The 72,089-nt window shown below is 40.5% G+C and overlaps 2 protein-coding genes across 5 annotated transcripts; one reads left to right on the top strand and one right to left on the bottom strand.

The window, feature by feature from the left end:
• Window positions 1-32,659: 32,659 nt before the first annotated feature.
• LOC311173651 (acyl-CoA-binding protein-like) lies at window positions 32,660-32,983 on the top strand (the record flags this gene model as incomplete). Its single annotated transcript, XM_084237760.1, has 1 exon — window positions 32,660-32,983. One exon carries the CDS (start codon window positions 32,660-32,662, stop codon window positions 32,981-32,983), a length of 324 nt encoding a protein of 107 aa, XP_084093886.1.
• A 14,788-nt stretch (window positions 32,984-47,771) lies between these two features.
• APTX (aprataxin) lies at window positions 47,772-66,634 on the bottom strand (the record flags this gene model as incomplete). Of its 4 annotated transcripts, none has more annotated exons than XM_084239010.1 (8): window positions 47,772-47,926; window positions 48,639-48,742; window positions 54,398-54,624; window positions 55,850-55,909; window positions 56,519-56,824; window positions 57,058-57,104; window positions 58,412-58,548; window positions 66,582-66,634. In XM_084239010.1, the coding sequence occupies 7 exons, from the start codon at window positions 58,539-58,541 to the stop codon at window positions 47,772-47,774; spliced, it is 1,029 nt and encodes a 342-aa protein (XP_084095136.1). The 4 variants fall into 4 exon arrangements, with proteins under 4 accessions (XP_084095136.1, XP_084095133.1, XP_084095135.1 ...); XM_084239007.1 differs by lacking the exon at window positions 66,582-66,634 and adding an exon at window positions 58,694-58,722; XM_084239009.1 differs by lacking the exon at window positions 66,582-66,634 and having other exon boundaries at window positions 56,738-56,824; window positions 58,412-58,541.
• Between the last annotated feature and the right edge of the window lie 5,455 nt (window positions 66,635-72,089).

The raw sequence follows: 72,089 nt of genomic DNA, 5'->3' as shown, positions 1-72,089 counted from the left end.
CAGCAGACCTCTCCTGTCTCACCCGCTGCTCCCCTCAGCAGTGTATTTCAGTAGATCTGCCTGTTCTGCTCCCCACTCTGTCTCTGGTGAATATGAATTGGGTCAGTATTTTTCATCAAATTACCTTTCCAAACCATAACTAAGTGTCATGATCATTCCAAACCCTCATCGTTGATTTTCTAAGTACAACAGATTTCCATGATCCAAGGGAAAGTGGTCTGTAGGAGGCGGGGAAAGGGAGGCCAGTGAGAGAACTGGGGTGCAGAGTGGGCTCTAACCTGGAGGTACCAACCCTGAACGTGGCTGGATGCTGACATCAATTGAATTTTGACAGAAAAGCATCAACCACCACTGTCAAAAGTGCTGGAGCCTTTGAAACTGCGGTTACATGGCTCAGAGAAAAAGTAGAGCTAGAGAGTAGACAGTCCTAATGAGGTGGGCTAGTGGTCAGAGTTTTATTTGCATCTGTTTCACTCATTATTATGTGGCATTAAGGAAATTTTCTGCTGAGCAGAGTGACCTTGACATGTGATTTACTGTGGTCTCTGGGAATATGCAGAGAATTATAAGAAGTAATGACTCCCAAAGAGTCCATCTAATCTGACAATTTTCATCAACCTCCACAGGGAAACTTTATCTTTTGTCCATTTCTCCCATTTTTTTAGTGTGTTACTATAAAAAGAGAGGGAACAAGATCTATAACCTTCAATAATGTCCTTGCAAAAGTTGGAAGTATAACATAAATGTTTTCACCCATCTTTACCACCAGTCAGCATTTCTCAGCAAGTGAATTAAATATACAGTCACCCAAGTCTAAGCTTTCTCTACACCTTAGTGGTACTTTTCAGCCACTTCATCTGAGTTTGACCACAGGACCAAATGGCATGGGGCCTAAGAGCCATCAGGCACAAATAGTATGGATCTGGGCAATTAGATCCTGAAGAATCTAATCTCAACCAACTTTGAGTCCACATTTGGGAACATGGACTGTGAAGCACTTGGAAATAAAATTCTGATTCTGGTCATTTATGTTGTTACATATGAGTGAAATCTATTATCCAATTTTCATCCCCAAACATTTTTTTCTTTCTCATACTGAAACTGAAAAAAGAAAAATGATTGAAATATGACTTCCATGTTTTACAGTAAAAATTAATTAATATGATAGCACTCAACACCAAATAAAATATTTAATTATTCATCATTAGACACAATAATACTTAATTATTCATCATTAGCAAATTAAGTATCACTGAAATTACCAATATGATGGTACTCTTGAGCAAACTCAACTGCAATGGGTTTAATAAGGATCTCCATTTAAAAGTCATAAATGAGAAGCAAAAGATTTGAGAGTTCAATTCAATTTTTAGAACATTATTTATTTTCTTTCAGATTTATCAAAATCCTTAACTCTGATATACAGTTTAAAAATAAAGAAAAATACTCTTTCCATCCCTTCAAAAGCAATTGCTATTCTTGTTCCCCACCCTGCCCCTAGCCTCTTGGAATTATTCTTTAGCAATCTGTGAGCTCCTTTCTGTTCTCTTATTAAAGCCTCTAAGAAACAATTTCTCTCTCACATACCCACACACATACTCTCTGCCTCCACAGTCAACAAGTTCCATTATCTAGCCCAGGGAGGAAAACAGTATCAACAATTCAAAACAATAGAAAGAACCAAACCTGGGACTTTTACTTTCAGAATATACTTTATAGGTTTGGGGGTAACTGGGCTTTTCTAAAAATAGTTCCTAGAATAATGTTAAGATGCACTTGGTTGGTTTTCCAGATGCACTCCAAGTCACGTGAGCAATAGGAGCCCACACATTAGAGCATGAGAAGGGAAGAATTGGAGGCTTTAAATTTGCTATAGTGAATGCACTTAAAGTTGATTTGACAGGGAACCAAAAACAAAATGCATCATTAGCTTCAGTGTCTTCCCCAAACTACTCCACCTAAGGAAGAAGTTGTCTTTTTTTTAATTAATATTTTATTTTGTATAATTCTTACATCATTTTTCATTTTTGCACAATGTATGCATTATCATTTTGGTTATATTCCCCCACCCCCATGGTTTATAGTTGCTTGTTGATTTTGAAGAAGTTGTCCTAACTTCTCGATCTGTTCCTAGACTGTTCTTTATTGTGCAGAACAAAGATAATGGGGGAAGAAGGACTTCACATAGCCAAAGAGGCTACACTGGCCTACATAATGAAGAGCTGAGCAGAGAGGGAAAGTGAACACGATCAAGTTTATGTGACTTCGATTGGGTAAAACTTTGGGAAGTAGCTTGTATTTGGAAAAAAGAGAAACTGAAGCAGCTGCAGCGTTAGGGCAATACTTGAAAATGGAAAAAAAAGGATTTTAAAGAAATTATGCCATAGCATTTTGGGGAAGGACAGCAAGAATGCTTTCATTGGCTTATAACTATTATTTAAAGGCCTGTAATTCACTCAATAGAATTCCATGCTGAACAGGACCATGAGGCTATTTCCCCATCTGCATAATATCAAGAATCAACAAAGATTCAAGTTGCCAGAGTTGTTGGTACTCACTGATATGACTGTGTGTGTGTTTTGTTCTTTTAACATAGTTTGCTCTCCTCTCCCCTATTAGACATTAAACTCTTTGAGATCTTATATTCTGCCTTTTGCAAAATAAGAATAAAAAATATAGAATTCTACACACAGTGTGGCATGACATGCTCATTAAAGCTTACTGCTTAATGCAGAGATAGGATTGAGGTCATTTCACTACAACTAGAATCTACTGCAAGCCCCAAACCCTTCAAGAGGCTCTGGGAGAAGTGAAGTCCCAGCTGTCCATGCTGAAATCTCCAAGTGCACCAGCCCAAAATTACTTTAACTATTATTAATCACCGGCACGTCACAACTCATTCTCTCATACCAGGACATCTAAATAGCATGGCTGGGTGCAATGAATAGAAATCATTTGCTTCAGGCTACCAACAAATCCATCTGAATGCCAGAAACGTACGTACATTTTTATTCCACTGCCAGAGAAAACAAGCCCCACACGCAGGGCTAACAATGATGGTCAAGGGCACATGGACCTGTCCCAACTCCAGGAGTAGTCTTACATGCCTCTCCAGCCCAGGGGAATCAGCGCCCAAGATGGTCTTCTCTAATGTGTGAAGGAAGAGCACTAGACTCAGAATCCAGAGAACTGGATTCAGTCAAAGTTATCACCACCTTCCACACAGAGTGGAAGATTGTAAAGTAAATGACTTTGAAGCTAGAGAGCCTGATTTCAAATCCCACTTATTTTTCTGTGACCTGAGGCAAAGCATTTGTCTCATTTTCCTCATCTATAAAAAGGGAGAATAATATTTACTTATTAAGGTTTTGTGAGAAATAAATTAGACATATGTAGGCATTCGGTAAAGTGCCCTTTGGCAAGTGATTTAACATCTCTGGACTTCAGTTTTCCTCAACTGTAAAATAATGTGGATGAATTATATAATTTCAAAGACTCTTGGAAACAGGGAACTCTAAGATGAAAGATTCTAGAATATAATAATAAACATAAAGAATATATAGCTAAGAAAAATTTGACAAAAGATATTGGTTAAATCTTATCAGAGTGGTCAAAGCAGAGAAAGCAAGGACCAAGCAGATTGGAAAGGCATCTGCAGGAAGTGGACAGCCAGCTAGGCACACGGAGAAGCTCCTACTGTCCCCACAAAGGTCATCCCAGCAGACCAAACCAATGGAGAGAAATAAAAAGAACACTAAACAGAAACTATTTTTAAGCCCAAAAGAAGAGTCAATAAAAAACACATTTTAATGGAACAAAAGCAAACTGGCCTAACACTGGGTTCTGATACTGGTTTTCTCAATTTTGGCTTGGCTACGAGGAAGCTCATAACCAAATTTATTGTTTATTCTTAATAATGCTATAGAGGTTTTATGCTGTCACTGTAACTCCACTCCCCCATTCCCCTGGTCATTGTATTTTAACCTATTTTCCATGATCACAGTTTTGCTTTTATTTTATGTTTTCCTACTTCATTGTACCTATTCTTATAATCCACTTTACAAAACACACAGAATACAAATAAATAGAAACCATTTTGTGAAGCACTCATTTTTCTATGTATAAAATAAGAGTTTGAGACACAATGACCAACATACCTTTCAGCTTTAACCCTATGTATTCTGTCCTTTCCAAAGTGCAAAGGTCTTATTAAGTTACCTACATAGAACCTTGACTTACAATACATACCTAACACAGGGTTTTCTAATGTGTTTTAAGTTTTCCTTATACTTTTATTGAAAGTCATTCATGCTCTGTAAGATTATTGTCAGTAGCATTAATGAATTTTAAATGACTAGTTTTGTGCATTCCCTTCTCTCCTGTTAGACATTCCATTAATATCCTAGAATTGGATTAAAACACTAACATTTGGTTGGCGAGGATGTGGAGAAAAAGGAACTCTCCTGCACTGTTGGTGGGAGTGCAAGCTGGTCCAACCACTATGGAGAGCTGTGTGGAGATTTCTGGACCTACTAAACATAGAGCTTCCATATGATCCGGCAATTCCACTCCTAGGTATTTACCCAAAGGACACAGAAACATCCATTCCAAAGAACACCTGCACCCCTGTTTATAGCAGCACTGTTTACAATAGCTAAGCTTTGGAAACAACCCAAATGCCCAAAAATAGATGACTGGATCAAGAAGATGTGGTACATATACACCATGGAATATTACTTAGCACTCAAAAAAGATAAACACATGCAATTTGCTGCAACATTGATGGCGCTGGAAGGGATCATGCTCAGCGAAATAAGCCAGAAAGAAAAAGAAAAATACCGGATGGTCTCACTCATAGCAGGAATCTAGAAAACTTAAATAAGGGACCAGGAAAATGAATAACTATAAGAAAGTGAAAATCAAAATCGACAAAAAACTATGAACCGGAGACACTCTATGGGGGGGTGAGAAGCAGGGAGGGAAGGGATTGGGGTCAAAATAAGGGGGTTGCAATTGTATGGGGAATATAAAAATAAAATTTATTTTAAAAATAATAATAATAATATGAAAGGAAAAAAAAAACACTAACATTTGTATAGAGCTTATCACCTTGACTAGGAGTTTGAAATTATCTCACTTTGATCTTCAGCAGCCATGTGATTGTAAAGCAGGGACATAATCACATTTTATAGATGAGGAACCAGAAATAGATAGAAATTAAAGTCACACAAGTAAAGAAAGACTGGCACAGGGACTTGACCTCTGATCTTCTGACTCTAGCTCCCGGGCCCTCTCTGACATCCCAGCCTCTACAAAAGATCCCTCCAACTCCCACTGAACATTTCTAGATTACACCTCCCCTGGTGATGTGTTGTTGTAAAAAGTTACCCTTTCTGTCCTGTGGCGCACCACAGAGTTGGACTTTTTCCTCTTTGACATGGCAGACCTTCTGAAGCTTGAAACAGCAATCCTGTACCCTTTAAATCTTTTATTCCTAAGCCAAATATTAAATTCCCTCAGAGCTGTTTTATCCGTTAGATACAAGAGACAGTGTCTGGGATCCATAGTGGACTATGGGGGTGGGGGGTTCAATTGACTCCAAGCAATAGAAGCAAATGAAATTAACGAGCATTTAATTAGCTGCCTGGAAAATGTAAAGTCAATTTCATTAATTGTTAAACTTATTCATTAAAAAGTTCCTTACATGTGAAAACAACTTGTGGATTAGATTCTTTTGTTTTATAGGAGCTCCTGAATAAGCACAATGTTTGATAAGAAGACACAGCCAATTGTAAATCGAGTCAGTCATTCATCCACGAATTTCAAAAATAAAATTATAAAATTCCTTTCAACATTTTTATGGAAAATTTAGCATTTAACTGAGCTATGGGAACATTTTAATATGTTTGGTTAAGTAAAGCCTCCAAAAGAATCTATGAAAAGCTTAAAAATGTTCCTGAGTCAAAAAAAAAAAAATGTTCCTGAGTCAAAAAAATAGTCCTGAGCCTCTCCTTGCCTAAGTTTCTCCACTTACACTAACAAGGTATCTTTTAGTAAGATTGCTCCCTGTGGCCTAAGAGTTTATGTCGTTTCTTCTAGTTGCTGAATTCACCTAATTAACTGAAACTTGTTCTTTTGGAAAACCAGAAAAGCTGCTGGAGAGCATTCGGAGCCCTACCATATTATCAACATGGCCAGTAACGTACCTGAGATTGTACATAACCAGCGACTCAAAAGGACCCCCATCAAAAGCTTCCTCTCTCCACACTAGCCAAACCCAATCTCTTCCATGGGAAAGTGCTCTTGAAAAACTCAAACTCTGGCAAAATCACTGCTGCAGTCTGCATGTTGCCAAGGGCATGACTTTAACTGCCTCAAGGAGCCTTGGGGTGCAGTGGCAAGCTCCTAAAAATACTGCAGATTAAAAACCATCTTGCAGCCAAAGAGACTGCTGTTAATTCTGCTAAACTTTTTGCATTTAAGTGACACGCTTGGTATAGAAAATGGGCAATTCTTTAAAGGCTCAAAGGCTCTGATTGCTGCCTTCATGGAGCCTATGGTGAGACCATCTGGCATGAAGTCTTTACCCTCCATGCCCTCAGAAGCCACCAAGGGAAAGCTGTGGGGATCAGAGTGTGAATCCCGAGGGCTGGTAATGATGACAAACCCACTTCCTGGAGGGCTGAGCCTGTGACTTTTGGCTTCAATCCTAGACCTTCCGGGAGTCCTGGGGAGACAGATTATGAGGCAACATATTGATGGTCCTGCTCAAGCCACAGCCACTTCTAGATCTTGCTACCTTGCTTGGAAAAGTAAAGCCTGAATCTTGGTTGAGTGCGAGCAGGCCTTCCTGGTAAGGGACATGGGCCCTACAGCAAGAAGGTGGATATAGAAAAAGCACCTACCCGGAGGTGTTCTATGTCCTCAGAGGTTCGGTGTCCTGGATCAGGATAAATTTGCCTCATAAAAGTCCCTTCTCTCCATCTAGCACTGCAAGGGTCTGTCAGGGCTGCCTCTGACTCACTCTTCCAATCTGCTTGTTCCATCTTTGTGCCTCAAATCTGTGTGTCTCTCCACTCAGACCCTTCAGATTGAAATTAGCTTGGTTCCTGACCCTAGCTTCCCTTAATGCTGTCTGCAGATGTCCCTTGGCTATACCAGTCCCGGACCCAGAACCCAGCCAGGGCAGAGCACCACCTCTGGTTATCCAAGCAAAGATTCTGGATGCTCTAATGTGGAGTCCTCTAGAGCCTCTACGTAGCAACTGTGCCAAGTCCCTTGAGGAAGGGCACAACTTTGAACATGGGACAACAAACCATGCCTAGTAATTCAATAATACCTTTCGGTGCCTTGCAAAGGAGAAACTGCTAGGTAGTTGGGGGTACAGCAAAGAGTTCAGAGCCACCTTCTGACCTGCTGAACAGACATTCTGCTGCGTACCCACTACTGGTAGCAGAGTAGCTTTGGATTCCAGAGCAGTTTGCATCTTTTTGATTCTGATATATGCAATAAGGGCAGTTACACCCTTGTGGACCAATGCCACCTGGAACAGCAAGAAAGCAAGGAATTGGTACAAGCAATGTTCATTCCACCCCTTCTACCTGATTCCTTTTCTAGTTCATGCATTGTTGCCCTAGGATATCCACAATCTAAGGATACTTCCAGCACCTATCCATCAGTCATTTCAAGTTGCAGCTCTAGTGCAAAGGAAGAAAATATAGTAGAAAATAAATACCCTGTGGCTATTCAAGGCAGCACACAATGAACTAATATTTCCACCGGAATAAGTACAAGTAATTTAGCTCACTGGAGCTTACATGACAGCAAGAAAAACATAGCTCATGAAACCATATTTATTTTCTATTAATTTTATAACATCATCCCTCATCCAGATTAAAATACTCAAAATTAAGGCTTATAGTCACCTGCAGGGCATGTGGCTGATTAGAAAAAGGCATACCTGAATCAGGTTGATTCCCTGAAGGGTAACACAAGAAGACAGATTGTCTACTCTCTCATTACAGGTCCTAAGATAAGGCTTCTCTCATCTATGATCATCAGTCCAGGTTTCTCTGAATTTTTCAAAACTTCTAATATCTAGCCTGAATCCCTCCAAATTACTATTTAATCCTTACTCTCTCAGGCTATCCACAGTGATATTAAATGTTGTAGAACAAACTTACACTATTTAGGTAATACAACCTAATAACCAAGATGCTGGCTTAACATTTTTTTTAATTCTAAAAGTATTTTTAAATTAGCTATTTCAAGATCTTCTCTGAATTTACTGCAATAAGGTGTATCTCACTTTATGAAATAAATGCATCCCAGAGGCTCTGAAGATTCATTTTTAAAAGTGAATCTTCCGGGCCTCCCCGGTGGCGCAGCAGTTGAGCACTGGGTTGCGAAGCTGCCCGCAGCCTCTGCAGCGCCGGTTCAATCCCCGGCTGCAGCCTGGCCACCGGAGGAGGGTCCCACATGGCGCGCAGACCTCTCCTGCCGCCCGCTGCTCCCCTCAGCAGTGTACTTCGGTCCTTCTGCCTGCTCTGCTCCCCGCTCTGGCTCTGGTGAATTCTCTCACCCTCCCACGCTTCTGACTGTACCCAGTGCTTGTATGTATGTATATATCAATCAATCAATCAATAAATCTTAAAAAAAAAAAGTGAATCTTCCCCTTCTGAGGTGCTTATAAAGCCAGTCATGAAATAAAAGAACATCACTTTTAATGATGCAGAAATCCCTTTCGAATCACACATTTAAAGAATTTTTTTCCACGTAAAATAACAATACACATGTAAAGACCAATGTTTCTTTTGTTTGACAGAATCACTGCTTGAGTTAAAGAGAAAACAGTAATTACAGCTCAAGAACAGAACATTCTAGACTAAAAATTCATTCAACTTTTATCCCATCACCTCACCATCATTTTACAAAGAATAACAGGAAACTCTCTTTGGATGCTCAGACCTTGTTTCCTAGCAATTGATGGAGGTTGTGGGCTCTTAGGAATACAACTGAGGTAAGGCTAAAGAGGGTGAAAACCAGGGTTCCAAATACCACTGGAAGTGGATCAAAAGGCAATTATGAAAAAGTGGGCCTCCTTCTTATGTGTTCATAGTGTTACCTGTTACCTAATTTAAAGTTAGGCTTTAGACATCATACAATAATTCCTTAACCAAGCAGAATCCATATAAATCCATAAAGATTGAAAAGAAAGTACAGAGCAGGTAAGAAAAAAATATAGTAAAAAAAGCAAAAATATAAAATGCTGTGAATTAGGTTATAGAGTGGCCAGTAGCTTAGCACCTGACCCAAAGACACCAGTGACAGTATGTGTACATACCTACGTGCACACGCACACATGCGCACACACATATCACCATAACAATGCAATAATAGTGTCATCCCTGTTATTCTAATCATGAGAAAAGCTAAGGGGAAAAAAATAGAATACAGATCTGAATATACAGCAAGTTTGCAATTGTGTAAAAAGCACAGAAATTCACCCAACTTTAACTGTAGTTATTTCTAGAATTGTGGATGATGATGGATAGTTAGTCTTTGCATTTTTTAAAATATTTATTTATTTATGCATATAAGAGCTGGGGTACAGGCCAGAGCTGTGGGGAGAGGAGTCACCAGAGACAGAGTAAGGAACAGAACAGGCAGATTGACAAAAATACACTGCTGAGGGGAGCAGCAGGCGCAACAGGAGATATCTGCTGCACCACGTGGGTTACCTCCCTGGCAGGCTGGGGATCGAATTTGTGCTGCAGTGACTGCAGATAATTTCATAAGTTGTGTCTTAACCCTTGCGCCACCAGAGAGGCCCTGTCTTTGCTTTTTTTTTTTTTTTAATTTCTACAGTGAGAATGCATCTTTTATGTTTTTGTATCATAAGGAAATACTTTGTTTTATTAATTTTTTAAAGATTTGTTTATTTATGTATACAAAAACTGGGGTGTAGACCAGAACAGGGGAGTGAGAGGATTCACCAGAGAAAGTGGGCAGCAAATCTACTGAAATGCACTGCTGAGGGGAGCAGTGGGCAAGACAGGAGGGGTCTGCTGCCCCATGTGGGTTGCTCCCTGGCCAGCTGTGGATCAAACTGGTGCTGCAGTGGCTGGCAATAGCTTGATAGCTATGTCTTTAACCCCTGTGCCACCAGGGAGGCACAGGCAATATTTTGTTTTAATAAAAAGAAAGAAAAGATTTGAAATCAAAGAAAGTAGGCAAAGGGAAATTCCGCTGAGAAAAGAAGGAAGACTAGATCAAGAATCTATGACTGGAGACAGTAGAGAAAACACTCAAATCCACCTGAGAGGCTGCACCTAAAGTGAGGATAAGGCTGGATCTAAAGGTAACACAAAACAGGGGCTCTGAAAGTAATGGACTAGTTAGTGAGACTCTGGGGTTATAATTCACCCACCTGTGTGATAGCTATCTTCAAATTGCCTCACACTATAATAGACTTTGCCTTAAATGACCCATTGAAGGTACAAACTCAAGATCTGCTTCAGAAAAGGTAATAAGAGGAGTAGAAGAGAAAGGCAGCCACCCTACAGGATGCTGTCTAAGGGGGACTTCTGCTAATGCCATGAGAAAGAGGCCAGGACAAACACATTCTAGGGACAGACTGGCAGAGCCAGCTGCTAAAACCCAAGGCCCAGAGCAACAGCACTCAACTCACAGAGACACAGAGGAGCTACAGTATCCCAAAAGCAGATCCAGTTGGGGAGTGGAAAAGACTGCAAAATGCCCAGAGAAGCCATATGATCCTTCTTTTCCCGGGGACTAACACAACCCAGGATTTGACAACGTGAGGTTGCATCTCTAAGGGGTGTAACCAGGGTGCATGATAAGAGGGAAACAGTGCATGTATGTTGGCTTTCAGGCTTTCTTCTCCCATGCTTAAGAGAATTCTGTCTTGAACCCCCCCTTGCTCTACCTCCCAATCAAGGATGGTCCTACTTTGCTAAATGAGCTCTTTTAGACCTTGTAAAGCAGAGGAAAGAAGCTGGTAAAGATGACAGGAGGCATAGGGGTAAGAACAGGTGGGGTCTGGGTTTTGTTGGAAAGAGGCTGGTGTGAGGGAGATGGGGGAGCTGCTTCAGTGTAAGGGAAATAGAATGAAGAGAAAAAGAGATGCTAAAGATATGTTGCTGAAGCTTCCTTATCTTCCCTTGCAGAGTTCAAGAAAGGCAAGTACAGTAGTGAGACTTTTAGAAGTTACTTTTGAACCTGGACTGCATGATTTAACTACAGCAGTGCTTTGAACATCCCATGAGAGTGCAGGCTTTATAAAGATCACAGGTTGGTGAAGCACATCTCATTCCTTTGGGGACTTAGGGGCTCAGAGGTAAAGCTAACTAGAGTCCAATAAAACCACAGCAAACATTAATTTCCTAATGTTCTTGTGTGTGTTGGCTAAAATATGGGTCTTCCGCCCTTACTGTTTCCCCCTGGGTTTTTCAGTCTTTTTTTTTTTTTAGATATAGCAGAATTGTCCCTGAAACTCCTGACTCTGGAAGCTGTTCAAATTTCTCTAACAAATTGAAAGTGACGGGGGAAAAAATTATAATATCTTCCCTAAGTTTCAGTTGTACAGAAATGTCTAATCTGGGTATAATTTAAAGAATGAATGGCCAAGTCTGAAATATTCTTTATATCTAGACCATGATGGCTGAGATGCTCCCTAAAGAAAGCAAGGCTTGGGCATCCCTGGTGGCGCAGGAGATTGGGGGGCAACCTATGAAGCTGTCTGCAGCCACTGTAGCACGAATTTGATTCCCAACCAGGGAACTACCCACATGGCGCAGCAGACCTCTCTGGGCTCACCCGTGCTCCCCTCAGCAGTGTATTTCAATCAGTCTGCCTGTTCTGTTCCCCACTCTGTCTCTGGTGGGTCCTTTCACCCCCCACACCTCTGGCCTATACCCCAGTTTTTGTGTGCATGAATAAATAGATCTTAAAAAAAAAGAAAGGCTTTATTTAGTGAAGTCAACTGTATTTAGCATAATGGTAGGAATAGTGAACATCAAGATGGTGCTACTAATCTTATACATATAGTCATAGACATATACATGAAATGCACACAAGGACCTTCTGGGTACCATGAGAACCTCAAGAGTAAACCCTGTGCCTTCATAAATAGTCAAGAGCTATATGGTGACAAATGTCTTCCCAAATGGAGCACAGGAATATTCTAGGTTTATTTTTAAGTTTTTTTTTTTTTTTGCATAAAAGAACTGGTGTATAGGCCAGATGTGTTGGGGGTGAGAGGATTCACCAGAGTCAGAGTGGAGAGCAGAACAGGTGTATTTACTGAAATACACTTCTATGGGGAGCAGTGGGTATGACAGGAGAGGTCTGGTGTGACAGTAGAGGTCTGCTGCACCATATGTGGGTTAGCTCCCAGGGGGTTGAACTCAAGGCTGTAGCTGTGATAGTGCTGAGACTTAACCTGTAAGCCACCAGGGAGACCCCACAGGAATATGCATTGCTGGGACACAATCTAGGGCAAAGATAACAAGAATGTAGCGTACATACTAACACCTCATCTTCAGCGATCATGACAGACATCATTAATCAATCAATAACAATCTTACTGCTGAACCTGGCCTAGTCTCAGAAACAGTCTCAATGCGGTTCTCCAGGAAGTCACTCCCAAAGGATCAAACTGGCATGTGAGATGAAATCTACTTGCCATTCCTAATCTGTGAGATGGTGAGGACCAAAATGTCAATTTAGGGATGAGTGTGCAAAGATATCACCTGAGGGACACACAGGGTTACTGGAGTTGATGGTGCAGACACAAACTGACAGCAGAGGAGCCTTTTGCAAAGGGCATTTGCAGTAAAGGCCTTTCTTCCTATAATCTCTTGCAATCCCTAAACTTATCCTATTGTCACCTTCTGATTTTCTGCACTGAGGACCGCTGTTCAAAGGTATATTCAGGAAAGTATAACCTTCTGAGCCATAAAGAACCTGAAGGATTAAAGTTCCAGGCTGGATGCTGTTTGCAGAGGCAAATGATTGGGATTAGTCAAAGAAGATGCAAAATGTTGGGTAAAGAACACCACTTCCCAAGCACAACTCTTAGGAAGTCAGTCTTGTAACCAGAAATTTCTCCTACATAAACCGAGCATCAGATCCTCAAGTGGGGAACAAAATCCCATAGTAATTTGTTGACAGAAAACATTCAATTAGGGCTTTAATTTTAATAAATGAAAATAAAATTTAAGAGCAAAAGTTTATTTTAACTTACTTTTTAAATCAGGCTCTACTTGGTACAACTATGCACTAAGTCTTTGAACAATTCAAATATTTATGTTAGGGGACATAACTTTTCCAACAAAAAGACTATAATAGCATTATATAATATCCTTCACTTTATAGTCAGTTCTTGTAGTAAGATTATAAAGAGGGGCCTCTCCTGTGGTGCAGCGGGTTAAGCGCAGTGCTGTAAAGCTGTCTGCAGCCTCTGCTGCACCGGTTAGATTCCTGGCCACCCAGGGAGATACCCACATGGCGCGGCAGACCTCTCCTGGCTCGCCCGTTGCTCCCCTCAGCAGTGTTTTCGGTCATCTACCTGTTCTGCTCCCCCCTCTGTCTCTGGTAAATTCTCTCTCCCTCCCACGCCTCTGGCCTGTACCCCAGTTCTTGTATAAATAAATAAATCTTTTTAAAAAAAGATTATAAAGAGGATCACTTCTGAAATAAAAATCTAAGGACTTATTAATTTACCGATATCAATATCCTTTGATATTCAAAGAATTTGCTCTGGAAAACTATTACATCATAATCCTTATAGGTTTTCTCTTCAATTGTTAGTTTATCCGACATTGCCAAACTTCATTTATTTGTGGTTTGAACAATATTCCAACATCATTTTCTTCAACTTCATGAAATCCTCAAATGTTTGGAAGAGGGACAGTTACACCCCACAATCTATTTACATTGATTTTCTTTTTATACTGGCCAGAGTTACAATATTAATCAGTGAAACTGACAAGAAAAGTGTGTTCCGAGATGAAGAAAGGCAAGGCCAGCATTCAGCCGAACGGATACTTGAGAGGAGAAAATATTACAAGTTGATGATCCATGTTTCCATGTGATGGTAAATGTTACTTCCCTATGAAATCATGTCATTGGTGTGACTGCGATCATGAAGGCTCATATGCTGAGGATGCCTGTACTATGGCACCTGCCTCCCAGGCCCATAGCTGATTGGATCAGAGGCATATATCTCACCCAAGCAAATCAACTATCTTCTCTTTGAGAATCCGGGATTGAAAGTTATATAGAGAACGCAATAATCTCTGAACTTTTTTCCTATCCGTAGAAATGTTTAACTACATACTTTCAATAGATATATTTATTTACATTCATATTATAATATGAATGGGCAGCTTCGCAGCCCAGCGCTCAACTGCTGCGCTACCAGGGGAGGCCCAGTAAATTTGGAATGCATATTGAAAAATTTACATTCATTTATAATATATTATACATTCATATTTATATTTATTTGTGAATTACATGAACATAATTTTTAAATCTTTCAAATACTTTAAACGTTTTTGAAAATTTTTATTTTACAACTAATGTAAAAAACCTTTTGATTCACTACAGCAAAACTAAAATGTTTTGACTTTTATTATTCAATGTTTTTAATTATTTTTCTTTCCTTTTTTCTTTCCTGATTCTGTTTATTATTCATTCAACTCAATGATACAAAAATTCACACCAGGTGCTATGTTTAAATGTAAGGGTTGTTTTTAATGGGTGCAGAGCTGGCAGAAAACCGAAGTCATAATGACAATCAGGCCAAATGGGAAAAAAACATACATCATTAGCGGGCTTCCACCATTTTGAATTTTTAATCCTAACCACCAATTATACGCAGGCTTTACTTGAAATCAGGGTCATAAATTTCTACCTTTTCTGATGTTGATCAGTTCTTACAAATTATTCAAACCCCACTGATTTTCTCTTTTGGAAATTTTTACGCCAGTTGGGAAGTAATGTCTTTTGAAATGCAGAACTAGCAAGGTTTTGTGGGTGAGACATATCATTTTCAACAATGAAATCATAAGATAGAAACATTTCCAAACATCTCCTTTCAAAATGTTCTTTCCATAGCAAGCGTTCTTTTTTGAAAAGCAGAAATTTTTTTTTCTCTCAGAGATAAAATGCCACATTAGCCTTGAAGAAGCAGAATAATCTTTTTTTTTAATAATTGCAAGTATCACAGAAAAGGTCAGTAAATTTGGTTGTAATTCTTTTTTTTTTTTTTAAGATTTATTTATTTATTTATACAAGCACTGGGTACAGTCAGAAGCGCAGGAGGGTGAGAGAATTCACCAGAGCCAGAGGGGAGAGCAGAGCAGGCAGACTGATGAAAGACACTGCTGAGGGGAGCAGCATGCGGCAGGAGAGGTCTGCACGCCATGTGGGACCCTCGCCCAGAGGCCGGGGATCGAACCAGCGCTGCAGAGGCTGCGGGCAGCTTCACAGCCCAGTGCTCAACCACTGCACTACCAGGGGAGGCCCAGTAAATTTGGAATGCATATTGATAAAGATACGTAACTCCTCTTTAAGAAGAATCACTCTTTTGCTACAAGATATACAGAAAACTTCTTGAGATATGAAAGTGTTCATGGTCACTCTCTTCCTTTTTAGAGCATCTGAGATGATCCTACTGTAAAAGCCTTGTTTTTATTTTTTAAAAATTAACCATATTGGGGCCTCCCTGTGGTGCAGGGGGTCAAGACTTAACCTATGAGGCTGTCCACAGCCACTGCACCACAAGTTCGATCCCCGGGCAGGGAGCTACCCACATGGCGCAGCAGACCTCTCCTGACTCACCTGCTGCTCCCCTCAGCAGTGTATTTCAGTCAATCCACCTGTTCTGTTCCCGGCTCTGTCTCTGGTGAATCCTCTCACCCCCCACACCTCTGGCCTGTACCCCAGTTCTTGTATGCATAAAAAAATAAATCTTTTTTAAAAAAGTATGAGTTAATTGATTCACAGACACTTCTTGAATACCCACTGTGTAGATAGTCCCCTTCTCCACTAGAAGCTTCAGGAAACAAAGACAAAACTACCCAATGAGTGTGTCCCCACTTCCAAAGAGCCCATAAGTAGCTCAAAAATAACAGCAGAAGGGAGGAGGGGTGTCTCCTGAATCATAGCCATCACAGGTGCAACAAAATAAAAAGGAAAGCAACCCAAACTTCCAAGTCATTGGAGGTCTTGACAGTCTGACCATAACAATGTCTCCAGAAGAAATTTCCATTGAGTTTCATGCTTTTCCTCCCAGAGAATAAGCAGCAATGCCTTTTCTCAAAGTTTCATGGTCTCATCCTTTTAAATACTAATCTGTGTTCAGTCACCTCCTTAGCATAGTAGGCAGCACATCACTCTCATAAATACTAATCCTTTGTTTTGGCTGCAGACGTTTTTCACGAATAGATAGCTATCACATTTAAAACAAATATATAAAATATGGATTTAAAAAAAAAGATACTTCTGTCTGTAAACTACCCATTTTCAAGAGTACCATCCAAAGATGTTTGAACTTGTCACTGTTAAAAGGATCTACCACAGAAATCTTCTCAGAGCAAGCTTTCGTTCCACACCTCGATGTAGGGTCATGTCTCCCTCCCCATCCTCACGACATCAATTTTCAGAAATAAATTTATGTGTAAATCAAAGTATGGCTGTAGCTTGTCACTTCTATCAATAAATTGACAACGGTCTGTTAAAAGCCTCCTATGTGCCCAGTCATGTTCTAAGTGTTTGGAGGCACAAAAGAACCATAAGAAATCTCACTGGTTCCATTTAAAACTGTTTTGACACACTGAAAATGCCTCAAAGGTTCCAAAGAAAAAAGAGAGACAGAACCTCTTCAAGAACCTTTTTTCCTTTGTGGACTTTTACAGCTCATGTTAAATACTATAGAAACATTTTTGAAACTTAAATTCTAATGGGAGAAAGGAGAAAACAGGTTGGGCTAAGGTTCAAAAGAGGTTGTAACAGCCACCGTGAGGTATTCTTCAGGGAGAATCGTGCTTTCCCTGCTTATGAGTTATTCATTAGAAAGGCTGGGTCTCGTTGACTGACACCGTGGGTGTTATGGCAAAACTTTCATCCTAGTTGGAAAGGAAAAGGTATAAAGCCAGATAACAGCTGCCACATATTTCTGTAGGCAGTTCTAAATCACAAGAACATAGAGAAACAGAGAGAGAACAGGAAACATCAAACAAGATCTTCCTGCTTTGTCCTCAAAAGGAAATTATGTCAGAGGCACAGACATGCTCTTGGTCTAATTAGTGGAGGTAGGAGGCGAGGAGACCTTATTGTGGGACGACAATTACAGGGATCAGAGCAGCTACCACAATTTTTATATTCAGAGGTCATGATGGCACAGTTCACGAGTGACCCAAATAAAATATTCAGACTTAACTTGACACCCAAGATTAAGTAGATGAGTGTTAAAGAGAAGTGATTCATTGAAACAGACTACAGGTATACAGTGCTCTGCACTGATGCAGTATGTGCAAATTTCATTTACTATGGTCTAATTTTAAAAAAATACCAGTAATTCAACAAAAACAGTTCAAATTTCAGACACCACTAATGTGTGAATATCACATCGAGTACAAATTTTGCTGCTAATCTTCAGCCTACACATCATTACACAACAGGTGGAAATCAAGGTTAGTGAGCAACCACATCCCTTCTTTCAAAATCTGTCAGAGATTGGGCCCTGCACATTTGTTATTCAGTTCTTGCACAGACAATAGGGTACAGTTGTGTTGCCTCCTTTTCTCCTGGTGATAAACTCATGTACATGTTACAAGAAAGATTAAAGTGCAAAAAAGAAGCAAAAAGTGATAATTAATGGGAATGAAATTTATTGTGGTTATAAGATTTGGGGGGAGGGGGAAAGAACAGGAAAACAAAGAGAGGATTAGATCCAGTTTTTTATAAAGCAATGGTACAAACTACATTGACAAAATTCAATAAAATAAGAAGTAAAGTGGCTTCAACATACAGTAGCTGTGGGAATTAGAATCAGACATTTAAAATGATGACATAAGTCCTGCTCAAAACTCCCAACAATTCCCCAATCATACTTGGGGGGCAAATTCAAATATCTACAAAGCCTCCCCTAACTTCATGTCCAACTAGGCCCCTGCCACTCATGCCCACCATCACCACTATGTCCTCCCACCACATAAAAATCTTCTCCACAATTGCTATTTCTCAAATATATCATTTCTTCCTACCTCTAGGACTTAGATCTTGTTGTTCCTTCTCCTGAAATGTTCTTTGCATGATTCACTCACATCATTCAGGTGTCTGTTCAGCTGTCACCTCCCCAGAGAGCTTCCCCTGCCTCCCCAGCACTCTGATCCCACTACTCTACTTTATTTACCCTTAGATTACTCGCTACTACCTGGTAATTACTTGTTTGTTGATTCCCTCTCTTCACTAAACTATAAATCTGTTGAAGACAGAGAATTTGTTTTTCTTGTCCACCTTCATATTCATGGTTTCTGAAATACAGTATGTATACACTAAATGAATGGAAAGATTCTTCTTAGTATGTAGCACAAAAAAAAAAATCTTCATTTGCAAACTGAAATGTATCTGGTTATGAGACATGAAAAGTATACAATTCATCACATTTCCCTTTTTTCTTAAGCTCCAGAAAGCCCAACTCTAAATGTTCTACTCAAGCCCAACAACTTAATTTTCTTTAAGATGTATTTATTCATTCATACAAGAACCAGGGTACAGGCCAGATGTGCGGGAGGGTCAGAGGATTCACCAGAGACAGAATGGGGAACAGAACAGGCAGACTGACTGAAATGCACTGCTGAGGGGAGCAGCGGGAGAGAAAGGAGAGGTCTGCTGCACCATGTGGGTAGCTCCCTGGCTGGCTGGGAATTGAAACCATGCTGCAGAGGCTGCAGACAGTTTCACAATGCTGCGCTCAACCACCTGTGCCACCAGGGAGGCCCTAATTTTTTTTTTAAGACTTAAACTTGGCTGCTTTATCTTGTGTCAGTCACAATATTTCAATCCTATTTTTAATAACATTTCTCTATGTATGGAAAATAATTTCAAATTCATAAATTCACCACCCAGGTAACTTCTGTCCATCTTTCTAAGATAAAATTCATATGTGCACAGCTCTCTAGCCCACCTGTGCTATGCAGGTGCCTCTTTTTCTCCCTTTCCTAAGAAACCTGTCCTTTTAAAATGTAAAACAAAATTTTTTAATTCACATGTGCCTGTTGTTTGAAAAGTCAAACAGCACTGAAATACATAAAAGAGAAAGAAAATACATCACCCAATAGGAGCAACTAGTCACATTTCTTGTATGTCCCTCCAGCAAATAAATGTACACTCAATGCCAAAATTTTTATATATTCATATCCTGTTTACTTAGAGTATACTAAGCACTATGTGCTAAAGTGTGCTTTTTTTTTTAGCTTATCAGAATCTATTAGGGATCTTTTGATATGAACACTCAGAGAGTTATTTCATTCTTTCAATGGTTGGTTTCGATCCTGTTTTATGGCTGTGCCATTATATATTTAAGCAGTACCCTGTTGATGAAAGTTAGGTTGTTTCCAGTTTTACTGCCACTACAACAGAGCTATAATGAACATCCTTGTTCATTTATCTTGGCTACTTCTGCAAATCTATCCCTGAGGGGAATTCAGAGCTCTTTAACTATTAGGTCAAAGGACATGTGTAATTTAATTCTTTGCTTTAAAAAAAAAAAGGCAAAACTAATTTTTGCTTTATATACATTTCACTATTGTCCTGCAGGGGAAAAGACTTACAAATTCTACTCTAACTGTGGATATAAGAAAGCGACTGTTTCCCTAAGCCCCCATCTACCCTGGGTGATATCAATCTAGTTTCTAACAACTTATTTTTTTTCCTAAAGTTATTTATTTTCTTATATTGTTGTTTATTTTTGTAGAGTAATTAGTTACTCCTCTCAGGTATAATTCTCCCCATAGTTCTACCACCACCATAACACCCAGGAACCATCACCAGAGTCTTCTGTGTGCTTCCCTCCTCTTTTGAAGCTCCCCCCACCTTGCTTCAGGTCTATGTTCAGCTTTCAAGTTTTGTCTTTTTTCTTTTATTCTACATATAAGTGAAACCATCTGATACTTATCTTTTTGCTTCTGATTTATTTCACTTAGCATAATCCCGTCCATTTCCATCCGTGTTGCCACAAACATCATCAGTTTATCTTTTTTGATCACTGAGTAGTATTCTATTGGGTATATACACCACATCTTCTTGATCTGTTTTGGGGCATTTAGGTTTTCCTATATCTTAGCTATTGTAAATAGTGCTGCAATAAACATAGGCGTGCAGGTTTCTTTGCAAATTAGTGTATTAGTGTTCTTTAGGTAGATTCCTAGGAGTGGGATTGTTGGATCACACAGTAAATCCATTTTTAGTGTTTTGAGGAAACTCCACACAGTGTTCCATAGTGGCTGGACCAGTTTACATTCTCACCAGCAATGTAGGAATGTTCCTTTTTCTCCACCTCCGGACCAACAATTGTTTCTGGGTTTTTTTGTTTTTTTGTTTTTTGTTTTTTTTTTTATGGGCCATTCTCACTGGTGCAAGGTGGTATCTCACATGGTTTGATTTGCATATAATTAATTACTGACATTTAGCATTATTTTCATATGCTATTGGCCACTTGTGTTTCTTTAGAGAAGTGTCTTTTTAGCTCTCCTGTCCATTTTTTTACTGGGTTGTTTGCTTTTTTTTGTTGACTCAAACAACTTATTTACATTGAGCTTCCTTTTTAATTATCTCTTTATTTCATGGTTCTTGATATTTTGTCATTATAGTAACATGCTATATAGTTATCTTGCTGACTGAGGACTGCCTGGAGGTAGAAACCCCAAATGCATCCCTCTCATCCTTCCTGTGGGACCCAAAATGAGGGTAGACAGACAAAAAAGGGAAAAGAGGGATCAGTAAATTCTGATGGAATCTCACAGGACTGCCTCTCACTGTTAATTCTTAACATTCAGCAAAACACACAGCATCAATTTTAAAGATCAGTAGTTAAGGCCAGTGGCAGAGTGGATGTTAGTGTGGTGGATGCACCAGTTGTCCTCACTGGCATCTCTCTGACTGGCTGGGCGCTGCACATCCTCTCAAAACCCTTTCCCAGAGGCAGCAGTGCTAAACAAGTGCCAAGTTTCAAGTTTCTATAGGTGTTTCCTCATCCCCCCACACACCCCTTGAGCCCATGATTGGCATTCCTCACCCAGGAGAGGGAGTTTCCAGACCTTCATTAAACAGGATGGACAAGCAAAAAAAATGGATGAACACAGCAGACACCCTAGGTCCACAGCCTCTGTTTCAGCACCCAGTGCCTGCTAATGGACACTTTGCTCAGTCATTACTGTCTACATAGGGGCCCAGAAATAGCAAGGACAAAATGTGAAGTTTCATCTGAAAATTGTGCCAAATAACTGCATGTTAGTCAGAGTGACTTATATAATATGCCAGCATTTGGGGGGATTTTTTTTTTTTTTAATGCTTTCAGAGTAGAATTCTCCATTGCTGAGACTCCAGAGCAGGAAACAGATGGTAGGGTTAGTTTCAACATGTGCAGGAGAGCACTTTGCCCTATTGATGGATTAAAACTAGATGGTCGGCAGCTTTAAAACCCCTAGTGAACATTCATTAAATGGTGCGTTTTTAACCCCACAAGAAAATAGGCTACATTGATTCAAAAGCTGAGAAGTCACTCACAAATCTATTTAGTATAGGCAGGCCAAATGGAATAGTCACACTAAATCTTGGAAGTCCACTGATGGCTTCACTCCTCTTACCCTATACCCATACAAAAGCTCCTCCATTATCACAGCACATGTTCACTGAATATTTAGAATGCTCCAAGGGCCCCCCAATATTATTATCTCATAAAGCTTCCAACAGCCTTTCAAGGTAAGTACTACTATCACCCCACCTCACAGATGAGGACAATCCTCAAACGCAAGCCCTGATACTTAGGAGAGCCAGCATTTGGACCCAGGTAGAATGATCAAGAGCTTCCATTCTTAGCCTCTAAGCTACACTGTCTCCCATGTGAGAGCACAGGGCTGATGGAGAGAGATAACAAAGTGAGGGGCCTCCCTGGTGGCACAAGGGGTTAAGACTATCAGCAGCCACTGCAGCACGAGTTTGATCCCCAGCCAGGGAGGTGACCCACATGGCACAGCAGACCTCTCCTGACTCGCCCGCTGTTCTCCTCAGTAGTGTATTTCAGTCAGTCTGCCTGTTCTGTTCCCCACTCTGTCTCTGGTGAATCCTCTCATCCCCCACACACACCTCTGGCCTATACCCCAGTTCTGGTATGCATAAATAAATAAATCTTTTTTTTAAAAGATGCCAAAATGAGGCACATTCTCCACAAAAATGTCTCCCTGGTGGCCTAGGGGTTGTATCAGCACTATCACATCTGAGTTCGATCCCGTGCAGGGAGCTAAGCCACATGGTGCAGCAGACCTCTCCTGTCTCAGCCACTGCCTGCTTTAGCAGTGTACTTCAGTAGACGTGCCTGTTCTGCTCCCCACTCTGTCTCTAGTGAATCCTCTCACCATCCTGCGCCTCTGGCTTATGCCCCAGTTCTACAAAATAAATAAATGTTAAAAAAAAAAAAAGAAAGAAAGAAATGGTTGAGACTGACCAGGAGAAATGGATTTATACATCAGAGGCAGAGGAGATAAGTCCTCTTAAATCTCTTAGTATAATACATGTAAATACCTGTTTGTTGGCTAAATTAAAATACAGTGTCAGTGAAATTACAGTAACGCAGCAATCACTTATAATTTAATCTAGTTTATAATATTTGAACCACTTTCCAAATGATTTCTGGGGAAACGAAACATTTGAAAAGACTTTACCAATTGATCTCAATGCAGAGATACTTTTAAAACAAAAACTCTAAGACCTGAGAGTCTCTCTGCTTCCTGCCACACACAAGATCACATACATACACTACAAATAATGCACCACACACAATACACACCACATAAATACATACAACCCACATACCATACACTCCACACACATACCAGAGCACACACATAATCATCACACAAAAATACACCATAAATCACATTCACACATGCCATACACATACATACAACATATGTACCCAGCACTCACCACATACATATATACACATCCCACACACATACCATACACACTAAATATAATAACACAAATACACAGATACACAGCCTCTGAAGAGTTAAGTGGCATGTTGTATCTATGCTTGTGATCTCTCCCCTGCATCCATTTATGGCATAACTATACCTTTCATTTCTAATTTGAAGAGTACAGCTCTGCAGGAGCAATTGTTTCAAGCCTGAGAATGTCTGGATTAAATGACAATTTCAGTTAATTTTTTATAGTAAAAAAATGCAGTTTACAGTAGCAAAAAAGAAAAGCATGGGGCTTCAAACATCACGCTCTTAAAGCTTACTGAATTACAGCAATTTCAAAATTTTGACTCTGCCATTAGGAGAAAAAAGGGAATCTATTTTGTAATCAGTGACTCATGCCATAGATGTCCTGTGCAAATGTAAAAGAAAATAACCAGACTGGTAGGTGAGAAGAATTTTAACGATGGGAGAGACTCAAGCTTTTACCAGCCTTCACTGACTTGGGGTTCCTCTGACTGCCCACACCGGGCTAAAAAAAAAGTATTCTCACAGAGTTGGGAAGAACTTCACAGGACACCAGTGAGAGTGGGGATGGGGGAGAGGATTCTTAAATTTGCCCTGATCCCCAACAACCCCTATGTCCACTGAAAAACACTCTGAAATCTAACAGCCCAGCCTCTATTTCTTTTATTCTCCTAACTTAAAACTTATGGCTAAATGCCAGTTGCCTCAACAGCCTTCAAGCTTAGAGCTGGGAAGTTAATTAATGGGCTCCTCGATTTGCAAATTTCTGAACGGACAGGGGATGTGGAGAAGAGGCCAGGAAGAGCATAGGGTTGAGGAAACTCAGGAGTGTGTGCCTATCCATGTAATATCTACCAAATAAATGATGTTGAACCACCTTAATGAGTTTGGGGTTATCCATGACCGTGTACCTCTTTCACTTATTGCATCATGTTTATGTTTCAAGAGGCAAAACTGTCAAGAATGGTTTTATCTTTTTTAACCTACTATTGTAGACAAAATCAGGCATATGTTTTTATACAAATGTTGATAACAGTTCGCCTTTAAGGAAGGTCTTGGAAGCTTACTGTGAATCATTTACAACACTGAACAAAGTTTGAGAGAACCACTATTTAAATAATGCAATTTATCTAAACAATATTTCATGTATGTTAAAGACAGCAGATTAAACAAAGGGTTTATTGGTGCTACTAGGAAGGAATTAACAAGATTTTTTAGTACTAGGAGAATTCTTATCTCCTCTTGGGTGTCAGAAGCTGGAGAGCCGTTAGTTAAATCAAGTGCACTTGTCTAAGGATTTGTTTTTTTTTTAAAAAAAAAAAAAAGGATTTATGTAATTTTCTTCCATTTCTTCAGTTATACTCAGTTGACATAATTTGAAAGTAACACACTTCCAAGGTACAGAAAATTTTCATGCCCTGTAACCCATTATAGAGTATTACACTTAAGGATCAGTTTCCTTCACTTGACAAAATTCACCTATCCCTGATTAGATGAATAGAAAAATAAGAAATAAAGCCCCTAAATTTTAGGATTGAGACAGGGATGTGCAATATTACGACTTTTATTAATATTTTGACAAATGGGGGTGGGGAGAAGATAATACTGAGAAAATAAATATATCATAAGGGAGAAAGAAGTATCACATGACAGGTTAACTAAAAATTTCAGGAAATCAATTGCTAAACTATTAGAACTAATCATAACATTCACTAAGGAATTAGTCATGAAATAAATAATTCAAATTGCCAACTTTCCCATACATTAGCAAAAAGCCAAAAATAAGGTGAAAAAATATAAATCCCACTCCAATAACAACAGGATCTCTTTACATATGAAGAACAGCCAATAAGAATAAACTTGGAAATGTGGAGGATATAGATTGAGAGAAAATTACAAAACTATGCTATAAGACAAGAAAGGAAGATTTGAAAAAAATAGTTTCCAGTTTAGTTCAAGAGTTGTAGAGCTGAAGTTCACCCAAACCCACTGAGATCCCATTCAAGGCCAAAATCTGATATTCTGTGATGCCCAAACTTAAAAAACATGCTTCCTGCAGATTCTATTCCTCAGTCATTGATGCTGAGAAAGACACTATGCTGAAAGGTACCACCAGGTCCATTTGTCACCATGTTTTAGCGGCAATACAACTTGACACACAAAAAATACAAACAGGGTGTCCCTGGTGGCGCAGGAGTTAAGACACAACCTATGAAGCTATCCACAGCCTCTGCAGCACGAGTTCGATCCCTGACCAGGGAGCTACCCACATGGCACAGCAGACCTCTCCTGTCTCGCCCGCTGCTCCCCTCAGCAGTGTATTTCAGTCAGTCTGCCTGTTCTGTTCCCTGCTCTGTCTCTGATGAATCCTCTCACCCCCCACACCTCTGGCCTGTACCCCAGTACTTGTATGCATAAATAAATAAATCTTTAAAAAAAATACAAACAGGTAGAGTTAGTACTAGGATAATTCTTATCTTGCAACTGCTAAATTTCCTGGGATAGGTCTATGTGACTATAAAAGAAAGTGAAGCTGAGTGGAAGCAATCCCAGTCTGTCAATAGCAAGACAAAACAAAAATTACTTCATTGATTACTTAAAAGTCCAGTCAGCCTGGGTTAAAGAGAAAGGACAGAAACATTTGAGGGGTCCTTGATGAGACCCCTTACGTCTTCAACACACAGCTTTTCAGGTTGCCCTGAACATCTTCTCCCAGCAGACGCAAGAGGAGGAGGATGTTTATGGGCCAGATCTAAAGGAAGTGCCCTCCCCTTCTGCTCACATTGCTGGGACATAACTCAGCCTCAAGACCACCCTGACTGTAAGGGAGTCTGAAGTGGATTCACATTGCTTCCTCAGACAGGAATGGCACCTGCCACTACCTTCTGCTGTCATCACACCTGCTTCCAAAGGTTCATCTCCCCTCTGATGTCTTGCTTCTACTAAGGGTTTATACACTAAGGTATGAAAATCATGTTCAAAGTAAAAGCAAAAAAATTGGCTCATACTGAGACCCACTTTTCTTTTTTTAAGATTTATTTATTTATTTATACAAGCACTGGGTACAGTCAGGGGCGCAGGAGGGTGAGAGAATTCACCAGAGCCAGAGCAGGGAACAGATCAGGCAGACTGATGAAACACACTGCTGAGGGGAGCAGCGGACACGGCAGGAGAGGTCTGCGCGCCATGTGGGACCCTCGCAGGCAGCAGGGATCGAACCAGCGCTGCAGAGGTTGCGGGCAGCTTCGCAACCCAGCACTCAACTGCTGCACCACCGGGGAGGCCCCTGAGACCCACTTCTGAGGAAAGATTATTAATTGTTATCACCCAGATTTGCTAGTATTGACTTTGGTCATCCAATATCCTTTTTACATTTTTTCCCTTCCAAGTTTTTACTGTTTTCAGCAGTTTCAAATAAATAATTATGTTGGTTTAGGCTATGATCCTACAAAAGAGAACAAAATCATTATCTCATAGAGAATAACTTTACAAATTGCCCAATCTATGAATAAAATTAACAAACTAGAATAATCAATATCAAGGAAGGAGGTCTGCAATATATTAGGTAGAAAAAAGCAAGCAGCAAAATTATGTTTATACATAATCCCATTTTTTTTGTAAATATATCTATGTGCATGTATGGATATATGATTATTTATCGACAGAAACATCTGAAGTAATTGAGAGTACTTATTGCTAAGATGTAGGATTACTGAGAATTTTTGCTTACAAAGTCTAATACATACGTTTGACTGTTTTATAAAAGGCAAGGTTTGGGGTTTCTTGTAAGCATAAAAAAAATGATTTGAAAATAAAATTCATGCTGTCTTCTTGGAGTATAAGTGCCTGGAAAACATGGAAGACAGATGAGCACTCTTCTATATACTTCCTGCTGCTACAAAAAAGGGGACGCTTCATACATGCTTATTTTTATAGAAAAGAAAACCTAGAGTTTGGAGTTCTGAGTCAATCTTACACACAGAACAAGTTCCAGGAATGTGGTGACTTTCTCCTTGGAAGACTTCTGCCTGGAAATCTGCTAAATACCATATTAAACAGAGTCAAGAGTCCATCAAGCCCTGGCAAGCTTATACTAACCAGAGTTTCACTCTAACCCACAATGGAATTACAATGAAAATGTACTTAGCTGGGGAAGAACTTCAGATAACTATACTATGTTATAAAGGCTTTTCAGAATCTACTTCATTTTTCTAACGTTGATCATTTGTGTGTGAAACCAACATACATTTAGTATACTCTTGGTGTAGACCACAAGACACCTCCTGCCAAGCATTTTCTCTCTAACCTGCATGAATCTCTGTAAAACATGCACATTATTAAGGTGCAGACTCCAGAATGAAAGTTCAGTCCCTGAAAAAGTAGTGTACCAGTTAACTATTACCACAAAAATGCTGCTTAACAGGTTACCTCCAAAACTGAGGAACATACAAGAAGAAGAATTTATTTTCAAGTACCTAAGTCCACAGCTCTGCTGAGGCAGCTCAACCTCATGCTATGGGCATGAGTTGGTTGGGGGAACGCTGTTTCATATACCATTCATTCTTCTGCACCAGTGGAGAACCCAAGTAATATCATATTCATGGCAATGCAAAAACCCAAAAGGACAGGTTAAAACCCAAGCTTTGAAGTCCATGCCATCATCAAGTCCACTAACATCCCACTGCTCAAATATCTAAGTGCCACAAGCTAACACACTGAGCCACTGGCGCTCCCCACTGGCCAAATACAAATTTATATTATACTTATTAATAAAACCATGAAACTGTGGAAGGAAGAGAGGGGGCCATTGGAGGGGAGAGGCGAGGAGGGAAGAAGAGGAGAGGGGAGTGAAAGAGGAGGTGAGCGAAGAGGACAATAAGAAAATTCCAGAGAAAGACAAGACAAAAACGAAATTGTTCAAATACAATGTGTGTCCTACTTCTTGAGACTGGCATTTCTTATATGGTCATCCCAAATCTATTCTCTATGGCTTACAATTTCTCATATGAAAAAGACTGTAAGTCCCTGTGAGAATCTCTGCAAGAATTCCCTCTACAAGGAAAATGTGTGTATACACATCTTTTTTAAAATCAGCAGATCAGAAACTTCCTAGCATTTGAAACTTGAACATAAGGACCAAAACTGAAATTAGTAAGAGTTCTATGTGGTTCCCTTGCAGGGGCTGTCTCATGATGACTTCCCGTTTCCTCAGAGTTGCACCACATTTTCACCCTCAGAAATCCGCTCCTCCACATCTCCTTCAACTCTGAATCACCCTTTGGTCCTACTAATAAATAAATGTTTTTACCTAAGTAGTCAATTGATTTCTGTTGCCCTTGGCCAAAGAACTGTATAAGGCACAGGTCCTTTTTCCATGTTCTATTCTCTAAGGAGATGAGAGGGCTCTAAAGATGCATTAAGGTAAAAAAAACAAGGCAGGCCAACACTCGAGAATCTAGAATCTAAAATTATTTCATGAAAATGACTGTTACTATGGCAACCTTTCAGCATGTATTCAAGTAATTTTATATTAACACTTTAATATAACCTGAACTACATGGCTTATTTAGCCTGGATTCCTTTTTAAATATAGATTGTTTTGTCTCATTAAAGTTATCAAAGCTTCTAGCTGAAAATGGCTAACAACTAGATTTACTTTTCCCTCTAAAATTCCTATTAAGTGACTCTATAAAGTGCTCCAGGCATATCTCCCACCACCACCATCCTACACACACACACACAGTCAAAACTCAGTAGAGTTCCTGAGTGCTGCTTCTCTAAAAATAAAAAATTTTAATTGGGTATGTGATTGCCCAAAGCAAAGTCTTCACAGCCTCTCTTAAAACTTAAGTCCCCTGTATTCTGGTCATAGAGATATAAGGGGAAGAGTCATGGAGGATCTTCTAATAAGAACCATTTTTTTTTCTGGTAAAAATTGTCTTTTTTCTTTGATCATTTTTATTGAGGCAACAATGGTTTACAACACTGTTATGATTTGGGGGTACAGGTTCACACCTCTTCAGACATATGATACAACACACACCCACCTTCAAAGCATCCATAATCCTGCATCATAGTCCATTGGGTCCCTTTTCCCCCTTTATATCCCCCTCCCCTTCACCATTGGTAGCTTTGATTCTACAGTCAGATACCTAGGGTTCGTTTTAGTTTTTCTTTCTTTATTTTGTTTCTTTATATTCCACACATGAATGAAATCATTCAGCATTTGTCTTTCTCCTTCTGACTTATTTCACTTAGTATAATCCCCTCCAGTTCCATCCATGTTGTCCCAAATGACAAGAGTTTATCTTTTTTAATATCTGAGCAGTATTCCACTGAGTATAGACATCACATCTTCCTAATCCAGTCATTCATCTTCTGGGCACTTAGATAGTTTTCCACAGCTTGGCTATTGTAAATAGGGTTGCGATAATCCTGGGTCATATGGCTGATATATTTTCACTATTTGGAGAAACTTCCATACTGTTTTTCATAGGGGTTGGACCAGTCTACATTCTCTACATCATTGCTGACACTTGTTGTTTCTTATCTTTTTCATGTGGGCCATTCTTACAGGTGAGCTGGTATATCATTGTGGGTTTGATTTACACTTCCCTGGTGATAAATGATGAGCATTTTTTCATGTGCTTGTTGGCCATTTGCATGTCTTATTTGGAGATGTGTCTATTTAGCTCTTCTGCCCATTTTTTACTGGGTTATTATTTTACGTTTTGTAGATGCTGGAGATCAGTCCCTTGTTGGATGTATGGTGTGCAAATATTTTCTCCCACTCAGTAAGGTGTCTTTTTTTTTATGACAGTTTCTTTCACTATGCAGGAGCTTTTTTGTTTGATGTAGCCCCAGTTGTTTACATTCATTTGTTTCCTTTCTGTTGCAAATGAATCCACAAAGACTTCTCTGAAGCCTATCTTATGCAGTGTTTAGCCTATGTTTTCTTCTATGTGTTTATGATTTCAGGTCTTACATCCAAGTTTTCTGTCTATTTTGAGTGGATTTTTGTGTATGATGTGAGATATTGTGAGTTTTGTTCTTTTGCATGTGCCTGTCCAGTATTCCCAACACCATTTATTAAAGAGGCTTTCCTTACTCCAGTGTATATTCTTGGCTTCTCTGTCACAGATTAATTATACACATAGGTGTGGGTTTATTTCTGAGCTCTCAACTCCATTCCATTGGTCTGTATGTCTGTTTTTGCTCCAGTACCATACTGTCAAAGTACCATACTGTTTTGATTAACATAACTTTGTAATATAGTTTGAAGTCTTCCTGTGTGAAGCCACCATTCTTCATCTTTTTGTCAGGACTGCTTTGGCTACTTGGAGTCTTTCATGGTTCCATATGAATTTCAATAACATTTATTCTACTTCTTTCAAAAATGCCTTTGAAACTTTGAAAGGGATTCACTGAATTGGTATACTGCTTTGGGTAAGATGGTAATTTTGACAAATTTAACTCTTCCAATATGTAAGCAAGCAGTATCTTTCCATTTCTTTGTGTCTTTTTCTATTTCTTTTAACAATGTCTTACAGTTTTCTTTGCATAGGTTCCTTTCTTGTGTTAACTTTATTCCTATTTAATTCTTTTTTGACACAGTTGTAAATAGGATTGTCTCGGATAGAGGGTTACTGAATCAGAGTGTGAATGGTATGCTTTTAATGGATAGTACCAAATTGCTTTCTAAAAAGCCTACACAGCAGTTAAGGATAATTCTATATGCTACCTCATGGTGGATACTATTACTCTTTAAATTTTTGAGATTCTGATAGATGTAAAGTTCAATCTTATTTTTATTCATTGTATTTCCATAAATACTTTATTTTTTTCAAAGATTTATTAATTTATGCATACAAGAGCTGGGGTACAGGCCAGAGATGTGGGAGGTGAGAGGATTCACCAGAGACAGAGTGGGGAACAGAACAGGCAGATTGACTGAAGTACACTGCTGAGGGGAGCAGCGGGCACAACAGGAGAGGTCTGCTGCACCATGTGGGTTTCTTCCCAGCCGGCGGATCGAACTCATGCTGCAGAGACTGTGGACAGCTTCATAGGTTGCATCTCAACCCCTTGTGCCACCAGGGAGACCCCTATTTCCATAACTACTAATGGGTTTTAGTAGTTGCATGCTTGGGGGTCATTTTATTTCCTTATTTATGTATTGCTCATCTCTCATCCATTTTTTAAACTGGATTATCGCTTTTTGTCGATGTGTAGGAGCTCTTCATACATTATAGATTAGCCTTGTAACTGTCATTTGTGTTGCAATTTTTTTTTTCCAAATCCATCATTTGACTATTGCCTTTGTTTATGTCATCTTCGGACATACAAATGGTTTAAATTTTAAATAGTCAAATAAGTTTTTTTAATAGCTTCTAAGATTCCTATCTTTTTTTTTTAATAAATTTTATTGTTATATTCCCCATACAATTGCAGCCCCCCCATTCTGACCCCAATCCCTTCCCTCCCGCCCCCGCCCCCCTAAAAGTGTCTCTGGTTCATAGTTTTTTTATTTTGATTTTCACTTTCTTATAGTTATTCTTTTTCCTGGTCCCTTATTTAAGTTTTCTAGATTCCTGCTATGAGTGAGACCATCCGGTATTTTTCTTTTTCTTTTTGGCTTATTTCGCTGAGCATGATCCCTTCCAGCGCCATCCATGTTGCTGCAAATTGCATGTGTTTATCTTTTTTGAATGCTGAGTAATATTCCATGGTATATATGTACCACATCTTCTTGATCCAGTCATCTATTTTTGGGCATTTGGGTTGTTTCCAAAGCTTAGCTATTGTAAACAGTGCTGCTATAAACATAGGGGTGCAGGTGTTAAGATTCCTATCTTAAGGTCTCCTTACTCTTTTTATTTATTTATGCATACAAGAACTGGGATGTAGGCCAGAGTGCGGGGGGTAAGAGGATTCACCAGACACAGAGTGAGGAGCAGAACAGGCAGATCTACTGAAATACACTATGAGGGAAGCGACTGGCAAAACAGGAGATGTCTGCTGCACCATGAAAGTTAGCTCCCTGGCCAGGGATCAAACTCATGCCCCAGTGGCTGGTGACAACTTGATAGCACTGAAACTTTAACTCCTGCGCCACCAGGATGGACCCTCCTCTACTCCTGGCATAAAGTTTAGGTTGCTAGATTTGTTCTTACTGATAGAAGATGAAGTGAACTTTTCTTTCAGATGGATAGTCAATTGTGAAAGCACTATTATTTCTTCTAAGTTTACAACTTACTGATTTTTAGTAAATTTACAGAGCTGTGTAGTCATCACCTCCAAAAGATTCCTCATGCCCGTGCTGCCAGTCGCCTTTACTTTAAACCTGTTTTCTGCTTTTCACCTCCTCCATAGGTTTCCTGGAATTTTGCAATCCAGCTGGCATGTCTCAGGCTGAGTTTGACAAAGCAGCTGAGGAAGTTAAGAACCTCAAGACCAAGCCAACAGATGGAGAGATGCTGTTCATCTTTAGCCACTACAAACAAGCAACTGTGGGTAAGGTAAATACAGAACGGCCTGGAATGATGGACTTCAAAGGCAAAGCCAGGTGGGATGGCTGGAATGGGCTGAAAGGGACTTCCCAGGACAATGCTCTGAAAGCTTACATCACCAAAGTAGAAGAACGAAAGAAAAAATATGGAATATTAGGGATTGGATTGGGCTGCCAGTCACAATGCCTTGCTTTTCTATTACTGTGGGCAACGTGAAATAATGAAAATACCTGTTAACACAGTTCCTCAAGACTGGCCAGGATACAGTTCTAACAGATTAGGGACTGAAGTGGTCATAGACTTTTAAGTAGCTTTTATCTGTAAGTCGATTAAAAGTGCATTTGTTACTTAAAAAAAAAAAAAAGATTCCTCACGCCTACCTCATGTCTATTTACCTTTTGTAGTCACTCCCTACTTTCAGGAGCAGCCATAGGTAATCACTAATCATTCCGTCTTTAGAGATTTACCACTTTGGGACAGTTCATGGAAGGGTCTTACATCCATATACATGAATGCATGTGTCCTCTTGAGCATGTAAACACACACACACTCATATACACACAAGTTTATTTGTTATATTGTTCAGTTCCCATACATTCTACTTACTTTTGCCCCCCGGAGATGTTCAATTTTGACATGTGCATAATAAAATCTCTCACTATGATTTATTTATCTCACCAGTCAATAAAGCTAAAATCAAAGAATCATACAATGAACTACAAAAGCTAATGTAATTCCTTTGTTCAGCACCAAATGCATCAGAAAAACATTAAACAAATTCTGTCAATAGGACTGTCTAAAACTAAATACACTGGATTAAATTACAAGGTTTTTCCTTTTTTGTTGATATAAAATTAAATCCTTCAAGCACAAAAACTACTTATCAGATCACTTATCTCTTCCCAGTCTTCAAATGGTAATTATTTCCTTTGGTTCATTTTTAATGTGGGTTATTGTACAGCTGAAAATGAGCAATTAGGTAATTCTGTTAAAAAGACAAAAATTAGTTTTTCCTCTCAAAAACTAGAAGCCATAATACAGTGATGAGGCACCAAAACAAAATTCAGAAATTCTTTTCATGATAACAAAGTCCTGTTAGGCTAACCTACAAATGTGATTGTGAGCAAAGAATCTGCTTACATTCTTCACCGTCAAAGGACCTTTGTTATTCTTTTTGGAAACTCCTCTTCAGATGTTAAATATGTATAAAACATAATTAATTTATGGGTCTGAAGTAGTCCCATCCAGAAAGAACTGAGCCACAGATGGAGACAGGATGCCCTGTTGACCGTCTTTGCTATTAGTCTCATTGCTTTGGAGCGTGATAAGTTTTGCAGAGATAGAACTCATGAAAAAACAGCACGAAAGGACAGAGTGTGCATACTATCATAACCACAGGCTTTTTGTTTTTTCTTCTTTGCATGGAAGAATTGGGGTATAGGCCAGAGGTGTGGGGCGGAGGGTGAGATGATTCACCAGAGACAGAGTGGGGAGCAGAACAGGTGGATCTATTTAAAACACTGCTGAGGAGAGCAGCAGGTGAGACAGGAGAGGTCTGCTGCACCATGTGTGGGTAGTTCCCTGGCCAGGGATGGAACTCAGGCTGCCACATTGATGGCGCTGAGACTTAACCCTTAGGCCACCAGGGAGGCCCCCACCACAGGTTTTATAATTAAATAATATTTACTTTCCATACATACCCACCAATCAAGTTAGGATGTTGATCTGAGGATGGCCAAATAACTGGCAGTTTAATCTTGAAGGTGACTTGCTCCAAACCCTTATGAAGTAAATTCACCTAAACTCTTTACCTACTAGATTATTTTCCACTTTAAAAACATAGTAGTTCATTAATAAATATAGAAACTACCACTGCAAGCTCTTATCTCCAGAGAAGGTGCAAAAGTATTTCCTTTTTCTTTTCATTTCTTTTTCTTTTAATTTCTTTTGAATTATAAGTGACTGGTTTTGTCAAGGTAGTTTAATTTGGCCCGAAGGCATATCTGGAACATACCAAAAAGAATCTTTTCTTAAGTCTGCTCATTATTGTGTAGTTCCTTAGGTTACAAAAGAAACCAAAAATTCAATGAATAAATATATTAAACCAATTCCACAAGAAAGTTTCCTTTGAAAATTATTCCTTGCCATAATCATTCTAGTTTTATAGTTGACCATCTACCAAATGCTTTCCCCTCATTATTTCATTTAGTGTAAGGGGCGTTATTACAGTGTCCTTTTTTACAGGTGAGAACACTGAGGTCAGGGAAGTTAAACAACTTGTTAAGTGTCACACAGCTGCCAAGTGGTAGACAGGGGATTCGAACCCACTGACTCCAAAGCTTCTAGAAGGGCTGTCATCTATCGTGTGAGTGACTTAACATGAGAGACTAAAAAAAAAAATCAAAGATGGGTCATTAAGGATAATAAAGACTCCGGTGTTTCAACAGAAGATGAGGAAGGGGGGTTGAGGTGGGGTAGCAGGTTTACACTGGTGACTCCAGAGCCCGTTTCCTCACTGCCCAGTCTCTGGGCTGCCAAGCATTGACCCAGATGACCCCACTCCCACCGCAGGTAGAGAGCAGCTCACCTGGCAATCCATCCAGTACGTCGCTCTCATCCAGATCCAGCCACCCGGGTCCCCGGGACGAGCAGCATCGTCCGAGGCTAGGCCTCAGCCTCCCGAGCCGTCTTCCTAGCCGTGAGGCGGTCCCCACAGGAGACCGTTCGCCCCTATTTGGTGTCAGGCGCAAACCCTTGACGAGGTCCTGACCAGTCCGCCTAGGTCCACATCTCGTGCAGGCACCTGGTGGAAGGCCGGGGACTGACCTCCTCAGCCACTGGGGGCCCACAGCCACGGTCCCAGTGTCTCTTCTGTCCCACACCCACCCAGCCCGTCCCTCAGGGGCGGTCCCGGCCTACTAACGGCCCAGGAAGCCAAAAAGCACCCAACACAGGTGGGGGAGGCGCTCTGTGGAAGCTTCCTCTCCCACCCAGGCACAGGCCAGCCCAGGCGGGCGGGCGGGCAAGAGCCCCTTCCCTCACCCAGTCACTTCCTCCCCCGCCCAGGGGCGTGTCCACACCAGCCCGGCGCCTTCGCCTACGCGGGCCAGGCCTTTCCGCCTCAAACGAAGAAAACCAAATTCAATCCGCTGTCCAGACCAGGTGTTGGGCACTTTAAATACTTTATTCAAACACCTAATTTAAAGACCTTATTCAAAATATTTAAATACTGGGCCTTCCCTGGTGGCGCAGCGGTTGAGCGCTGGGCTGCGAGGCTGCCCACAGCCTCTGCAGCGCCGGTTCGATCCCCGGCCACCGGCAAGGGTCCCACAAAAAATAAATTATGTGAATGTATTATTTAAATACTTTATCTAAATATTTACTTTATTTAAATGCTCTATTTACTTTCTTCTTTGTTTTTCTTTTAAAGATTTATTTATACAAGAACCGGGGTACAGGCCAGATGCGCGGGAGGGACCCTCGCTAGCCTCGCTAGCCGGCATCGAACCGGTGCTGCAGAGGCTGCGGACAGCTTCACAGCGCAGCGCTCAACTGCCTGCGCCATCAGGGGAGGCCCTTTCTTGGGGTTTTAACCTCTGATTTCACAACGAAGGAAAGTGAGGCACACGGAAAAGACAGCCAGAGCAAGGGGGATACAAATAGTTAAACCTGCTGGCCTTCTTGGCTCTCCCACGCTTTTCCTCTCACCTGGCCCAGTCCAGAGGCAGCAGAGGTTTTACTGGAGCTCCTTGTTGTTGTTTTTTAAAAGATTTATTTATGCATATAAGAACTGGGGTGTAGGCCAGAGGTTGGGGGGGTATGAGAGGATTCACCAGAGAGTGGGGAGAGACCAGGCAGATCTACTGAAATACACTGCTGAGGAATTCACGTGGCAGTGGCTGGCTGTAGCTTGATAGCGCTGAGTCTTTAACCCCTGTGCCACCAGGGAAGTCCCAGAGTTCCTCATTTTTTAAGGATATTTTCAGCTTTCTCAGCTAACATGGTTAAAAAAGAAGTATGCAATTGGCTGGGGTCTCCCTATCAAGCTACTGCCAGCCACTCTGCAGCATGAGTTTGATCCCCAGACAGGGAGCTAATCCACATGGCCAGCAGACCTCTCCTTACTTGCCTGGTGCTCTCCTCAGCAGTGTGTTTCAGTAGGTCTGCATGTTCTGCTCCCCACTCTGTCTCTGGTGAATCCTCTCTCTCTCTCTCTCTCTCACGTGCATGCACACACACACACACCCCTCTGGCCTACACCCCAGTTCTTGTATGCAAAAATAAACAAATCTTTAACAGAAGTATGCAGTTGGGAAACATGGATGCTTTTAGGAAGGGGACAGAAGGAAGAAGTCCAGGTTTGCAAATAACATGCCCTAGCCTCCAGAGTTATTCTACTCAGCTCAGCAGACTTGGTTACTCTCAACTTGCCTTTGAGCACACAGACTGAAATTCAAGGCTTAGTAACCAATTTAAGGGAGATGTTATGTGTCCATACTGGAGAAGGCATCTGGGCATGTGGGCAAGTTCTATGTTCTGATAGCCCTATCCTTCACTCTCTCCCTTGATCTGTGATGTAACCACTCTGAATGGTAAATTCCTCAAGCAAAGTGAAACTAAAGCCACCCAGCCTATAGCATCACTGCTAGGGTTGGTACCTGGCATAAAGGGAGCTGCGGTACTATTTATGTAATGCCTACATTCCCTGAAGACCAGATTTCCTAGGGTGTGGGAGGTCTCATTTTAAATGGTCCAGCTTCTCTTTCTTTTACCAAGCCTAGCTAGCATGGAAATTGTTCTTGCCACCAAAGACCCCTCTGTCCTCACTGATAACCATCATGGGCAGCCTAATTCTCAAGAATGAGTTCCTATCTCTTTCTCAAAAAGTAGACACCACTGTGGTGTTCCTCCCATCTCCAGTATCTGAAAAGCAAACTCTTATCTTTACAGAACACTGTGCTCAGCAGGTCAGCCAGGAAATGCAAACTGCAGTTTCAAAACGATGAAAATTTTCCTGAAGGATTTTGCTGTGTTTTGGAGAGTGCCTCTGGGCAGATCACACACTGTGAAAGGTTCTTTCCAAATTGTGACAATTCAATCATGCCTTCTACCAATGATTGATTTTTCATACTTCGCATGGGTGGTAACAGCCTTTGCTCATTCCCCCTCCCCCCAAATCATGAAGTGAATTTGGGATTATGATACAGAGGTGAATGCAAGGTTTTCTGAACATTGTTCCCACTCCATGATGTCTGTGAACTTGGCAGGCAGGCATGGGCAGGAGGTGAGGGGCCTCTGCTGATGGTTACACTGGCATTAGAAATGTTGTGCTACATACATACCAAGGAAAGCAGTGACTCCCATAAACCAAACCCTACCCTTCCCACCCACCCCCCACCTCACCCCCGCCCCCAGTTGGAAGGGCTGAAGATCTCACACTCTAGTTAATAGCCATTGTATTCTTTTCCTTTGAAATTATTCTCTTTAATAATAGATTCTCATTATCAGGGAAGTGGAATATAGTGGGAGAAAAGGAAGCTAACTTTGTTTTTTAAAAATTCCCCATCAGGTTTACCTTTCACAAAAATTAACTCACATGGATAATAGGCCTCAATGTAAAATACAAAACTATAAAACTCCTAGGAAAAAAATAAAAGGCATCTAAATTGGAAAAGAAGTGAAATTGTCTCTACTTGCAGGTGATATGCTATGATATGTAGAAAGACATACACACACAAAAATTATTATAATAAATTCAGCAAAGTTATAAGATACAAATTACAGCAAAAATGATAATAATAATTAAAAAAAGAAATTTAACCAAGGAGGTGAAAGATCTGTTCACTGAAAACTATAAAACATTGATGAAAGAAATTGAAAATACAAATAAATTGAAAGATATTACATGTTCATAGATTAGAAAAAATTGATGCTGTAAAATGTCCACACTACTCAAAGTAATCTATAATTCAATGCAATCACTATTAAAATGTCAATGACAATTTTTACAGAAATAGGGGGAAAAAAATCCTAAAACTTGTGTGGAACTGTTATAGAGCAACCCCGATATTAAACGGGTTCCTGGCTGTGGGTCCTCACCCGCGCGTTTTAAAGAGACTTATGAATACTCTACTATAGACACACACAAAAGGTTAATAAAAGGTTTATTTACAAGAGAAAAGGAAATAAGGAAAATGTACAACTCAGGGAGAAAATAGGGAAATAAAGTCTTTAATACGTCCTACCCGATCCGACAACCTGGAAACCCAAAATCACTCTCAGAGCTGGCCGGACGCTGCGAGCTGGCAGAGGGCCAAAAATGGGGGGTCCCCAAAGCCCACGTGTCTGCCTTTTATAACCACCTGGCTGCTTAACCCCACCCTCAGGTCCCAGCCACCTTCCCTTTGGTGGTGATGGGATTTGGAGTTCCCAGTGTCTTTGGCTTTGGCCTGGGGTGGGGGTGGAGTCCACAAAGCCTATATGGAATTAGCTTTTGGGACATCCTTTTCCCCCTAACAGAACCACAAAAGACCTTAAATAGCCAAAACCATCTTGAAAGTAACAAAGATAGAAGCATCACACTTCCCGATTTCAAACTATAATATAAAACTATACAAAACAGTATGGTTATAACATAAAAACAGACACATAGATCAATAGAACAAAATGGCAGGCCCAGAAATAAACCCATACACATATGGTCAATTAATTTATGACAAAAGAGTCAAAAATATACAATAGGGAAAAGAGAGTTTTTTCAACAAATGATGTTGGAAAACTAGACAATCACATGCAAAAGTATAAAACTGATCACTATCTTATATCATACACAAAAATAAACTTAAAGTGGAATAAAGACTTCAACTTATGATTTGAAATCAGGGACTCCCTGGTGGCACAGGGGTTCAAGACAGCATCATCAGGCTATTGGCAGCCACTGCAGCATGAGTTCAAACCCCGGCCAGCCAGGGAGAAACCCACAGGGCACAGGAGACCTCTCTGCCTCGCCCGCTGCTCCCCTCAGCAGTGTATTTCAGTGGATCTGCCTGTTCTGCTCCCCACTCTCTCTGGTGAATCCTCTCATACCCCCTGCACCTCTGGCTTACACCCAGTTCTTGTATGCATAAATAAATAAATCTTTAAAAAAAGATTTGAAATCATAAAACTCCTAGAAGAAAACATAATAAGTAAGATCCCTACGATCTTGGCAATGATACCTTAGGTTTGACACCAAAGGCAAAGACAACAAACATAAACAATTGGATTATATCAACAGAGCCAAGAACTCATACGAATCAATACCAAAAAGACAACAATCCAATTAAAAGTTGGGCAAAGGAATTAAATACTCCATTTTCCAAAGAAGACCAAAAAATGGCCAACAGCTATAGGAAAAGGTATTCAGTGTCACCTATCATCAAAGGCATATATATCAGTTTGTGTGGTACCACCTCATACCACATTAGGATGGCTACATCAAAAGGACACGAGATAACAAGAGTTGGGGAGGATACGGAGGGAAGGGAACCTTGTGCTATCTTGTTGGGAATGTAAGTCATTCACAGAACTCAAGGGTGATTCAACATTAAAACTTAATATAACATACCACCTCAACATAACACAAGAGAAATCATGGGACTCAGTGACTGCTGGGAGACATTTGTAAATACAAATAGGAAGTTGCTATGGACAAACAATTTTGAACAAAATGTAGTTGCTATCTCTGTGAAAGAAATGGAGATTGAGGTTGGGGGCAAACCAAAAAAAAAATCAACTTTTCTAGATCTAGTGACAGGGAGATCAGATCCAAAACACAAATTACCTTCACTTGTCATCCTCAGGCTCAACTTAACCTGTTAAAGGCTTATAATTTGGCCTTGCAGCATATCTGTCACTGGTGGGATAGAAAACTGACATGGCTTGTTAAATTAGCCATTTTGAGGTCATCGGTTATTATACATAGCCAAATGTTAATTGCATTCTCTTGTGACCTATAACTTTTTTTAAATAAAATTTTTTTAACATTCCAAAATATATATTCACTGTAGTTAATCAGAGTATGCACAACAGTATAACAAGATTTAAATGACCCACATTCTTCCATCCAAACTAAATACCACTAATATACTGAAAGTATATTTGTCTTAGCATAAATTAGGGAATGTACGAACTGTTTAATAAGAACATGTTTGTCATGGTGTTATGACAATAATTTGTAGTCTCAAACCATTCGGGCATCAGAATTACTCTTCTAAAGAGTCTTAATCAAACATCCATCTGTCCCCAAATCACCAAGGGCATCAGATGTCCTCCCCTTGGTAGCAGAGTGAATCTCTGTGAGTGATTTGGAAAAGAGCTTTAAAGATGATTTGAAATAATGGGGGTTGAAGGATGCAGAGTGAGAAAGACACACAAACAGAGGGAGGGGGCAAGGGAGAGAGACAGAGAGAGGAAGGGTGAGAAGGATAGAAACATGCCAATTGAAAATTTCTATCCTAGAAAATCCACAGATGGTTGGTTTTTGTGAAAATGCATGGAAAGAGATCCACAGCTCTCATCAAATTCTTAGGATCTGTTACTCCTCCAAAATGTCAGGATCCCCGGTTTGTAGCTCTAATATTCTGGTACTATTTGAGATTGGAGCTTTGAGACTGCCTGCTTTGGAAGAGCTGGAGAATGGAGGTGAAGCTAGGTTCTTTTATGAGAAGGTTTTGAGGGGAGCTGGCCCATGGAAAATGCACACACAACCTTTACCTTCTCTGTGCATTGTTCATCTTGCTTTGCCAGTGCTTTCTCTAGTATCAAACTATCAGAGCCTTAACAACAAATGTCAATGTGAAAAATATAAAATAATGTCACTTTTCCAGGATATGTCTGGGAGAAGTGTGTGTTCCCTGTACTACTCCCAGGTATATATGAGAACAAGGGTTAGTAACCTTGGGGACAAATTAAGGAGACGGAAATAAGCACGCATCTTTTCAACACCTTCCATGCACGTAACATGCCCCAAGACCTCATCTGATAAATGCCATATCAGACCTCAACCCTAGGCTCAGCCAATTTTAGAGACCGTTTATTTTCAAAATCAAATGGCCTCCACATCAATCTTACATGTTTTGTATTCTTAACTACACCCTAGTTTTCTCCCAAACTTCTATCTTAAAGTAGCAGATAAGTTAAACCCACATCAGTCTTATTTTAAAGCTCCCATTATATATTTTACTTTGAATCACTGATTCGGAAACATAAAAGAATTATATAAAACGTCTCCAAAAAGCTTTGGATTATGAAACATATTAAGAATGCATTGTTCAAAGGCTGCCATCTGGTGGCCACAGGTAACAGGCTCCAAAAATTAGATCCTTCATAGAAAAGACCTGGAAAAACACAATAGCCCTAACTAATCACTTGGTTTGTTAGCAAAGACTGGTCATCTGGAACACTGTGTGGGAAAATATTATCTGGAACTTTATTTGGGAAAAATTAAATGAAGCAGATATTATGAAGCAAAACACAGAAGTCAGTTGGGGCTTCAACAGTGATGCCAATCCTTATTCTTAAATAAGATGTCAGTGCCTTGAGAGCATCTGGGAAGAATCAAGGAGAGCACTTCAGTAAAGGATAAGATCTGGTATAAATTGTTAAATGAGCTCTTTAAATCTCCAAGTCCCAGCTACCTTCTAAAAATTGAGGAAGTCGAAATAGATGTTCTCAAAATAAATTTGCAAAATGGAACAGGCAAAAGGTGTTGAGTAGTAAGTGGCCTGCAATCCTAGAAATTTAAACTCCTTTTCCTCTACCCCACGCCAGATTATTTCCTCCCCTGACGTTTGAGTACAGAACAGCTACCCACAGGGTATCTCTCAGACATTTTGAGTATCTTACGGACTTGATGAATCACATGATAATTGCTTACCTAATGCTCACCTACCAGCCCCTTCCTGAGTGAAAAGCATCACGCCCTAATCATTAGCAGACTCTAAAACCCAAAACCCATTCCTTGGTGGTAGTCCTTTGCTTTAAAAAAAAAAAAAAAAAAAGGCTAACAGATTAAGAAATAAATATGTTAAATTACCTCATTTAAGAGACTAATGGGGCCTCCCCGGTGGCGCAGCGGTTGAGCGCTGGGTTGCGAGGCTGCGCGCGGCCTCTGCGGCGCCGGTTCGATCCCCGGCTGCTCCCCGGCCACCAGAGGAGGGTCCCACATGGCGTGCAGACCTCTCCTGCCGCCCGCTGCTCCCCTCAGCAGTGTACTTCGGTCCTTCTGCCTGCTCTGCTCCCCGCTCTGGCTCTGGTGAATTCTCTCACCCTCCCACGCTTCTGACTGTACCCAGTGCATGTATAAACAAAACAAACAAACAAACCAGCAAACAAATAAATAAAGCATGCCTCTATAAAAAAAAAATAAATAAATAAATAAAAAATAAAAAAAAAAAAGAGACTAATGGACTTTGAAAGCCCTTTTCTCCAGCTCTGACTTAAAATCTGGTACAGTCTGTTCAAGATCTATTCTTTGTGCTTCTCATAGAAGGCATTCACTTGCTCAGTTTCAAGTCCCAGTTCAACTCTTTTACAAAGTATCTTTTTCATAAGCAACAGAAGAAATCCAAACTGTATTTGCCTTCCTCAAAATTTGTATATGGTCTGTGTATTAGTTACTGCTAGTAGTAAAGTGTTAAATTGTCTGAATTTGATCACCATATTGTGGTTCTCTAAGACAATGTCCTTGTACTTCTGTGATGCATGCTCAAATATTTAGGCAAATGATCATAGTATCTGCAATCTAAAAAACAACTGGCAAACTATAATTAATGAATATAGATTAGGCATATGTATGTGTTTAATGTATTACTATTGCAGTTTTTCTGTGGGTTTGTAGTTTTTACAAAATAAAGATTCAAACAGAAGCATAAAAACTAATTTGCCTTCTTGGCTAGAGTCGAGTAACCATCCACACTGGACCCCTCACCTTTATTTTCATAAAACTGCTGCCTTGCCTGACTGATGGGCAAAATAAAAAATATAGTGCCTAACAGAGGAAATACTATGACTTGTTATCACATATATGACTCACATGCTTTGGGTCTTTTTCGTATCAGTCTACCCTGTACCTTGACAAGACTCCACCCAGTTACAATGCAATAAATAAACTGAGTTTATATAGGCCAAGGAAGTTATTTTTCTAGTGATAATGTTAATAGTCCACCCTAAGGGAGGAAGTAGGGAAACTATATACCGCATTATCTCATATGCTCTTTCTGGCCCCTCCAAGTCATTATTTACAGTTGTTTTTCAAAAAAGTAATTATAGGGGTTCCCCGGTGGCACAAGGGGTTTAAGCACAGCACTGTGAAGCTATCCGCAATCTCTGCAGCACAAGTTCGATCCCTGGCCAGCCAGGGAGCTACCCAGATGGCATAGCAGACCTCTCCTGTCTGGCACACTGCTCCCCTCAGCAGTGTATTTCAGTCAGTCTGCCTGTTCTGTTCCCCACTCTGTCTCTGGTGAATCCTCTCAGTCCCCAGCATTTCTGGCCTGCACCCCAGTTCTTGTATGCATAAATAAATCTTTAAAAAAGAATAATAATTATTCAAGCTCACTGAGTAGCCTGGCCAAGCAAAGCAATTGGTCACCTTGCTCTTTCAAACTTTCCTTCACTACTTTTCTCATATTACACCGTCTGTGATAATTTCAGTGTAATATGCAGATTTTTATCATATATTCTTATCTTTATTGGAATATTGATATGCTAAAACTTCAACAGAATTGTTAATTAGGTGGGGAATTACATTGAATGCTTTTGCTGTATCTATTAAAAGCTCACTGGTCACTTTCTCTGACGTTCAATGTTCTGTAAATCTCAAATGCACTGGCTGAGTCTTCAGGGACATCTCTGCCTTTGTTTAACAGTACAAGCTGCTACAAGCTGTCTTCAGGCAGTCTGTACTGTTAACATAATGTACCCAAGAAATATTGCCACTCCCACTGCTCTGGGCGACATTCCTGCAGCTCATCTCTTTGTGCAAATGACTGCTACTGTCTTCTCCCGGACATTTATTTTTCTCATGGAGATTTGATGCCTTTTAGATAATGATAAATCTGTCAGCCAGGGTTCTCCCACCCCTCAGACCCACTGAGGATTTCCAAGGCTCCTACCAGAGTGTGAGGGCTACAATGGAGCCAGAAGCTTCAAGGACTGAATTCCATCAGGCCAGAGACAGACATACACACACCAAAGGATGGAGGGAGGAGCAATGAGATCAGAGAGCACCCAAAAACATCCCAGAGATAAAATCTGTCCCCTAGTCCTCCACAATGACCCAGATACCTTCTGAAACTTCTCCAGAGCAGAGATTCTTAAATTGGGGCCCCTGGACCCTAAGGGAATCTATGACAGGGCTTCATAAACTCCCTACTAATGTACATAAAATGACTATACATACATTATTCTGGGGAGCAGTCTTCGTTGTTTCCTATGTTTTTTTAATCTACTCATTGGAAGAATCTTCACAGCTCTATGCAAGTGTCCATGTTGGAGTTACTGGGACAGAGAGAAGGGCAGTTAGGTCAGTTCTGACACAGACAAGACCTGAATCTCTGACATCCAGTGTATGTGACTGATTGCGAAATGCCAGGTCCAGGAAACGTCTCTGAACTTGCAGACTTTTAATAAACATGCCAACCATGGTCTGGTCCCTGAAAAAACCATTTGTATCTGGATGTCTCAGAGACAGACCCAGAAGAGAAAAAATACACAAGCTTCAGAGTCTAAGGTTACCTGCATCCATCTCTGGTCCCAGGCCAGGCCTCTGGGCAGGAAGAGGGGATGGGAGCCCTTCTTAAAAACAAGTAGTCAATAGTTCCAGCACTTAAGAGCCTATGGCCAGAAGGGCTCATCCAATCCCTGCAGAAATGGAGGACTGGTCGCTATTGCCATTCACTCTGCATGCATCATCTAAGGCACAAGGTCTCCCTGACTTCTGAAATAACAGTGTCTGCAGAGGGAAGGACTACAACTGGCTCAGAAAATGGTGTGCGTGTGTGTGTGTGTGTGTTTGTAAAGATATAGATATATAGATATAAATGTCCTGGAAATACAAGGTGCTTTGAATACAAGGGGTCATTTAGATAGTAGTTCTCAAACAAGAGTTTGAGTAAAGATGGTCCTGAATGGTTGTTTTATAATACAGATTCGTAGGCCCAGGATATTTTGATTCAGTGGCCCTAGGTAAAAGAAGCCCTGGTGTGCATAAGGGGCCACAGACAGAAATGAAAAATGTTAGGTAGTAACAGGTGGACAAAAGGGGCTCCAAAGGAACTGACTATCCTCAGAGAAATCAAAAAATGCAAAGGAAAGCTTTAGGTCTGCACCGGCTCAAGGTGCCTGGGGGTCGATAGCTCCAGCTGCATGAATTATATATATATATACATACATATATATATATATATATATATATATATATATATACACACACACACAATGAGTTTGATGCACCAGAACCAAGTGAATTTTGGATCCCAGGATCCTTTATGGATTATTAGACCCTCATTTTGTAAAGGGGAATAACAATTTTACTGACCCCACAGAGTAACCTACAGTGAGAAGTAAACAAAATAATTTGAAAAAAGTACTTAGCATAATGCCAGACACCTAGGAGTTATACAAATGTTAGCTACTATAAACATTAATTACTACTAATTATGATTATATCCACGCGCACCAAGAAACCACTGTGACAGCTTGCTTATTTGTAGAAGACACAGAGGTCAAATGTGGTCTCTAAGCATTAGGAGTTAAGGAGAAAGAGAGAGAGAAAAAGAGCGAGAAAGAGAAAGAGAGAAATAAGTTACTCTTAAGGGATTAGGGATTTTTTGGTGCTATTTTTTTGCTTTTTGACAAGTTCAAGAGCAACTAGAGTCATATCCCCAAACAGATAAACTATTTGATCAAAAAAACTAAACCTTTAGATTTCCCTTTACCTCTAGTTCTTACATTGTCCAAACCCAACTTTATCCACCTAGTCCATCCAAATACTGTATTTTTATTTTATTTATAAATGTCATTTTTTTTCTGAGGGGGAATGAAGAGATGAAGTTCTGTGCAACTTTTTCATTAAACAACTACCTCTTTGTGCATCAGAACTGACTTTGTGACTGTTAGCTGAACAGGAATCCTGATAGTTTTCAGCTACGTGAGAGAAATGTCCCAAACAAATGAACTTTATTTTCAGACAACAAATCCAAGCAGTCCAACAAGTTCTGACAGCTGAACCATGATGAACATACGGCTGAGTATTTTCCTCACCAGCCAGGAACCCCTGATACAGGAAGAAAACCCTACCCTTTCTAGCCCCTCATCTAACCTGTTTGCTCAGAGAGAACTAATGAGACAGACTTCCTGAGAAGAGAGCACTTGAGTGGCTTGGAATAGAAAAAAAATGACACAGACAGAAGAAGCTAACTCTCCCCATGAAGGCGGGAAGGAAAAGAATATTACAGAACAGATTAAAATCAGAGAGCAATCGGTGCCTTCAGGATAAACAACAGCATTAATAAATGTGCCTATTTATAGAGCCCACTCCAGATGCTCTGATGAAAGAGTCTCACATGCCTCCAGGGAGGGAAATAAACGCAAGAACAGCAATGCATTACTAGCTCTCTGCTCCCAGATCCTGTGCTCGGTCAGTCTGGACACAACTTTGTTCCAATTAGGCAGACTTGATATGGATCCTGGACCATGTGCATCAGATATGTCCCAACCACCTTCACCAGAGAACACATCCACGACAAATCCAAATTCCTAATTCCTGAACTACTTAAAGTCACCCAACATGTGGCTACTCAGAAGTAGAACAAGCTTTGCTTAAACAATAAAAAAAAAATTTAAGTAAAAGATACATATTTTATTTTGAGAAATAAGAGTTCTCAAGCAATCCAGAATAGAAGCCAGGAGTTTACTTGAAGCAACCAGCCACACTTGCTGCAGAAGTTCAGGTGCTGCAGAATCACTTTGGCCAGTGCTTCCTTAGATGCTCTTTCAGCTGAGGAATGGAGGGGAGCAGCTGCTGGCACTCATGACAGCGGAGGGGCAACTTCAAGAGCTCGGATGTCCCATCTTGGACAGTCACTCTGCCAGTCTCTTGGACCATCTCGATAACAGCTGCAGGCAAGGACAAAAAGTTCAGAGCCAAGCTAGTCTAGAAAGCCAATATAGATACCAAAACCCAGAAAACCTGACTCCAAATAAAAATATGACAGGTATTCTAACACTAGTACACTCACTAGTGGAAAAATGGGCTTGCTCAGATTCTAAAACTTAGCAACCTATTTTTTGAGATGCTTACGTTCCTTCAGGATAGCTATAAGCCATCCATGTTACTATGTCAGAGGCTTATCACAGTGTTCTACCCCTGGTTGGCCCTTGGGCAAAGGTAGCCATTGTCATGAACATCACAGCAAACTGATGGTCCACAGCCCCAGAGTGAAGTGCCACAATTAACACAGTCTTCTCCTACTAGTTAACCACTTTTGATGAGGCCACCCAAAGTTTCTGCCCAGCTGATGGTAGAAGAGACAAAGAACTCTTCAGAGCTTTCATATCCATAAACACCAGGACGTGTCAGGATGACTTTTAAGTTCCTTGCTGTTACCAAAAAAAACCCCATCATTTTGACTCTGACAAAAGTTTCCAAGGTCCCACAAAAAGTCTGCACATGAGCAAAGTAGTAATTTTACTACTATTCAAATAATCTAGTTCCTTTTAATGTGGCTCTCTTTAAAGGGAATACAAAGTTGTACAGGGAACAACTGCCCCAGGTTGAAGAACATCTGAGAAAATAAAACAGAAGTGAAAACCAAAGAACACTATTTACCTTGTGATTCTAGGAAGTATTCTGTATTGAAAGAATTCCAATGTTTTTTGTTTTTAAGACAAGGAGAATCAAAATCTTGGCTGATTACATGAAGGTGTACATGGCTAGGTGAAAGGGGGAAAAAAATGACCATTAAACCCATTATAAACTATGGTTTAATCGAAATGACAAACAGTAAAATTTGGGGTGTGTAAAATACTGATAGTATTTCCATTTAATTCAGTTCCTTTATTCCCTCCTTAAGAATATCTACTAGTATATTTATTAAGTATTTATTAAGTATCTACTAGTGCCAAACAATGTTCTGGCTCTGGAATTTAGCAGTGAGCAAAAACAAGAAAGGCCTCTTGCCCTTACAGAAATACTATTCTAACAAGGGGAGACAAATAATATATAAACAAATCAACAAGGAAAATGAAAATCATTAATACTGCAAAGAAAAAACTACAGCAGGAAATGGGATAGAGTGCACAAGGGGTTGCCTCTTTAACCTAGCTAGGGTGTTCCAGTGAGAGTGGCGCATATTAAAAAAACTAGTAACAACAAATGTTGGCGAGGACATAGAGAAAAAGGAACTCTCCTGCACTGCTGGTGGGAGTGCAAACTGGTCCAACTACTATGGAAAGCTGTGTGGAGATTCCTCAAAACCTGCTAAAGAAGGAGCTTTCATATGATCCAGCAATTCCACTCTTAGGTATTTACCCAAAGGACAAAGAAACATTAATTCAAAAGGATACCTACACCCCTATGTTTACTGCAGCACTATTTACAATAGGTAAGCTGTGGAAACAACCCAAATGCCCAAAACCAGATGACTGGATCAAGAAGATGTGGTATATATACCCCAATGGACTATTACTCAGCAATCAAAAAGGATAAATTCATGCCATTCGCAGCAACATGGATGGAGCTGGAAGGGATCATGCTCAGAGAAGCAAGCCAGAAAGAAAAAGAAAAATACCAGATGGTTTCACTTATAGGAGGAATGTAGAGGAACCAAATAAGGGATCAGGGGGAAAAAAAGTAACTATATAAAATAAAATCAAAATCAACAGGCAACTATAGATCAGAGACATTCTGCAGGTGAGGAGGAGGGAGAAGGATTGGGACAGGGTGGGAAGAGCACAAGGGACTATGGTAATGGTGCACGGGTAAATTGGTGGTGGGAATTTTACAGGGAAATCATACATTGTACAAATATTAAGAATGACATAATAAATACATATTAAAAAAACCTAGCTAGGGTGTTCAGGGAAGTTCTCTCACAGGCAGATTAGAGCTAAGAAAGTGGTCAGACAAGCAAAGACACAGGGAAAGTGTATTTCAGGCAATAGGGAGAAGCCTAAACCCCTGAGACCAGACAGAACTTAATGCAACCAAGAAACAGAAAGAAGAGCCTCCCGGTGGACAAGGGGTTAAGTCTCAGCACTAGGAAGCCTATTGGCAGCCACTGCAGCATGAGTTCGATCCCCAGCCAGGGAGGTGACCCACATGGCGCAGCAGACCTCTCCTGTCTCGCCTGCTGCTCCCCTCAGCAGTGTAATTCAGTCAATCTGCTGTTCCGTTCCCCACTCTGTCTCACCCCCAGCACCTCTGGCCTGTACCCCAGCTCTTGTATACATAAATAAATAAATCTTTAAAAAAAAAAAAAGAAAAGAAACAAATATGGTACTTCATAAAGCTAAAAAAAAAAAAGTCATATGGATTGGATAGTTACAGTCAAGAGCAGAGACTAGTACGAGCCAGATAATAAAGGGTCTTATAGGTAGGCAAAGGTTTTGTTTATTATTGTGGTTACATTGGGGAGCCATTGAAAGATTTTAAGCAAGGAAGTGTGATTATCTGCTTTATTTTTCTAAAAGATGTTCTGGATATTGTTTGGGGAAAGGACTACAGAGAAGGTAAGGATGGACGGACAGACCTGTTAGGAGGCTGCAGTAGCCCAGATAGTTGAGATGTTGAAAGGAAGCATTGCAATTCTGAATATATTTTAGAACAGAACCAATAGGACTTACTAATAGACTGGACATGGATTTGGGAAGGCGTCACTTACTGAGATGAAGAAGTCAGGACAATAGTATGTTGAAGAAAATCAAGAGTTCTTTTGTGGTCTTGTTAAACCAAGTACTATGCCTTTTTGTATAACTTTGACTTTTCGAATCAGTAATATTTCACATTCCCTCAATAAATAATCAAAACCAAATAGTAAATGCAGGAATCCAAAATGGAATCTAAACAGTAACACATAACCCTAACTGCACTAAAATAAATAAGGGAACCTGAAGGGGTCAGAAAGAAAATAACTAAGAATCTTTGGAAAACTGTTTTGACTGGATCAACTGTAAAACTAGTGATAAAAAGACCTGCATATAAATATTATGCTCTAGTTAGTAAATGTCTTTTTCACAGGAGAATGGATTAACAATTCTGTAACTATTTCATATGTATGCTAGAAAAACAAAAGTGGATTTATTGTAGCCAATGAGAGTCAGATTTCCCATTGTTTCTCCCATTGGAAAAAGAAGTTACAAGAAAGGAAAGGGAGAAAATGAACCGTGTAGAATTGGACTAGAATCAGAGTCATTAGTATGAGCTTATGTTTTTCCATGTACATACATCAGTTTTTAAATAAGAATAAATCAAGAGGTATGTGTAACTATGTGTCTCTATGAGAGGCTTCAGGGCTGTATTCCCTGGCTCTATCTTTTTGTGAAGAAGACCTCAAAGCAATGACAGCTTAGAATCAAACATTTCTCTCATTATAGAAACCTACTCCCCAATTCTTGATTTATAAATATTATTCTCTAATAAAAGGAACAAGGGCTGGGCCTCCGTGGTGGCGCAAGGGGTTAAGACGCAACCTATGGAGCAATCCACAGCCACTGCAGCACCAGTTTGATCCCCCGCGGGGGAGCTGCCCACATGGTATGCAGTAGACGTCTCCTAGCTCTCCTAGCTCGCCCGCTGCTCCCCTCAGCAGAGTATTTAGGTCAATCTGCCTGTTCTGTTCCCCACTCTGTCTCTGGTGAGTTCTCTCTCACCCCCCCATACCTCTGGCCTGTACCCCAGTTCTTGTAGGCATAAATAAATAAATCTTTAAAAAAAAAAAAGGGAATGAGGGCTCTTTAGAGAAGTGGATCATTCTAAGGCTAAAATAGGAAAAATATAAGATGGAGACTGGAACATATTATTCCAGAAATCAAGAAATAATGAGCCAAAAAATAAGGAAGTAGTCAAAAAATGTTGGGGGCATGTAAAAGTGATAAAGGAGTCATCCAAAGAAATTCCAAAGACCAGAGCAGGAATGGAACAATTTGAGCAACAAAATAAATAATGACAGACTGAATTGCAATCTATAGAATAAAATCAATGTCCATGAATCCATACTGATAAATAATTGAGCAAATACACAATGGGGAAGCAGGAACAGCTCTTTCATGCAGAAGAATTTTAATTAATATATTAAGGAAATGAGAGAAACATAAAATCACAATTAGATAAATACCAGAGTAGTAACTATTGCAGGCAAGATCCACCAACAGATGCAAAACTGAGAAAAGGACAGAATGGTAGCATAGTCTCAACAAGATATTCATCAATTACAAAGGGAAAAATAGTAACTTTGAGTAGAAAAACCCAGCAGACACCATCTTAGCAAAGTGATCAAGGTTAATACAGGTAATAAACCACCTCAACATCATGTACTCCTATACATGATGCAGAAAAGGATACAGCATCACTTTGGTGGTAGTTTGGGGTGGGAGGAGCCATAATCACAATCTTATCATGGAAAAACATGGACAAACTAAAATTGAGAGACATCTTACAGAACACTAGTCAGTTCTCACCAAAAGTATCGAAGTCAAGAAAACCAGGAAAGGAGGCACTGTCACAAACTTGGGGAGACAATAAATAAATCTTTGTGGAAACTTGGACTGGATACTAGAGCAGAAAAAGACCTTTGTAAGAAAAACAGGCAAAACACTAATAAGGTGTATAATAGGTGGTGATGTTATAGAAGATCTTAGTTCTGCTTCATACTTTTTTATATTATCTAGATAGAAAATATATGACTCTTACAAAAGGTATTTGTAATCTTTTCCTTTCTGTATTTATTCAAAATCACAGCATCGAGTGATCGTAAAAGCATATGTTTCAACTTTTCTTACTACTCATTTTGTGCACCTCCCTTGCCCAACACAGCTCTTGCTTTGGGCATTCTCCTTAGCAACAGCACTCACTATAGGAAAGAGGTACAGGCACTGTGGTTACTATGTGAAATGGGCTCTGCAGACAAGGACTCTGTTAGTCACAGACCCTATAACATTAGGGAAGTAAGATTATAGGTGAATTTCCCCCTAAATTTTCAAATAAGGGTCTAACAGTGATAAAAAAAAAAAAATTTTTCAATGAGGTACAACATAAATCTCCCCTATGACCTAGCAATTCCACTTCCAAGTATTTACCCAAGAAGAAAAAAATGAAACGTGTCCATGATAAGCACAAAATGCAAGAATCTCAAAATCATTATAGTGACCAATAAAAGCCAATAAGAAAAAAGTGCTCATTGTGTGATTCCATTCATATGATGTTACAGAAGAGACAATGGCTTGGGAGTTGAGGGGATGAATTGGAAAGCAGTACAAGGGAACTTTGAGGGGTGAGATAGTTACATGGTGCATACATTTGTCAAAACTGATCAAAAAGTAAATCCTACGCATTTTTTGGTATGTAAGCTATGCCTCAATTTAAAAGAAATAGTACTGAAACTTGGCTTAGTAAATAAGCCATAGAGAGCTAATGTATAATAAAATGAATATAGACAATACTGTAGTATAGCCTTCAAACTTGCTAGGAGACTAAAAGAAATTCTGACACAGGCTACAACATGGATGAACTTTGAAGACATTATCCTAAGAAATAAACCAGAAACAAAAAGACACTCTATGATTCCACTTATATGTGGTATCTAGAATAGTCAGACCTCATAAAAATCAGAAAGCAGAATAGTGGTTGCCAAGAGCTCAAGAAATAGGGGATGGGAGTTCATTTGGGAAGACACAAAAACTTCTAGAAATAGATGGTGGTGATGGTTGCGCAACCATATGAATGTACGAAGTATCACTGAACTATATAGTTAAAGTTGTTAAAACAGTAAAATCTATGTTACATATATTTTACCACCAAAAAAAAAATAAAAATTCTGAAATGCAATTAGTCTGTTTATCTTTAAAAAAAAAAAAAAAGCAAAAGAAAAGAAAAACTGTAGTAATCCACTTTGATTATAATATTTGAAAAGTATCAAGAATTCCTTTGTGAGTCCTTCTGGGTATATGACCCAAAGGAAAACAAGCTCTACAGTTTGTTCTCATTTTATTTTCTATCTTGGACCTACTAAGTTGTCATGACAGAATCTACAATCTTTGTCTCCCTCAGAGCAGTTTTCCTTAACCACTTGAGAGTTACAGACGCTTCTGAAAAATCTGGTAAAGTAATGAAGCTGCTTCAACTAGTTCATAGGTTAAGCCCTCAAAGGGTTTAACTTTGAGAGGAACAAAGAACATATGTCATGAAATTACAAACAGAAGTACAAATTTGTGTTCTGCAAGCAAATCAAGCAGAAAGGTAGAAGTTTCCGCCCATCTGCTTTAGAAACATCCCACCCTGCTCCCCTGGGCATCCGGCCTATCAGAACACTCAGCAGGCCCATGCTGAGTACCCTGTCCACCTGGACAGATCCAGGATGTAGCAGCACTTACCTCATGCTGGGAATGGCATGGTATCCCAGTCGGAAGCGGAATTTGCTGGACGCAGCAGAATCTGCAATCACCTTTTCCCCAACACTGTGCATATGTTTGAGCAGTTCAACATGTTCCCTGGTCACCGCCTTCAGACTAGAAATGGAGGCCCATGGTAAGACTAGCCAGTGGTGACGAGCCTTGGGGTATTTATCCTTGATCACCACCACCTGCTCATCTTTGTAAACCTAGCAGAGGGAGACAAGATGGGGACATATAACTAGGGCACGTCTTCTGTGCCAAGAGCTGTCACATTTCATTTCTACCCACTACAATCTCTTTTTTTTTTTTTTTTTTTGGTGGGACCCTCGCCGGCGCCTGGGGATTGAACCGGCGCTGCAGAGGCTGCAGGCAGCCTTGCAGCCCATTGCTCAACCGCTGCACCACCAGGGGAGGCCCCCCACTACAATCCTGAGTAAAAAGTTTAAGTATCTCAATTGTGACAGATGAGAGGACAGAGACTCACATAAGTTGAGCATCTTATGCATAGTTATTAAGTAGGAATTCTAGGAGCCCACGCCAGAAACAGCTGACTCCAGAATCTGTGTTTTCAACCTCCATAGTACACAGAATGCACAAAAGATGCCCTGCACAAAATAGTTCCTAAGGATCTGATGTAAAATCCCTGCAGGAATAAATTCCAACGCACCCTTCTCCACTTTAACAGCAGTCCATGTGACACGTGCACGTGTGTTCCCAGAAGCCCTACCAGGTCTGGTCCCTTGTTAACCAGGATGTAATATAAGAACTCAAAGACTCCTCCCAGGATGATTCCAGATTATTAATCCCTGGTCTGTCCAGAAACTACAGTCGTAATACATTATTCAAAGCTCCCTTGAAAGGGACTTCATTTTCTACGGCTAACACAACTTCTCTTAATAAATAGTACCCAGAAGCTGAGGAGAAAAAGAACATTCACTTGAAGAACTTAGCTTCTTCCAAAGAATTCCATTTGCTAACTTAATGACAGTGGGAAAAGTCACTTGTTGTCACAAAATAGCTCCCCAAAATGAATCTCATTCAAGACTGACCCCCTTTGATTTCACTTGTAATTACACCCTCCGTGGAGATGTCATTTAAAACAATTTTAGGGCCTCCCTGGTGGTACAGGGGCTAAAGGCAGCACTATCAAGCTACCGCCAGCCACTGGAGCACAAGTTCGATTCCCGGCCGGCCAGGGAGCTACCCACATGGTGCAGCAGACCTCTCCTGCCTCACCCACTGCTCCCCTCAGCAGTGTATTACAGTCAATCTGCCTGTTCTGTTCCCCACTTTGTCTCTGGTGAATCCTCTCACCCCCCTGCACCTCTGGCCTGTACCCCAGTTCTGCATGCATAATTTTTTTAAAAAAATTAAATCTTAAAAAGTAAGTAAATAAATAAAACAATTTCAATGCCAAAGTTTTATTCTAACCTGCATTTTGGGGTCCTGCATGGAAATCTTCAAGCCCTGACTCCAGTGGCCCAATGATTCCTAAAACAAAAAAGAGCAATGTAAATTCAAATGCCAGTTTTAATTTGACATTAATTAATAGTGCAAGTCAGCAAAGTTCAACTAATCTTGGAAACAAGGTTCATTTCTTAAGAACTAAACTAGATCCCTTTTACCTCAATCTTTGCCTTTTATGACCAAAAGCCATTCTCATTTTCTTCTTATATTCAGAGATGTGTGTCTAGATGGAAGTTGGACATGCCAGACTAAAAATCACCTCTTTTTGTCCTCTCCACTCCACCCCGGACCAAGTTTCCATTTTGACATTAAGATGTGAATCACTGAGCTGTGAAAAGTGTTCCAATGCTAGTAGCCTTCTAGGGATACACAAACAACTGACTCATTTTAGTATTTCAATGTTAAACACACTGCCATTATTACCCTACCTTCAACTGGCTAGCCTCAAGAATTCAAGAAAGAAGTACATAAAAAGACATTCACCCAAGTGATTTTCATGACATAAACAAGTGACTCTTTCATCATGGTTAATAACCCCCTACTTGTGTCCAGGCTTTCCAGTGTACAAAACAATTAAGCAATCATTATATCTCATTTAATTTCTACCTCATCTACCAAGCATACACTCCTCACCTTTTTGGTAGATGTATCATCTCTGCTCTTCTTTGGGGGCACAGAGCATGGGCTAGGGTTGCTCCCAGGTTCCAGCCCCTCCCTGGGCTTGGCTTCCTGAGCAGCATCACTTTCCATAGAATCACTATTGCTTGACCTCTTTCTCTTCAGGTTGGTTCCCAGGTCAGGGCTCTTGGCCTCTTCCTCAAACTCTACAATATGTGGATAAAGTTCATTCACCATGTGAAGAACCTGACCAGGCTGCAGCTTCACCTCTTGATCTTTCCCAATTATGACTGAGTCAATGCTGGTGGGATTGACCCCTACCTATGGAATAAATAATCAGAAAATAGTAATAGTAACACTAACACCATTAGTAAAATAGCCACTGCTGCATTAACCACTTATTGTGTACCAGGCACCCTGCCTGGTGTTCACCTATATTACTCTGTCCCTCACACATGACAGAGCAACCTTTGCTGGCTGGCACAGATACTCCAAAGTCAACAGCATAAAAAAATCAAGCACAAAATGGATATCCATATTACAGACAGACATACCTGCTTTACCTTGACATATCCCTTGTTACACTCTGCTTTCAAATGTACTGAAAGAGATTGAAAAAAGTTAAACACAAACGCTACAAAGAACCAGACACATGCTCCCATTCTCTCTAGAAGACAATGAAATTTCATGCCAACTGGCAACCTTGACAGGTGAGCAAAATCACCTGTTATGCAGGTGGCTGGGGCTCCCAATACCATCAATTTTTAAGAGCTCCAAATCCTTCCACGGGAGGTCCAAAAGCACAACCTGCCTCAGTACTGCTAATACCCCCAGCAGGCAGTTTAACTGAATCCTCACAAGTCTCCCCACCTCAGAGCCCTTGATCCACTTGGAATTACAGACTCAGCAGGTAGGGAAGGGGACCCACTTCTCACAAGCTCTTGACTCATTAAATCAGGTTGCCACTATTACATAAAACTTTCAGAAGCCTTCAACAGAGAAAAAGTTAAGAGATACATTTCTGGAAAACAGAAGTTGACCTGGCCTTGAATAGAAGAACAGGGGAAAATGTTCTATTAAGAGAAGTATAGGGCTAAGACAGTCTGAATATGTGTAGGAACATTGATAATATTAATACTGGAGTTCAGAAGAGTCTCATAATAAACATAGATAAGGAAAAAACATTTTTGGCGTGAATTAGGGAGCAAAGAAGAGAGACCACAGCTGTTCTCTAGGGAGGACAGGTTGACATATATGCCTCTATAGTTGCTGCTATGAGAGACAGACAGAGAAAAAGGCAGCAGTGTCTTAGAGCTTTGACTGTTCAAACATGGCTTTCTTTTTTTTTTTTCCCCATGTAGATTAACTCCTGTGGGAAAAACCATAATCAGCACTACAGAATCCAACCTTTGGGAAAACCTGCAGGTGGGAAGCCTACCTGCAATTACCATGTCCAGAGTTTACAGGGAGAAAATAAGGCACATGGTAAAGCTTTTTCCTAAGGACTTTCATTAAATCCCAGAAAAGGCATTTTCAGAGTTGGATGCCAAAAAAGAAAAATACCATCCTGTGTGTAAGGCAATGTGTAAAGGATGGAACCACCCTATCACTTCTTAGACAAAATTTCAGCCTGAAGATTCCAAAATTCAACTGTCTCACTGCCCAGCAAGAAATCTCCCTATGTAAAGCAGAGTGCGGGATTCAGTGCCCAAACCCCGTGGTAACAGGATAGACTGTGACTATTCCCAATGCTGCACCCACCCTACCACAAACGTTAAACTTTCAGAGAGTGGAATCAGGAGTGATTGGGGCCATGACAAAAAAAAAAGGGTTTTTCCATCAAGAAATGTACATTTTTGGTTATCATTATGTTAAAGAAGAGAACAGGGTAATCTTATGGCCAGTTACCTTGCTGGCGGGAACATTTCTTGTCTGTGATCTTGGTCTCTGGGCCACGCCCAACCACAACTACTTCCAGATGTGGAAGTTTGATTCGCAGGTGTCGGTTGTCCTGTCTCACCAACCAACACACCCGCATCGTAGTTCTGAGAGACAAAACAGAAGAGAATTGTTGAAAAACGAGAAAAACTAGTGCCAAGTCCTCCAGGGCCTGTGCCAGCAGCACCACACGTGCCATTTACCAGCTGATCATCTTGAGACTAGATACCTCCCTTGTCTCAATTTCCTCACCTGTAAAATGCCATAATGACAGGACTCATGCAGCTGTTGTGAGGATTAAATGAGATAATGTGGGTAAAATGTTTACCCTGTACCTGAATCATGCAAGCTAAGCAATCAAATGTTTGCTATGATTATTGATTGATGTACTCTTCTGTGCTAGACATTAGGCTACCTGCTGAGGATCAAAGAATGACTAAATGTTGTCCCTACCCTTGGGAGTGCGGTGTGGCAGACAGACTCAAGTACTTATTATTAACATACATGTAATAAGCACTATAAGAAGGGAGCATTAGCCCAGGAAAGGAATGACTTATTCCTGTGGGGAGTATTAAAAATTGCTTCCTGAGGAAGGGGTATTTATGCTGGGTTTTAAAAGACAAGGAGTTGGCTTGACAGAGAACTGAAAACAAAAGAGGATGTTCTTCAGTCCACAGACATCTTAACGTGTATGTGGTTTCCCTTCCTTGTCATAACAGTTTGATGTTAGAACAATACATTTTACTGCCCCCTACCAGAAGACTGTCATAATAAATACAGAAACCTGTAATTTCTGAAGTGTGAATGTAGCACCTATGTGCAATATAAACCCAGCAGAGCAGTGGAGGTTCTGTGCTGCTTAGAAAAACATTTATGGCCAAGTAGAGTATCAGTAGAAAACAGAGAGACAAGACATATGGGAGAGAGATGAGTCCTGAACAAAGTCAGAATAAAAGAGACAGAGAAGAGTCAAAAGAAACTGTGAAGGTGGACTTACTACTGAGTACATCTGGAGAATGATAAAGGAGTACAGGGATACAGCAACCAAGATTTCTAATTCGAGAGTTACTATTAACCAGAATGAGGGATACACAGAAATAACCTGGGGATAAATGGGGGTGAAGAAGGGACAATTTCAGATTAAAACATAATTAGATAAAGTTTAATCTGAAGCTGTACTTTTTAGAATTAGAATACTGGGTCTTGTACTTTTATTCTGTTTAAATAAGAATTAGTTCAGGATAGCTAACAAGAAAAATAGCTGACTTGATCTCCTCAGGTTTTGTAGCTAATCTGTAAAAAAAAAAAGAGGCCCCAAATTATTAAATTCAAGTCAGAGAACATGAAGTTTCCTAGTCAGATAAACTTGCTTGAGAGGTAAGGCCTAAACAAGTGAGACTACAATCTCTAACAATAGTCTATCAGACATTTTTGGTAACTTGAAACTTTAGAACTGTTAAAGTGATGGGGTAAAGTAAAGATTTGTTTCAGGAAAAATGATCTTACTGGTTTAATTCCAGATTAATTGGATTGAGGATTCCACCCCTGGGAGAAACTGAAATCTGGATTTTAACATAGGTAACTCCATTTTGTTTTTTGGGGTTTTTTTTTTAAGGTTTATTTTTTATACAAGAACCAGGGTACAGGCCAGATGTGCAGGATGGTGAGAGGATTCACCAGAGACAGAGCAGGGAACAGGACAGACTGACGAAACACACTGCTGAGGGGAGCAGTGGGCAAGACAGGAGAGGTCTGTTGCTCCATGTGGGAGTCTTGGGGCTGGCCAGGATCGAACCCACACTGCAGAGGCTGCGGACAGCTTCACAGTGCGGTGCTCAATTGCCTGCACCACCAGGGAGGCCCCGGTAACTCCACTTTGTATCTATTTCCTTCACCTTTAGTGTTTCCAAATCTCTTTTGGAAAATTAAAGTTTTACTAATTTAATAATGAGAATTCATTAATATCGAGGTCATTCTTACTAAAACTTAGGTTTCCTTTTGGCTCCGTATGGCAAGGAAACTAAGAATTTAATGTCTATAAACAAAATGTGCTTTGTGATACCTAAAAAATTTAAAGCACTGGAAACGTTCGGTGTAAATTCTTTCATGGGATAATGGTGTACAATCTGGAAATTAGGAAATTTAGATTTAAGGGTTAAGAGCGCTAATTAAAGTATAAAATTAAAGCTAGAGGAAATAAGGGAAATTCTGTATGTAAAGAAAGTAAGATGGGGCCTCCCTGGTGGTGCAAGAGGTTAAGCACCGCACTATAAAGCAATCCGCAGTCTCTGCAGCACAAGTTCGCTCCCCAGCAGACCAGAGAGAAATCCACATGGCGCAGCAGACCTCTCGTGTCTCGCCCGCTGCTCCCCTCAGCAGTGTATTTCAGTCAGTCTGCCTGTTCTGTTTCCCACTCTGTCTCTGGTGAATCCTCTCACCCCCCACATCACTGGCCTGCTGAGGATCGAGCTGTACCCCAGCTCTTGTACGCATAAATAAATAAATCTTCAAAAAAAATAAAAAAGAAAAAGAAAGTAAGATGTATTCAGTAAAAATGGGGGGAAAAAGTATGAGGAATATTTTTTGAGGAAAATATTTGATCTCACTGAAACTTGTTATTTTTGGAATGGAATGATATAAAGAAAACATGATTCTAAAAAGAACACAGTAGGATTATGAGAGAGTTATCTCAGAAAAAGAACTGTATGTGGTTAAGCTAGATAAGATGAAATGGCTCATTATAAGGGTGGGGTTTTTTTTTAAAAGATTGATTTATTTGGGCCTCCCTGGTGGTGCAGGCGGTTGAGCGCAAGGCTGTGGAGCTGTCTGCAGCCTCTGCAGTGCGGGTTCGATCCTGGCTGGCCTATGAGATACCAACATGGTGCGGCAAATCTCTCCTGTCTTGCCCACTGCGCCCCTCAGCAGTGTATTTCGGTCACTCTGCCTGTTGTGTTCCCCGCTCTGTCTCTGGTGAATCCTCTCACCCTCCCACACATCTGGCCTGTACCCCAGTTCTTGTATAAATAAATCTTTTAAAAAAAAAAGATTGATTGATTGATGCATACAAGAACTGGGGTGTAGGCCAGAGGTGCAGGGAGTGAGAGGATTCACCAGAGACAGAGTGGGGAGCAGAACAGGCAGACTGCCTGAAATACATAGCTGAGGGGAGCAGCAGGGAGAAAGGAGAGCTCTGCTGCACCAAGTGGGTTGCTCTCTGGCCAGTGGGGTATCGAACTTGTGCTGCAGTGGCTGGGGAGAGCTCCACAGCACTCTCTTTAGTCCCTGCACCACCAGGAAGGCCCTATAAGGGTGTTTTTTAATTAAGTTTTAATACCAGTAGTGTACTTACGTAAAACCCAACTTTAATTTTCTTTCATCTGCCAAAGGGATGGAAGTATTCTTAAACTAGATTGCAGACTGTTAAAGTAATATAGAGATCTGGTACTTCAAAATTATTGGCTAGCGAGAAAGAAATGTAGTCCTGTCAGCAATGTCTTAAGATTGTCAGAGAAACAGATTTGTTCTTAAAAATCTGTAACTGTCCCTCTAGGTAATTAAGTATTGTTTCATAAGGATCAAGCACTCATCCATGTGAAACCAATGTTCTGAAAGTCTTTAATTGATTAGAAAGAAATGTGAGAGGTCTTGGAGGGATTCCTAATGCACCCTATAGAACTGTTCTCTCCCCTTATGGAAAAAATATTGAGCAATTTGGGCCATTTGAGAATGTTGAAACTTCATGGGAAGCAGTCATGTAAGAAGAAATGTTAAACCTTTCAGCATGTGTTAATTATGAGTATTAATAATAATAGTATTCTAAAATTATGTGAAATTTCTTGAAAGTCAGATATGCTCTGGTGTAATAGTATTACACCACTGGTTGGTTCTAGTTATTTTAACACTACATCAGAAAATTGAGCAAACTTCCTTGTCAACTGTGTTGTAGTCGGATTTTAAATATAGTCATTTTAGAGTCTTTTGCCGTTAACAGAAGTTACTACTTACTCTGCTTTATGTTCAAAGAGACACATAGGAAAAGCACTCTGGCAAATATTCTAGAAATACAGGTTTATTATGGAACTCAGTATGAGAAGTCACAGAGCTTATGGGAAAAATAGACTAATAAGAATTGCTAACAAAATAGCAAGATTTTCCACATGAGACTAAATGAACTATGGAGTACTAATATAATTTTTAAGGACATCTTGTTTGAAATATTACTGAGTTTTTTATGTTTTGCTTTTTCCTAATTTAACAAAAAAAAAATTTTTTTTTTGAGTTATGGCCTGCAGCAATGGTAAACTGGATATTTTTGAGTACAGAACTGAAGAATTTGCTTCTTCTCTCCCCAACAGTCCTAAATGTGGAAAATTTTAGTGAGTATTTCTATTTCTCATTGCAATGTTTATTTGCATAAATCCATTAAGACTCTTTTTTTCCTCTATAACAGACTACTGGAAGCATGGTTGTATACCATAGATTTGACAAGTATGTCATGTTTGGGACCATCATCTTCAGGAATTCAGACTGATTTACGTGCCTTCAAAGACAAGACAGCCTGAAAGCCTTGCTTTCAGGGTTACAGGCCTATCAGGAAGGAGTAGGGAAGGTCACCCCTTGGCAGTTCCAGAGCTCCCAGGACATTCTGAGGATCTCAAGAGGAGAGGATGCAGGTGCACAGGTAAAATCTGAGGTAAGAACTTGGCAAGGCCCGAAGTCCTGGGAGATCAATGATAACTCTATATAGAATTCCTTATGAAAAGTTTCAGCAAAGCACATTTTAAAATTTGCTTTGTTCTTGCTGCACTTGTGGGGAAAAAAAAACAAAAAACAAAAACAGGCCAAACTTATTGGAACCAGATTTAATTTACAAACTAATTTTATTGCCATTGTTTGGGATGAAAGAAATAAAAATGTTTCAGTAACATCTTTTTTTAAGCCATCTTATTCTAGTCCTCTTTATCATTTTTTTAAGAATTATTCCTTTATTATAAGGTTTTCATTTTATTTATTTTTACATAGCAGAACTGGGAAAATAGGCCAGAAGTGGGGGGAGGGGTGAGAGGATTCACCCGAGACAGAATGGGGAGCAGAACAGGCAGATCCACTGAAATATACTGCTGAGGGGAGAAGTGGGCGAGACAGGGGAGGTCTCTTGCGCCATGCAGGTAGCTCCCTGGCCCAGGATTGAAATCAGACAGCTTTGCTACAGGAGGGCAATGGCAGTGGTAGTATTGAGACTTAACCCCTAGGCCACCAGGGAAACTCCTCTTAAACTTTTTGAGGTTTTTGTATTTTTAATATATGAACTGGATTGGATTCTGGGTTTTTCTAGTATCTGACTATTAACTCCCAGACCAACATTTCCAGTTTTTTCTCCCAATCTTTTTGGTTTGGTTTATTGAAAACTACATCAAGATAACTTAGAAAATCAAAAGATCTAAACCTATAGATGAAAACCAAGCTCCCCCCGCACCAAGTGTAATTATTTTTTGACATCAGTAACTCACTGTTCCTATCTATATAAATTAAACTCAAAGTTATGATGGCTGGAACAGTTCACAGACCAAAAACTGTCAGCCTGTTCCCCAGGTTTGAATACTCATTTTCATCATTAATAAACTCTATCACTGTGTGTGTAAAACTTGAATCACTGGTTATTGAAAATTGAGCTTTTAATTTATACTTCTGTATTAAAATATTTTTTCCTCAAAAAATAAAATAAAATAAACTCTATCATTGAGACAGTTAACATGACTTGAGACGCTGAAGCAGTGGCTGCACAATGCCTCTGAAACTAAGCTTATGCAATATCCTTATTTCAGCCTAGAGTTCCAACTTCTAGAAACAGCATTTTAGAATAAGGGGAGTACCTTAGGATGGATGTTCCTGAATCTTCAATATAGTCCCTCCAGTAAAACTCCATAAATTGCAAGCTCCATAAACAAGGAGGTCAAGTCCACTTTTACTTATCAATAAGTCCCCGGCACTTAATACAATTCTTGGCATACAGAAAAAATATAACCTCTTCAGGTTCCCCCTCCCACCCCTCTCACTGCTCTCCTCTGACTCCCCTTAGTGGGGTGCTTTGCTCCTCTCTTTGGGCAATCTCATACATCCTATATGAATGATTCCTAATTCACTATTTTTCAGTTCCATACTTTTCATTTTAGAGCTGTATGGATTGTCAGAAATTCTGATTATTTCTTAAGGTAGTCAAGTGATCTGATCTACCCAAGGCCAGTAATTTGACAAACTGGAATAGTGACCAATAAAACTTTCTGTAGTGATGGTTACCAAAATAGCACAGCCCTAGAAATTTATTCAGTCCTAATCAATTCCAATCCCTCAGGCTTGAAGTTAAGAATTTTAAACTCTGATCCCAAGAGGTTATTTAATTTACCTCCCACTTCTTTTCATAAAACTAGTCCTACTTACCCATTTTTCCTCTCTCTCGTCCCTTCCCCCAAGACACACATACTTGCATTTTCTCCCTCCTAGAACCATTCCTCCTCAACTTTCAAGTCCAACTTTCAAGTCTCCCTGCCTGAAGCCTTCACTGAGCTGTCTTTTCTTTATATCCTGTTATATGGTTTCATCAATATGCCTTCACAGTTCTTTGAAAACTAAATGTGGATGTAATTCTACTCTCCACATATGATTATAATCTCTTTATGAACTGAGAAACTCTATGTCAGATACTGCCCAACCATTTGGGAAACTCAGAGGCAAGGTCTCTGGAGATCACTATCCTGGTCTTATACTTAGACCAGTCCAAGCGTGGTCTTATACTTTTGTAGCATCTAGACATTTGCCAAATGTCTTAGTTAAATCATTTCACTTAATCATCACAAGTCACATTCTAAAGAAAATTTAAGACTTACAGATAATAAGGATCATGTTCAAGTCACATAATCAAAGTGAGAAGCAAATGTATACCAGTTAGAATTTGAATTAGTTCCAAAGAATGGGTTCTTAATTACTGCACCACCTACCTTTTGGATTCATTCATTTGATTATTCAAGCAAAATTCTTCATGCTTACTATGTGCCTTGTGCCATTCTAGTACTGAGATGGATATCTATCCTAGAAAACAAAGTAGTACGAAGAGGTATCATCAAGTTTCAAAAGGAGGAAAGGGATCTAGTAATAATTGAAAAATAGCTATCTGGCTTCATAATTAATCACTAGCAGTCGGAGGGTAAAGTTTCAGGGGAATGATAGGTCTGAAAGCTAGAGTGCAAAAGGTGGTTAAGAAAATAAGGCTAAAATTTATGGCACTATTTAAACGTCTGAACAAGAAAGGGAAGAGAGTTATTGGATGACAGCCAAAGCCAAGATGGAGCACCAAGAACTTTTTCTTTCTTGGGGGTGGGGGAAGGGAATTCAGAGGGAAGGGACTTGGGGAGTGGGAGGAGGACAGAAGGATGACTAGGACTCTAAGAAACCCAACCTTGCACATAACTGAGACATAGAAAGGGACCAAAATGACAAATGTAACAAAGTGAAAGCTTAAAAAAATGGGGGACAGAAGCAAACATAAAGGATTCACTTAGATCAAGAGACAGTTCATCCTCTGAGGTTGAAGAAAAGGTAAAGATGTGTAAATCTAGAGACTTTACAGGAAAGGAAAGCGGAAGCAGAAATTTTAGAATGCACATCTGTTTCCATGAAATAGTAGGTAACACAGAATGAGATGAATGGGAGATCAATGAAAAGTTTAAGAAACCCATAAAGATCAGTGAATGACAACCAGGCTTCAGAAGTCCAATTGCTTGACTTCAAATCTTGGCTCCACCACACACTCACTGTGCAACTTGAGGCCAATTATTTAATCTACACTTTTATTTCTTCATCTGTAAAACGATGCTAATAATTGATCCTCACTACAGGACTGTCACAAGAGCTAAATGAGGACGTATGTAAAACTCAGTGCCTGGCAAAAAGCAAGCATTCAACACTATTACTACTTGTGTTAAGAGAAGGCAGGAGGAAAGCAGGAGCTAAGGACACATAAAAAGATCATCTGACGGCACTACAGATATAGACAGATTGCATCTAGATCTGCACTGTCGACCCACATTAACACTTTTGTCTCTCAAGTGTTCTAACGATCCCTGATATAAGATAGGCTCCAAATCTGGACCACGTTAATTCTAAATGGAAATTATACTCCTGCTTTGTTGACCCACTGTCACTGATCTGTGTGAAAAAAAGGCCTGCTTCTACTAGTCTTCTTCTCAGGCCTGCTGAGGGCGCAGTGACGGTTCACGACAAGCGGAGCCCCCTCCTATGGCTGGACAGTGCCCGCTCCCTAATTAATCTTTATTCTGCCCAAACTGCAACCAAGCTAGGGACATGCGTCGGGTGTCGGCGAAAAACAACACAAAGTGGGACGGAGACTAAAATGAACGCTGTCGAAACAAGGGAGCAGAGAGGAAGTGAGAAATCGAGACTTCTAGAGCCCGAGGGCCGAGCAAAGCTTGCCGGGAAAGAAGCCGTGAGGACGTCAAGCAAACACATCACTCCAGGGCAGCAGCGGCCCCGGCCTCAGGCCACACCCGCGGCCTCCGGCCCCGCCAGCAGACGAGGAAGGCTGACGACTACCTTACCTCGAGAAGGCGGAGACCGGCAAGTTCGCGTTACTCCTCCATGTCCCACTTCCGGCGCCACGAAATGACCTCAGACGCACGCTGGCGCGCGACTAGTGACGTCACCCGTGACTCCGGGGATGATTGGCTGAGAGGTTCTAGGCCTGCGCCTGGCGGTCTCGCTGGTGTGGCCCCTGGCAGTGGTCCCCGAGGACGCGCTCTTTAGTCAACTCTCTGCTGGCGAGTCGCTCCCGTGTCTGCCTCTCAGTCGGGAGAGCCATCGGGCAGTTAGTTATGGCCGTTTGTAGGTGGCGGCGCAGCTTACTGCCTCACAAAGCCGTCTTTCTCGCCGCACACGGTACCTGCGGTAGCGCTGCTGTCCTGCCCCTTTGCTAGTCGGCCCTGGGCTGGCTCCTTGGTCGGGGGACAGAGGACTGACCGAAGGGACTACTGAAGGAAACCTGCTAAGATTTTTTTTTTTTTTAGTGCTGTTTTCACTAAAAGACCTTTCTGGGGAGCAATCAGACAAGAAGCAGATCGCTGAGATTTTTGCTGATTTTTATAGCAATTCCACCATGTTCCCTAACGATCATGTGCTGCAGTTATTCGAAAGCATTTGGGCAGATAGAAAAGTCCTAGCTCATGGGTGAAGGCATAATTTACCATTTTTCTCCAACTCCACAGAAACTGAGTCTTAAGGGTCATATTCCCAAGCAAGATGGAATATTGTTACCTTCCACAGAAAAGCTGACTGAACAGTAGGATGAAGATACCAACTATTAAAATAGAGGAAGGGTGGAAGGAAACACAGAACAGAGGCTTGCCTTATTAGCAGGAAAGATGCAGGTTTATGTTAGGGTCACACCAGGAAGTGGGGGAACATAGGAAGCATCTCAGTGGTTACTCAGCCCTTGTGGGCAGTGGAATGTGATTCAGACCGCTCCAGATAAAAAGAGGTGACTCTGGCGGGTCTAACTAGGTTTTTTGTTTCCTCAGAATTAAAATTTTTTGAGCACTTGTTCTACCTGATCTGCCTTAGTGAGTCTTATATTCAAGATTGAGTTTGGCTATTCTAATTGGACTATTCATCAATTGTGCAAAATTGGGAAGTTTCTACACCCAGCCTATTAGGTCTAGCACATTGTCACAGGGTATTACAGAACAAAGTCACATTGCACAAATCATGGTCAAGGGCACGCAAGCACTTCAGACTTTCAGAAACTCAGAACCAAAGAGTGATCACAAGTAGAAATAAAGAAATTAAGAGTAGTCTGCGGTGTTACCAAGTGAAGTAGCCCTCAAAGTGTAATCCTTGGATCAGTAGCCACTACAGGAACTTGTTTTATTTATTTTTTTTAATTTTTTTAAAAGATTTATTTTTATTTATTTATTTATACAAGCACTGGGTACAGAAGTGCGGGAGGGTGAGAGAATTCACCAGAGCCAGAGCCGGGAGCAGAGCATGCAGAAGGACCGAAGTACACTGCTGAGGGGAACAGCGGGCGGCAGGAGAGGTCTGCGCACCATGTGGGACCCTCCTCCGGTGGCCGGGGAGCAGCCGGGGAACGAACCAGCGCTGTAGAGGCTGCGGGCCGCTTCGGAACGCAACCCAGCGCTCAACCGCTGAGCCACCGGGGAGGCCCTACAGGAACTTGTTTTAAATGCAAATTTATTGGACCTTACCCCAAGCTTATTGATTCAGAAACTGGGGTGTGCCAGCAAATCTGTTTTAAGAAGCCATCCAGGTTATTCTTTTTTCTTTTTTAATAGAGGCATGTTTTATTTATTTATTTGTTTGTTTGTTTATACATGCACTGGGTACAGTCAGAAGCGCAGGAGGGTGAGAGAATTCACCAGAGCCAGAGTGGGGAGCAGAGCAGGCAGAAGGACCCAAGTACTCTGCTGAGGGGAGCAGCAGGAGGCAGGAGAGGTCTGCGCGCCATGTGGGACCCTCCTCCGGTGGCCAGGAGCAGCCGGGGATCGAACTGGCGCCGCAGAGGCTGCGGGCAGCTTCGCAACCCAGCGCTCAACCGCTGCGCCACAGGGAAGGCCCCATCCAGGTTATTCTGATGCCTGCTCAAGTTCAAGATTCACTGTGAAAGGCTTCAGACTGTTCATCACAATACACATATTTTGTATTGTGAGTTCCTGCTCAGGACTTATTGTGGCCTTTTCTTTTTTTAGCTAAAAAAATTGTTTTTAAATTGACTATTTAAATTGTTTTTAAATTGTCTTAATCATTTTTTAAATTTTCTTTTAAGTAAAAAGTTCAGTAGTGTTGGGCACATTCACATTGTAGTGAACCCTATCTGCAGTTTTTAATCTTGCAAAACTGAAACTATTAAACACTTCTTCACTTCTCCCTTCCCCAGCCCCTACTATTCTACTTCCTGCTTTCATGAATTTGACATTCTAGATACCTCATATTGTTACAGGGCAGGGAGAGGGGCACCCCAGAACCCCAAAACTTGCATGCTCTAAGTAGGTTCTGCCATCTGCTGCATCAACACAAAACATACAAGACTTTAATGGAAAGGAACTTTAATACAATTAGTAAACAGCACAGGAAAGACAAAGAATATAGTTTCTAAATCAAGCATCCAATCAAGCATCCATCCCCTTATGGGTAAAAGTCCATCCCCTCATGGGTAAGCATCCATCCCCTCATGGGTAAAAGTCCACCCAAACAGGATTGGCCCAGAGCAAAGCCCAAAAGCCTGCCACAAGTCTAAAGCACCTTTCAGTGGGGACCCACAGAAAAGGATCAGAAACAACCAGACAAGTCTGGGAGGAAAAGAGCAAAATCAAAATCAAGGTAAAAGCTGCCATTGTTACCTTCGCCATGGGTCTCTCACCCACATCTGTTTCAACCAGGGCAGGACCAAAAGGCGAGCGCAGTTTCTTCACATGTCTCTCTGCTCTACCTATCTCCTCCAGGTCTCCTTCTTGCTCTCCATCCTGCTTCCTCCCTTCCTTAGTCTCTTCACCAGCTTCTTCTCTCTGCTCAGATACACCCACCTTTGGGTGGGGCATGGAACCTGGAACTTCCCCTTTTCCTGGGGACTACCCTGTTACAATATAAGTGAAATCATAAAGGAGTTACATACATTTGTCTTTTTTGTCATTTAGTTGAAATCTTCAAGTTTCATTCACTGTAACATCAAAACCACCATTTTAAGTCTGTCAATGGATGTTTGGATTGCTTCCACATTTTTGTTATTATAAATAATGCTACTATAAACACAAATGTACAAATATTTCTTTGAGATCCTGCCCTCAATTACTTTGTATATATGCAAAAAGTGGAAATGCTGTCATAATTCTATTTTTAATACTTAAGGAACCATCTACTATTTTCCAGGACAGTTGCACCATTTTACATTTTATATTGCACCAACAGTACATAAAAGTTTCCATTTCTCTACATCCTCACCAAAACTTGTTTTTCAATTATTTTTTAATAGTTATCCCAATAGGTGTGAGGTGATATCTCATTGTGCCTTTAATTGGCATTTGTCTGATTAAGTGATGCTGAGCACTTTTTTAAAAGTTTACTTTTTCATAGAACTGGGGTGTAGGCCAGAGGTGTGAGTGGCAAGAGGATTCACCAGAGACAGAGTGGGAAGTAGAACAGGCAGATCTACTGAAATACACTGCTGAGGGAAGCAGTGGACAAGACAGGAGATATCTGCTGCACTATGTGGGTTAGCTCCCTAGCTGGGGATCGAACATGTGCTGCAGTCATTGCCAATAGCTTCATAGTGCTGAGACTTAACCCCTTGCGCCACCAGGGAGGCTCAGAAGTTTTCAATCTTGATGTAGTTCACTTTACCTATTTTTGCTGCCTGTGTTTTTGGTGTCATATCTAAGAAATCACTGGAAGTTTTTCCCCTATGTTTTCTAGTTTTAGATCTCACAATTAGGTTTTTGATGCATTTTATTTTTTATATTGTATAAAGTAAAGGTCGAAATTCATTCCTTTTTCACGTAACTATCCAGTCTTCCCAACACCATATGTTGAAAACACCATCTCTTCCCCCACTGAGCGATCTTGGAAACCTTGCTGGAAATCATTTTGTAACAGGGAAATCCCCAGGGAAAGGGGAGGTTGGCGGTTCACTGCCCCAACCAAAAGAGGGTAGACCTGGGCAGAGAGGGAAATCTGGAGAAGACTGGGAGAAGGGAGGAAGGAGATTAAGTAAAGGACTGAAGGAGTCACATGCATGTGAAGAAGCCACGCTTTCTTCTTGGCCCCGGACTTGTACCAGGGACTGGGGGGATACAGAAGGAGCACTTGAAAGACACACAGATGTGGGCGAGAAACCCATGGGGAGGCTGGCAATGGCAGCTTTTATCTTGACTTGGGTTTTGATTTTGCTCTTTTCCTTCCAGACTTGCCTGGCCACTTCTGCCCCTTTTTTAGGGGTCTCCACTAGAAGGTGCCTTAGGAAGTGTGGGAAGCTTTTGGCTTCAGCAGCCCTGCTTTGGGCAAACCCTGTTTGGAGGGGCATTTACCAAGGAGGGGATGGGTAACTTTGAGTGTTGATTTGGAAACTATTCTTTCCCTTTTCTTCTCTCTATCACACACTAATCGTATTAAAGTTATATTCTATCAAAGGTCTTATGCACTAGAGTATGTCTAGTCTTGATATTGTGGATGGCAGAACCTATTTAGAGCAGACAGTATGGGGGGGGGGGTGCAGGGGTACCCGTGACTCAACCCTGTAACAACTTGACTATATATACAAGGGTTTATTTCTGGGCTCTCTATATTCCATTGGTGTGTGTGTCTGTATGATAGTACCATCCTATTTTGATTATTGCAACTTTTGTGATAACTTTTGAAATTAGTAGTGTAGACCCTTCAAATCTGTTCCTCATTTTCAAGACTGTTTTGGCCTTTCTGCTTGGGGGGGTGGGGGTGGGCAGTGTTAATTTTTTTAATTCCAAGAGTTATAAATTAGAAGATCTCACATAAAAATCAGGATCCTTGGGGGGGGAAAATCAATACCAAAAAATTAGTAAATTTTGGCAACAAGTAGCTGAAACTTTGAGCG

Source organism: Talpa europaea, assembly GCF_964194135.1.
Source record: "Talpa europaea genome assembly, chromosome: 7".
NCBI classification, from domain to species: Eukaryota; Metazoa; Chordata; class Mammalia; order Eulipotyphla; family Talpidae; genus Talpa; species Talpa europaea.
The sequence above is the reverse complement of the archived record's forward strand: the minus strand, read 5'-3'. Positions and strand labels throughout refer to the sequence as shown.